This window comes from Homalodisca vitripennis, chromosome 2 (assembly GCF_021130785.1).
Source record: "Homalodisca vitripennis isolate AUS2020 chromosome 2, UT_GWSS_2.1, whole genome shotgun sequence".
NCBI classification, from domain to species: domain Eukaryota; kingdom Metazoa; phylum Arthropoda; class Insecta; order Hemiptera; family Cicadellidae; genus Homalodisca; species Homalodisca vitripennis.
The window spans coordinates 121,075,893-121,147,981 of NC_060208.1; positions in this window are offsets into that span (position 1 = coordinate 121,075,893).

Here is a 72,089-nt window from a genome sequence, read left to right on the forward strand (position 1 = left end):
CTGAAAGACATGTGAATCATAGCATAGATCGAATTCTCCGAATTAGTATAGACAACATTTCCAGTCCATTTAATATGATACATACAAAATTATGAAATACCCAATGTATGAAAAGCACCAATCATTGAAATTATAACGTTTCATCTAGCCCAAACTATCCCGGCTTATATAGAGACATAAACAACACTTGAGTGCTAATCTCGGGTTGAGTTTTATTAGCACCAACACAAGTGCTAAAGCAAAGATGAAACACAATCACAAGTTCACAGAGGAATGTGGCCACAATCTGGCAAAGTCTAAGTAAAACAAAGTGGCTGTCCTAGGAGGAACGTTATCAAGTAAATAAATAAAGAATACAAGTTTCCTCGTTTAACCTCTTGCTCATTTGTCTGCAACTAATCGTCATGGTGGTTCTCCCCATACCTCAAAGTCACTTTTTACACAAAAGGTCATAACATGTCAGGATGTGAGTATTATTCCAATATCAATATAAATCCAGAAGGATCTAAATATTATTACAAAAAGAGGTTAAACAATTCTTTAAAATAACTATTGATAGAAACATTTTAATTTATGGCATAGAATGCTAGAATAATTCGATGACCTAAAATGTTATGTACTACGCTGACGAAGTCCTAAGCAAGTAAAGAATTTACCATTTCCATATAATCTGATTATAATGCGGAATTTAATCGTATAGACCGATTCTTAGATGTTACTCCCATTAGGCAAGTTTCTAAGTTTCACTACAACGTATAATTAAATATATTATTATTAAATTTATCGTGCTTTTTATTAATAATTATGTTAACAAGTACGAAGTAATCAAAGGTAAAGTTGCTGGATATATTCAGTATGTGTCACGAGGTACGAAACACATGTATCATGGTAGACCCAATTATATATAAATTATAAAAGATAATCAAGACTGATTTTACTACTAATTACAAGTCTCACCTCACATTTCCCTTGCACTAAAGTGGCCAAATAAGAATAAGAAATTATGAGTTATGAATCAATGTTGGATATAATACTATCCGTAGATGCCTTCTTTACTTTTTAGTTTTTTGTCTTTGAACAAAATATTCCATTATATTCTTTTTCATGGTGATGTGTGCAAAGTTTAAGTAGTAAATAAACTACTTACGTTATCAACTGAAAACATGTACTTATTATTCAAAACAATGTTTTGTTTGAGTTTTAACAGTTCGTTTAAAAGGCTTTCATTATTACATTTTAACAGTATATTTAATACTACTCTGAGAAAGTGGTCTATTAGAATGAAATACCTATCCACTTATTGAGATAACATTGTCTTTCGATGCTTATTTCATGTAACATACACCTTTAAGAACGCAGTAAATGTTATTGCCTGATACAGCTTAAGAGAGGTCCATTAGTTTAGTAAACAAGAAACCACATGTGCAATTAATTATAATCCTGCGTTCTGTATTATATTCAAATTTTCTCTGAATAACAGTTTTTTAGGAGTTCAACATTTCCCGCACGGAGGGACCTAAATTTAATTTGCGTAATTAAAAGGCTAGTTGTCTTACAATTTAAAATGATTTTGTATTGACGCCAATTTGTGGTGAGAACAAAATGTCAACAACGTAACAAACATTAAGAAACTGTTTCGTTATTTCTGCGAAGAAATATCTAACAGATTAAAATTGGAAATGTGTACTAATTTATTTCATTAATAACTAAAAAGAAGTCTCTTAAGTAATTTACTTAATTATCTATGTTTTTTACTATTGGAGCAAGTTGTAAATAAGGTATAAAAAATTAAGGAGGTAAAATTAGACCGAACTAATCAACTCACAGCCCCGGGTGAGCGTGCCGTTTTGGGTAATCCAGATTAGTTTTGTTGATTAGATTTAGATTTTGTACTGTATTGCTTTTTCATTATTTGATATTTCATTATTTGTACAGCTTCCATTCCAAAATGTAATATTAAAATCAATATTTCAATAATATAATGTAAGCCTTGAAACAATACGCTTCTTCACATTTTTTATTGGTCTAAATAAAAAATCAGAAAACCATTATGACAACAAATTAGGGTTTAATAAAATCTAAATATATAGTGTTTATATGGTAGCTTACATACTAAAGAAACGAATTTGAGAATGTGTTTTATAAATAATTGAATACAATTCTTTATTTACAAAATTAATACACACGCCAATGAAATTTGTTGTCTCTCTTAAAAACAGTTAAATTAATTAAGTAGCAGCATTTACATTAATAAATATGTACGGGACTGATGTTAAAAATTACTAGTTGGAGATTATTTGTGCTTGTATATGCATGAAATTAAAGGAAATTATAGTTCACCAATACTCAGAAGTGAATTATTGCTCCAAAGCAATTCTCTAATATTAAAACTGGAAAAGTTATCCGTGCAGTTCATCATGCCTTTATTAGTATAATTTATTTTCTGTCTGAGCACTTTAATAATCTCAGTAAATTCTTCATGGATTGTAAAGTACTGTCGTTCCTTTGAAATGTTGGTATAATAGATTTACTTTGATGTGTATTGAATAATAAATTATTATTCACCTATTAACTTATAGAAAAAGAAACTAACTGCTAATATTTTTCTTTTTCACTAAAATAGTATACAATGCAAAAATTAACTTAAATTATTCATTTCTGAATATTGTATATTTGAAAGTAGTAACCCCTCTTTGTTTGTCTCTTTGTTTTATAAAATATATATATATATATATATATATATATATATATATATATATATATATATATATATATATATATATTATATATATATATATATATATATATATATATATATATGATATAAGTAATCGTGTTGCATATGAAGCGAATTAAATAATCATTTAAGGTGTGTTTTTAATATTATGAAAATGTTATAATAACATCAATTATACGCCAAGATAGCTTAAGTTAACAGTTGTATCATACCTAGAACTTTTATTCAAATCATAATGTAATTCAAGTATTTTGTAAAATTTTATAAAATTGAAATTGTATAATTGTAAATGTTCATGTATACTTTTAAAAAGCGATTTCATACACGGCCTTTTTTAGAATATCAATATTTTTCAAGCAAAAATAAAGAGTACAAGTTTTTTTTTAGAAACAGTTTTTAAGCATAAAAATAAATTCTTTTTCAAATAGTCCCTAGTTGAATTAAAAATAAAAAATATGTCATTTATTTCAATGCGAAATTATTTCGAATTTCTCCCAGATATAAACATCTGCTTTAAAACAGATGCATATAAGTGATTATGGAATCACAATAATTCTGAAGGCAAACCAGTATACTTTTAGACTACCAGTGCTCTCTTGATGTGTTCCAACGAAGATTGGTTAGTGCCGAGTGTGATGATGTTCCTGTTTAAGAACACTGAAAACTAATTACCAAGGGCAGTATCGTTGTACCATCAGAGCTGTCTGCATGAGGATTCTTAAACGAGCATTTTTGAAACAAATTATTTCTGTTACGTAAACGCAAAAAAATAAGAGATATGTGAGTTTCATAAATAATATCCACTTAATCTGGCCTGAAATTGGTTGTTTATGTATATTTTAAAACTGAAGATATGCACATATATTATGTTTTTAGTGAAGTAGCGTTCCATTGCATAGTTAATTTCGCAAAAATATTTCTAAAATCTAGTTTGAGATTATTTTATATATTCTTGTCACATTCGGTAGCATTAGGCAAACATGTATGTTTAGAAATCATGTAAACACAAGAGCCTTTATAAGTATTAATAATCTACAATTAAATAGAGAAGAGGCAACAAAAATATAGCCTTAGCATAAAGTATTACTCATTTCAGCTTGACGAAGCTTCAAGACTTATGATGTCAAAAGACTTTTCCCCATCGTCCATAAAATTAAATTTCATATGTTATGCAACTCTTTATGTTTTATATGACGTTATGTATAATCATTCTTAGCGTTTTTATTACCTAAGTAATTCAATGTGATTATTTTTTAAGTAAAGGAAATTTGTGCTATATTTCATGTAATACTAAGTAATCAACTAGTGTTTTATCCTATTATGTTTGAAAAAAACCAAAACATATATGACATGTCTACTTTTTTCTATAAAGGATTTGTTCGATATTTGCATTGGATTATTCAGTTTCCTAATACAGTGCCCTTTAATCAAACCGATGTTACGTTCTTCAACCGTTTGTCATATTCCATTATCTAATTCGTGTTCTTGAATGAACAGTTAATTTTCATTTTAGAAATAACTGTGGTTGAAAGAAAGTGTAAACACGTATTTTCATGAACTGGATTATGTAGGATTCTTGTGTAGTTAATCTGTTGATTCTTTTATATAGTTAAAAGAACATACTGATTTGGTACAAACAATAATTTGCGCACAACTTATATTCTTTATAATCAAGGAACTTATCGATAACAATAATTAGAAACATTACCGTAGCAGTCACTAGAAGCCCTAATTCCATAAAATCCAAAAACGTTTAAATTGCAGTAACTTAGAATAAATCTGAGCTCAAGTCTCAGTGTGAGCGATCCAAGCCATTTTAAAGTCTCTGAATGAGCTTTCTGTCCTAGGAGGTCCTGACCTCCACCTTGTCCCGACTTCTAATAAGCCTAGACCTTACGAATCAAGCATGTATCGGCCTCTAACAGGCCCCAGACTCTACCATAATATATTTGTGTATACGTTGAGGTAAAGATTTGCCCTAAACTTAAAAAAAAATACTAGACGACACATTGGTTGGGAGTGTTTAATAATGCCTTTGTTGGCATTTCTGAGAATGGTCCAGCAAAGATGACATGCGAGAGGAGATGAGAACTGTTTTCAATGGGCATAACTAATTCTCAGAAAGACTTATACCATCTTCATAACGGTATTGATGTTAATATAACCACGCTAATACGTTTCATTCCTGAAGACCAACAAGGTTAAACACGCTTCCAACAGGATGTATTGAGGATACAGATCAAGTGTTAACAAATATAATTCAATACGTAGATAGGAATATAGCCCAATTAGTAATACTAACTACAAGAACCTAAGAATATACAACCATTCAGGTAAGTGTGCTAACAGTACTCCTACTACAGCCTCAAACCTTTGACGTAAATTTAAGCAGAGTTGAATACGTAATGAAAAAAGACTTTTTGCCAAATAAAATAAACTTATTATCCCGTATACATATGCAATCCACAGCATAGACAAAACTATTATATTGTGCTTCCACCACTCATATGCATTAGTTTCACACGTGAATCTCCCTTTCACTACACTTTTGTTTGAAAACAACGGGAAGTTTGCAATGTGGAGTCTTTCACTGTGTAATGATCACGTCCGTTGACAATATCACACAATAGAGGATTACAAAGGCCTGCGCCAACAGTTTCAGGCCTGTCATGAAAACTTTCAGCACGATTTCATTCATTCCATACCCCACCCCTTAGCTAAAAAAGGCGTCGATGAATAAAATATTGTTGTCAGTATGCTTTATAATGTTTACGTAGTTACCTACAGTTATTAACATTCTTTCCTTGAGATCTTTAATTGGTATCACATTAACAGATTTCTGTAGAATCTCAGCAATGTTAAATAAATAACTATATTACATGAAAAATATAGTGAAAATGAGGGCAAGATGTTATGTAATATAACTTTAAGGGATGTCTCGTGAACGTTAAATAACTACTTAAAGTTTATGTAATTTACATCCAGAAATTATTTACCTTTATTAAGTTTCTAGCCTCAAGGTATACCCTATAGAATAGTGCAATACAAAACAAATACTTTCATTCTATATTCACACAACCTGGTTTTTCCTGAATTCTATATATAAATGTAGTATAATAAAGATATTGTTTGTCAGCCACCTTACTTTTGATGGAAGAAAAAAATAGGATGTCCTGCCGACGAATAAACACGTATAACTATATGGAAAAGCAATGTTTACATTCTCCCGGTACAAAAATTGACATTGTTTTAGACTATTGAATGACAGACAGCAATGACACTCTGTATAATTGCATGGTTGAACATTTACCATTAGAGAACTCATTGATGTCCACGTGGAATGGACTTTCATACAACAATCAAAGAGTATAGTTGAAATAATTCTCGAGATGTCATTTCTGTTCAGTAAGTTAGGTTTTTATCGCAGTGTTAAAATCAAAGTTCCAGTAAGCTAACAAGAGTGCTGCTAAAACGTAGGACAGCAATGAGGTCAAATATAATCATGGGCATTCAATATTGACTCAAGTCTAATATTTTATTTTTACTCTACAAATAAGGTTAATACTAGTTTAAACTTGAAGTAGTTACAAACATTTTATTTTAAATTTACATTTTACATTCAGGTACTACTCGTTTTCAATCAGGTTACCTATGAGACCTTACTTGCTATCCCTCATCGGAATCCGATTGAGTGACATGAACCATCATCAATCTTTGTCATCCTTATTTATAAATATAATGTTATGCCAACGTTGAAGTCAATAAATAGGTTAATTTTTGAGAAAACGTCCGGACATACAGATGGTCAGAAAGAATTTAATTTTTCCAGCCCAAAGCTCAGCTAATAAAATATCCTATTTCACCGGATTTTTTAAACATTTTCTGATACAATAGAAATCATTTTAAAATGTAAATATTGCAAATGTTATTTTAGTTTTCCTTTCACATATATATAAATCAACTTGAAAAAAGAATGTACTTTCTTAGTTTTGAACAAACGGTCTACTTACTTTACTTGGTAACATGGCACTGAATATCTAAATGCCGTTTAACATTTTGGTAGGCATTTTTATACGGATAGGGTAATTTAAGCCAATAGACAAACAACTTAATTGCTACCTACCATGGGTTCATTTTTATTAATAAAATTCCACTCGATAGTGTCACGAAGCTGTATAGGAACCGGTTACAGCTGTATGATCATATTACCGTACTTTTGTACTAGAACAATTTTGAGATTCTAATAATGGACGCGTTAGACACGATATGGTCTGAAAAAGTAATAATTAAACTAATTATCGGTATCATCTGATCTGATTGGTATGCGATCGATCCTCAGGTTTGCCTATTTATGAGATACTGTATATATTTAGGTAAGTATTAGACCTCACTCTAGTAAGTCAAATATTTATTTTTTGTAGTAGTATCATCTCTTGTAGAGGGTAACCACTGCAGACGTCAAACTGTGTGATACGTTGGTAGTGCAATAGATTTTATGTTTAGAGACAAATTTTTAATGTTAAAATCTTTTCATGACCTTCCCAAATAACGCAACTTGTACTTAAAAATAGGCGTTTAAATCCATATATTAAGACAATTTTGTAATCAATACTAAATAACTCGGTTGATAGAAAATGTATTATTCTTTGCACTATTTAATAAGTAACATCCTCAGAAAGTATCCCGTTTGATATACTAAAGAATTAAAGGAATTGTATTATTTTATTTAACTATAACCCTTTCAAATACTTAATTATTTTAAAAAAAACTTTCAGGAAATCTATCTTATAGGAAAATAACCATGTTATTTTCAGAAGCTATACATCGTGAATATCCTACAAAAGTTTACATTAATATTCATTTATTTTTATTCGTTCCGGATTACAACATTTTTAGTATAAACTATTGTGTAATTTCACTAAATGAATCACGCATGAGTAATGAAGTTTGTATAAAAAAATGTTTTCAGATGTACAAAAGTGATTTCACCACCAAAGCACATTCTCGTGGATGAGGTTCTTTAGAGAACTAGTGGACGGTAACAGCAGCAGAAGTTCTGTAATTTTAGGAATTCTGTTCACATATCTCTCACGCTATGATATAATAATTCTGGAGTTCTTTTACTAATAAAAATAGTTTTAGGTTTAACTATTTCACTAGACATACTAAACACATAAAAAATTTAGAATTTAAAGATTATATAGTCGACTTAAAACAGATTACCATTCTTGAAAAGCAAAATAGTCTCAACTAATTTTCATACGAGCACCTCAGAAATAAGACGAACGTATCAGTTTGGAGGTGTAATTCTAGGACATGGATCTAATGTGGATGGGGTATATGAATTGTAAACTATGGAGAAATATCAAGGGAGAAAAATATTCAAGTATGCGTGTTAACAAAATTAGGATAATGGTCGTCTATGCGCACAATACAGTTAATATTTAAGGGCTTAATATGAAATAAATGAAAATGAATAACGCAAATTCTGAAGCATAGTAACTTGAGATACTAGTAACAGTGTTTTATTAAATAATGAAAAATACCTTTCAAAGTGATTTTTTGGCATAAAGTGCAGTAAATGACGTATCGATTTTATTGTAACGTATTGATTTAATACGCAACTCTAACTAATAATAAAATAAGTGTAGGTGATGCAATAATTGTATGCAAAATGATGGTAATATTTTTGTATTTACATTGGTACATTATAACACTGATTATATAATATAGAAACGCCTCTTAGGATAGCTCTCACTCAGGAGAACTATAACTAATAATAAAATAAGTGTAGGTGATGCAATAATTGTATGCAAAATGATGGTAATATTTTTGTATTTACATTGGTACATTATAACACTGATTATATAATATAGAAACGCCTCTCAGGATAGCTCTCACTCAGGAGAACTATAACTAATAATAAAATAAGTGTAGGTGATGCAATAATTGTATGCAAAATGATGGTAATATTTTTGTATTTACATTGGTATATTATAACACTGATTATATAATATAGAAACGCCTCTTAGGACAGCTCTCACTTAGGAGAACTATAACTAATAATAATATAAGTGTAGGTGATGCAATAATTGTATGCAAAATGATGGTAATATTTTTGACAGGTACAATTAGTTATCAAGACATAAATGATAAAGCGAGGTGTAGATTAGTCATTCTGTCTACAGCGTCATATGTATAAATAATGAGCAAAACCGCCATTAGCAGAACACAAAGTAGTTACTCTCTCTCTCCAAACCTGTCATAATGAGTTTGTGAAACCCTCGTTGCTTTGTTTAGGTGATCGTTACAGTCGGGCACATCTGTATGTGTAATTTCTCTAATAACCTAATGGGGTATCTCTTCGTTAACATTTGTTATTTTTAATTTTTTCTTAAGTTTTCGTTGAATCATTTATGTATCCAGTTTATTTTGAATATAAGCCCTCAATGAACTCTGAGATTGAGAAAATGTTTTGCCGAATTTTTTCCAAATTTCATGTTCAAACGAAGAACAAGGTAACAGTATGACTTACCACTTGTAGCGTACATACGGTTATATGCGAGTTCTTGAGTCTGTAACTCATTTCATTCTTTAGAGAACCTGCAAAGCAGTAGAAGAACAATAAATAAGATATTTTGATATCGGTAGGCATAAAAAAATAGTCAACAGGAGTGATTAAATTTAATTTTTTGTATAAATTAAATTCCTTGCTAAATTTCGAGTATTGTTGTTGTCTTTAACGAGGTATACAATATGATACCTTATTGTTTTAATTAATTTGAGTTTCATAGAAGTGTTTATATAATAAAACCTTATACACCTAGTAACTAAAACATTATCTGGTGTCTGTGTATTTAGGCTACATGTACGAGTATCAATATAATATACTTGCACTCAGTTTATTTAAGGATATAATTTTTATTTTATTTTCTATTTACCATCATTATTACCCTAAAAGGCCTATGTAAAACAAGCTCTAAGGCTCAGTAAAATCTGAAAGATTAAATGCGCTATCATTAACCACAGTCTTGCTTTTACACAAATAAACCTTCGTGTAAAATTTAAAGTCTATAGCCCACATATAGTGTAAACCTATGTATTGCATTTTAGTAATACCTACGTGGTAACGAATATCCAGATAAATTATTAGAATACAGGCAAATATCGTTTTGAACAAAAATATTCAATGAATTATATAAATTGATCGATATTTAACGATATTTTTTGGCCCGGTTGTTTGACATATTACTGACGGTGAGAGTAGAACAATATTAAAAGTATAGGTTCATTAGTTTCAGTCAGGAAAACAAGCACATAAAAACTATTTAACATGTTTGGTGATTTCAAACGTTTTTAACCCTAGAGGCACAACTAACGCTGATATACTCGGCCTAGTCGATCGCTAAAACACAATTGTAGTTAAAGACACAGAGCGCTTTCACGGTTAAAAAGTATTTACTGCTGAAAATATCAATCAGAGAGCGGTAAGACCTTTACTTTTACAGTTTAAGAATAAAAATGTGATCTTTTATTGATATTAATAATAGGGATTCAACAATAAGCGCCGGTATGGTTACATATTGGTTCTTTCATTTTTACGTTTATTAACCAAGTTTTGGTGTGTAGTTTATAACTATTGTTTTGAATAGTGTTTTACGTAGTGTATTGCAAATAATGGTAAAATTGGCCAATAAAAAGGTTCTGGATAAAACCCACTTTCAACCCAGGTAGATGTTATGGGGTTAATCACACGAAGGTTTTTTTAGTTAAATAATATCTTTTTAGGTATTTATGACCATATGGCATGAGTTTTAAACAAATAATAATTCAAAATAATCAAAAACTGTTTTAAACTTTTTTTATTCATATTCCTTAACACTATGAAATAAAAATATAGATTAAGAAATATTAAAACAGTCATTGTTCAAAGTATATACCAGCGCTTTAAGCAATAAAATAGCATTACATATTAATACCTTAGTTTTAATACTTATGGATGCCATCTGTTTTGATATATAGTAAATATTACTTTAAAATAATCCTATTTTAATAAGTTATTCTACTAATCTAAGGAATATAGACTAGATTATGTAAGCTATGTTATCTTCTGTTGGTCATATTAATTGATAAAGATACAATTAATCATGAATCCACAACGAGTTTCTAGGTTTCCTGTACATATCAATAACTGATTATTGTATTAGGAGTTGATTGTATGAAATGTTAAATAAAAACATGCTGTTTACGGTAAATATCAAAGTATATTTAAAACAATTTTTATGTATGAAGCGGAAGACATAAATGTTAACTATATAAATGTTTAAGCTTTACAACCATTGTAATTTTGAGAATATTTCCAGAAATGTAATCATGCTATTTGTTTCTAGAATGTTTGAAATATTTAATTTTTTTGAGTATAAATTAATTTTGTTATTTTGCATGTTTCAATCGACAAAAGAAAGCTAGAGCCATTTAAGGCAGAAATACTATATTTGGAAATAACTTTTATTTTTTTATTTATATACTTTATCTATAAATAATAAACCTCTTGAACACATTTTATAATTGTAACTATCTGTTTGGATTTGGAACAGTGTAGATTCTGATCAAAATCAATAAAAATCTAAAAGACTATGTCTTAAAAAAACAAATTTATTTATTTATATCCTCGGGAATTTCATTTAAACATTTGAATATTTAAAGTATACATAAAATGGTATAACTTAAATATGCGTTGTTATAAAGTAATTCCACAAGTATTGTAAAATGGTAATGATAAACATATAAAAATAAACAGTAATATAAAATATAAAATAACTTTAAAATAAAGTAGAAAATAATACAATGGGCCATAGTTAGCTTTTAAACAGACGTGTTATATAATGGACATATTTAGCATGTCTTAAACTAAAATCTAAGAACTAGATGAACAATTTTCTCTCTCTCTCTCTCTTTCTCTCTGATCGAGGTTCGAGTCCCGACGGAACAATAACTTTTCCTCATCTTTAAACAATCGGGGCTAGATGTGTGGTGTTTTACGGAGCATACGTCTCATAACCCAGTTGTGAAATATCCTAAACTACATCTTACATTACTAACATTGCTATACTCTCAACCTTGGTAATTTCCGTTAGACTGATTATGTTTGTTTTTTACTTCCGATAGAATTCCTAGTGCGTAAACGTTAACTTATCTTTACTGATTAAAACAAAGATCTAGTTGCCGGTATAGTACCACTGATTATTGTTGGTTCTGTCAATGGGAAATTTGCCTATTTACATATGACCACAAAAATAAAAAGATCAATGAGTCTATTTATAACTACTTTGAGAGTTATAATTAATACATATTCCATAATAAAACCATAAAAATGCAAAACTAATATTTTTCATTTTCTGCAATCTTTCTCTTATTAATTTTAGATATTCTAATTTATCGAATAAAAATACAAATACATGTGTGAATACACGTACACAAAAGACATGAAAATTGTACATAAACTAATATACTGATACGTAAATTTGAACATTCTAATATAAAATAGGACAGATCCATCGTTTCCAAGTAAGTAAATTCTAACTTTACCGTATTTAAAATAAATGCTTAAATATTTTGTATTACCTTTTTAGAAATACTATGAAATTAATAAGGGTAAGATTTCCTGCATACAAACTTTTAATTCCGTACCAACCACTTACAATTTAGACAGGTTGGATGTACGCACGCTATCACCAGCGGTAGCAACTCTGACCCGGCGACGCTTATTTTACAGTACCTTGTACTGTGTTGACATGAATAGACAATAGGTATTATTCGTGTATATTATGACCTCTTTCAAGAAAGTTCAAAATTATCATACAAGTTGACTAAGTGATACGATTTAAATGCTATCATGTCGTCAGCATCGATGTTATTATTATTTTCTATATTTTCTTACTGCATTAAGGATTGCTACTATCAAACTAAAATCATCTCCAAAATTTGTATAATATTGTACGCAATAGATACAAAACTATCTAGCTCTCAATATCACTCTCAAATACCAACCCTGAAACATACAGAAAATTAAGCGAAATAGAAGACCGTATCAGTTTAATGTACAGAGTGTCCTAAGAAGAGGTTTAAAGTTTGATTTTATATTACTTCCCCATTTATGCACCGAACATTTTCAAACTATAAATTAAAAATATTAATTAAAAATATTCCGTGAAAATTAAAGATAACTAACAGTTTTGGAAACAAAATGGTACATATTAAAAATATCAAATGGGGAAAGAGAAGTACTAATATGCGCATCAATGCTCCGCGGTGTAGGTAATCAAAAACACTAAGGAAGGTTGAACTTGAAACTGGCGTTCCAAAGTCATTAATACAGAGAATAATTAAGAAAAGCAAAATTAATTATAATTAAAATTTTACAAAAGTCACCTAGTCCATAATATTCTTGAAGATGACCCGGATAGGAGAGTGAAAATTTATTCTCGTATCATTGAGTTTCATTAGCTAGATATTGATTGGCTTGTCAAATTGTTTTTTTTTCAGACGAGTCCACTTTCTACCGCAATGGTGCTGTAAATAGTTATAATTGTAATTGTTACAACACCAATAATCCACAAATTCTTGAACGGACTACTCAAATCAAAAGAAATTATTGTTCGGGCAACTGTCAGTTGTAATGGGGTACTATCTTAGACATTTCAGACAGTAAAATAACTAGGAATTGGTATGAACAAGTTTAAAATGAACAAGTCTTGCCTCAGAAATGGATCAAGCAATCTTCCAGCAAGATAATGCTCCTTCTCATTTCGCAAATCCTGTCAAGTGATTACTAAATGACAACCTTCATGGCCATTGGATTGGTCGTGGTAGTGATGTTTTAGATTAGCCACCCCGACCTCCAGATTTAACTGTGTGTGATTTCTTTCTATGGGGTTACTTAAAGGAAAAGGTTTTTACACATAGCTTCAATAATGATGAGAAATTAAAACACTCTAATGAAGAGAAAGTTTTCCAGATGCCGCAGAATTTCTTTGCTAGAGCTTGCGATTCATTCGTTAAGCGCTGTTACCAGTGTGTCACTGTAGATGGACAGTTCGATTAGTTTTGGACTGTAATTTTAGGTTTTTTAATAATCTATGTTGTAATTTTCTGATTGAAATGCTTTATTTATATTGAACGTGACAATAAATAATTTTAACAAACTAAAAATATTGTTATTTTACTGTTTTTAAAGTATAGTTTTTCAAAATTCCACGATTTTGTTTCAACAATTGCTCTAAAGCTGAAATATTAACTGACCCATTAATATAATATTTTTAAAACACATATAGTGAATTGTGTAGAGTTTGAAAAGATTTAGTGCAGAAATGGGCAAGCATTATAAAATAAAACTTTTAAAACTTTTCGTGGGACAACCGGTACAGAATCTTGCCTAGCTCCTGTTCTCCAATTAAAATGTTCACTAAAATTCCATTGGTTAATGTTTGATTCACAGGCTACTCTCAAAACCACATGTAAGTTAAACCAAAACATTAGAAATGGAAAAGTGAATCATATAAAATCCTTTTATGACTTAAAAAAAATATTATATGACATTTTAATCTTTTGTTACACGACATTTCTGACTATGTCATTCGTAGTACGACCGCTTCCAACGCAAATAATACGTCACTCAGTCCATACCGCTTCTTCAATAGGCTAATAATTAACGATTTAATAGAAATGCTAAATTTTCAAAACGTTTGGCTAAATGTATTTTACGATTCGGACTAGGGCTATGAACCAGGTAGTATAAAAGAGCTCTAAGGTTCAAGGAATCATGCATAAAACTAATTAAAGAGATGGTTCAGAACAACCTTGTTTGGTCACGAAATCAAGTGATAACATAACTTCTTTTTCCTGCCATAATTAAAAATCCCAATTAATGAAATACATACCTATATTACTTAAAAATGTCTTTACATGTTTTTCACATACCTTCCACTGCTAATGACGAGAGGTAAACGTCATATTTCTATATCATTGAAATTACTGGCATTTTAGTGTAAAAACAAGAACAAAACTTTTAGAACTTTTTAGATGATGTAAACGAAGAAATTATTCAACAGATATATCCATTTAGTGTGGTCGAAATTACATTTTCCGGTTCCTCTAGAGTTATTCTACAAATTAGTAGAATAAATAACCATATGTTGTAAAGATATTATAAATTAATATTAATTGAAAACGTACTGAACATGTAAAGCTCTACATCTTTTGTAGCCTCATTTTGCTCGTGTTCACGGGATAGATTTGTCTGTGTTGATCTTTGTTTATAAGGGACAAAGGCAGGATACTTCGGCAGAGGCTTCGGGTCAGAGACAGGATTTGTATCCACTGTGTCTTTATCTAGTCCCGTCTCAGCATTTGAAACTTTCATTAAGGTAAGGGCTTATATTAAAGTTTTAATTAAGGTTTGCTAACAGAAAAAGCATTCTTCGGTTTTTACCCGGTGAGCGAGTATAAAATTATATGCGTGGATTTTATTACTTAAAAAATTAAATTTGGATTTTATTGCCAATAAGATAAATCTTCACTTGATTTAGAAAATAAAGGTCTTCATTAAAATAAATTGAAACTAAAAGTTTTAACAGGTCTTAATATCAAATTTTAATAAATAAAACAAATCGAAATCAAATGTGACTTGTCATATATTTATTCAAAACAAATAATTTTAATAAAAAACAATTTGTTTTATTTGGCTTTTAATTAAACTTCTGCTCTATTAATAGTTTGTTATTTCAATATATTTGTTTGCTATAAGTTATTGATTTATTGGTATTTTATTGACTAGAATATATACATATAATATATATATTTTTGAAATTCTATGAGACTAGGTAAGGTTTAGTAGCGATCAAGTCACCAATCGATAAAGTAGCAGCACAAGTCACGTATCACTGTTTCGTAAGTTCCAATCAGACTAGTCGTAGAGGCACAGTTCTTCACTAAGCAAGTTTTAACTCGTGAAACAGATGAGTTACTCAACATATAGCTAGTTCACCCCGTTCTCTTCGCCAGCCGCAATCCGCAGTTCCCGTGACCATTAGGAGCCCGAATGTGAACAATTAGAAACTATTGAATTTGCACATTGCTTCTGGGAGCCAATTTTGAAAGGCCATTACCCCACTTACAACACTACAATTTGCCTTGGAAATACCTATTAAAAAACCACACACACAAACCATTAAAGCTATGTTTTAAAAGAGTCTCAACTGCAGATGGCGTTGTCCAATGTCCATGTGGTCCGTGGCTGCTAGTACAAAAAGTTCTTGTCCTCTCGTTCTTGGATGCTGGTCCATGAAATTCGTACTCCAAATTGGTAGTGGACAGTGAATGTCCTCCTTCTAGCTCCCTTTTTGTGTCGCCCTAGCGAGCTTCTCTTATCGCTACTGTTGTCCGTCCGGTCGCAGATATGCTGTCGTCAATATTTTAATATTTGTGCTTCCCCCGCCAAGGCAGAGGTCTCCACTAGACTTTCGCATCAGACCTATTCGAACAAATATATGGTTTTAAATGCAATGCACTACAGTTCTTATACTTTTAAAATTGCATTCGTGTTTATTTGTTAATCTTGTGACAAATAATGTAATCTGTATTATGCGTGTGTTCGCAAATATACCAAGTCCACTAATCATTGTTGATTACGCCCACATTGATTAATTTTATTTACTATTACACCACAATTAATATACATCTACTTATTTTGATAATAGAATATTGGATAATAGAATATACACAAATAACATAACTTCTTTAACTTTAATACTGTATAGAATACATCGACATAGATCCATTTCGTTATTTCTTTCGAAGATTTTCATTTAAAGACTCATCCTTTATTACATCATCTCTTTCCTTTTATCTTATAAAATGTCAAAAACGTTAAGAAAACAAAAAAATTATTAGCACACGTTTTATAGTTTATTTTATCAGTTTTTAAACTTATTGATCTAAAGTTTCATGTTTATACACATATTCATATTTCTTATTAATAATGAATTTTAAATCGTTTAATAAATCTTTGACTCTTAAATTGCACTTAACATAACATAAATCTAAACTTTTCAACACATATATACTTTCATAATCTACTTTACAAGTCCCTTGTGCATATTTTTATATTTGTATAAACAAAAACTAATTCCAAACATAAACCTTTCCTTGATTCTTATAGGTTACTATCCTTTCCTCTCCTTATTTACGGCTTTGACATTTTAATTTAAAATAGCTGACATGAATCTCCTTCACTGTATTTGGACTGTCTATATTATTTGCAATAAGGAAACTTCTGATCATTTATGGGTTGACTTATATGGACCTAGTATGATATTGCATTTTTGAGAGGTTATACAAGGAATATATCTCTCGGGCGACAGGCTACATTAATGTCACTGAGAGAGAGAGGACATGTGTCTCTTGTTTTAACCGGGGTATAATTACTACTTTGAGACTATCTGGAGCGTCGACTTGATAAATGCTGAGGGCTGACTTGGTTTTGGACTGAAGTTAGCACTACATGTGGTCGTATTTTATTTCTTTAAAATGTAACTATTTACAAAAATGTTGTTTTATATATGGGTACATAAAATTCCGAAACCCTCAGTAAACAACGCTTACATCATAAAAAAATATCTCCTGTCATTTTATTATATTGTCTCTTTAACTAGTAAATTTTCGATGACTAAAACAGCATGAGTTGTTCTATCTGTGTCAATATTGTTTACTTCTACAAGAACTCTGTTCGTTTTATAATTTACTATTATTTATAAATATAACAGACATTTTCTATGTAATACATTCTATTCTAGTCCATAATATTGCGCAAAATAGACAATACGTAGCTTTAAGTTAAAATATAAATATTACCTCACCAGTTTAAACAGATTGGTAAAATTAAGTTGCAAAATTTTTCGTTTAAACTACTCCTTCTTTTATAAAATTATGTTAGTATTGGTAAATTAACTAAGCCAGTTTCTATTTCTAAGCCAACCAAATTTAAAATGTTCCAATGAGAGACATAAATTTATATGATGATATATTATCTGTTATAAAGTCATCAACTGGATCTCTTTCCAATAAAAAATGTTTTAAAATTAAAACTTTCTTCTTAACTTTCCTTTTTGGTATTTAGCGCCAAAGGCAAAGGAGTTTCAATCAATTGGTTTTGAATTTTCAATCTAAAAGTACTTAATAATAGTCCTTTAGTTTCATTAGCAAATAAAGCTTTCAAAATGTAAAATCTTTGGATTTATTTTATACGTATATTATGATTGTGGTATATGTATGCTCAGAAAACAAACCTAACTTTAAAAGGAGTATTAGCACTTTTATTAAATATAGTGAAGTCCAGATATGTCTTATTTTGTTATTCGGTTAATCACGAATTTTAACTTTGATGTTTTGTGGCAGTCACTATTTGTACAACCAATACAGAGTATCAGTAATCTATACCGTTGCGTAACAGGCTTCAATGAGATTGAATGCAAAATTTGAAATGCATAGCGCTTTTCATAGTAATGCGTTAAATACATTTTTTCATCCCCCGGCGGACAAAATATAACTTTTAACCTACCGAGTAAGAGTCTACGTAGACATCTAGCTACATTTCTTGATTGGACATGCACCATCAATAGAACTAGTTCTTCTATAATAAATGAAGTTTCATTTATCATTTAAATCTGAAAATAACAAAAATAATTCCACATGATATATTGACTTTTTTACTAAGTAAAATTCCATAACATTGGCAAATATAAAATTTTTCACTCAGCTAGAGTAGTTACTACAACACAAGATTACCAAAATCCCGTTACCGTCTTCTACATTGACTTTTTACTCCATTATGTTTTTTCCTCGTATATAAATAAAAGTTTCACACGTTAGTACATTTGTTAGTATGTCGATAAGTTTTAAACCATATGTGTTAAATGTGTCTCCGTTTTTTAAATCTAATTTAATAGAGTAATTTTTTGATATAAACTATTTATCACATCGGTATTGGTCTTGTATGTTTTGACACAAAAGGAATTAATACAGTTATTGTAACGTATTTTAATGGACCAAAGCACTTGTGAGAAATACGTTTACAAGAGAGTAAATTCTCTCCTAAGTGAGAAAGTAGTCACACAATATAATATTGAAGTAAAGTTTCGTTTTAATAGGTTTAATAGAAGGTAATTTTCTCAGACTATTCCCGTAGGCGGAACCCGTAACTAGTATTTAATGAGAAATATTGTTTAATCTTTCATTATTTTTCATTACTCCTTCATTATAGTCGACAACAAAGATTGTACTTGAAAACTCGCAACATTGGTGCTTCACGTAATATTCTATTCACCGCACACAACTGTCAAATAATATGGTTTATTATTGATCATAAGTAATAAACCTATTGTCGAACTTCAATAGATTGTAAGCTATATATGTGAACATGTCTGATTATATTTTGTTTTCTAAACGGCTCTATTTATCTAAATATTATATAAAAGAATCTCGAATATTTAAATTCCAGTGAATCAATCAACGAAATACAATTTCCATCTATTGGTGGATTAGTAAGCTGGTATATACTATGAAATAAAAATTATATAATCTTTTGTCGTTGATATTTATAACAAAATATAATTTTAACTTTAGATAAAAATTTAAACTTAACAGTAAGTTTCTTATCACATCAAGCCCTATACCATTGGCCAATTCAACTTAAAACCTTATATCCGAAAACAATGAAAACTCTTTTTGCGATTAAGATATACTTGTGTAAAATTAGTGGATTTCAATATTATTTTTACTTTTTTAACCCGTTTCTTTAAAGTTAAGTGAAGACGTATTTTACTGTCAGGGTAAATTTCATAGATTAGTTTAATTTCATAAAATGTGTATAATAGTCATACATGAAGCTTTGCATTATTTCAATATTGGTTGTAAACTATTTTCACATTTTCTTTAAACACTTTAACAAACTCCTTAGTTTTTTCAGGCAATACAAATTATATACAGGATGAGTCAGAAATATGGTAAAATATTTTAAGACGTGATTGTAGAGCTAAAAATAAGAAAAAAATTGTTATATAAAGGTAGGTCCGGAAACGCTCCATTATTGAGTAATGGCTGGAGAAAGATTTTGCTTTGTTTTCAGTTCACCTGGTGAAATTAAGTGATTCTGAAATGTTTTGTTCTTACTCTTTAGCTGAAATAAGGTTGATTTATATGGAAAATACCTGAAAAATCAGATAAAGCCACTCTAGAGGTTGTAGTGTGAACAGTTTTTTGAGAAAAAGTATGAAATATGCCAAAAATATAATTAAAAAAATACCGTCTTAAATGTTTGATGACCAATAACATTGTTAAATGACCAATAAACAAATTGCTTTTAATAATACAAATTAAAGAGAATTAAATTCTGAAAACAACCATACTTGGTAAAGTTAACTAAATGTGTAAAAAGTTATGGAATTGACTCCTCACGTATTACACTACACAGCAAACTTTTGCTGTTTTATAATAAGGAATGAGTATCTGATTGATAACAGCTGTTAAAAAACAAACACATTTTTAGTTCAAAATTTTATTTTTAAATACAATAAACATATCTACAATCGCTTCTATTCAATTAGAAATGTTTAATCGGAGTTCTTCAATGGTATCTATTGGGTAAGAGTAAACTAATGTTTTTAAATGTCCCCAAAGGTAAAAGTCCAAAGGATTTAAGTCCAGTGATCTTGCTGGCCATGAAACTGGTCCACCTCGGCCTATCCATTGATTTGTGAAACTCTCATTTAGGTGTCCACGAACAGCCAGAGAGTAGTGCGCAGGTGCCCCGTCATGCATAAACCACATGTTTTGGCACAAATGCAGAGGTACATCATCAAGGAGGTTAGGTAGCTCGTCTTTTAAAAAGTTCAAGTACACCACGCCATTAAGCCTGGGAGGAAGTACGAATACGACTAAATGATCTGCTAAGATTCCAGCTCAAACATTTACTGAAAACTGATGTTGTGGGCGATTAGGTTTGATAGCCTGAGGATTTCTGTCTGCCCAAGTGTGGTTGTTACGGAAGTTAATGATAGCTGTTCTTGTAAAGTGAGCCTCATTGGTAAACGAAATTGAATTTAAAAAGTTTGGATCAGCACATTTTCCCAGAAGCCATCGACAAAAAGCAACACGGGGAGCGTAGTCTTGTGACAAAAGAGTTTGGACATGCTGGAAGTGGTATGGGTGTAACTGGTACTCGTGTAGTATTCTTAAAACACTAGATTGGCTGACATTGAACTTTAGTGACAATTCTCTAGTGCTCTTTTCATGATAATCAGAAATTTCATTAAGAACCAATTCTTCTAATTCAACAGTCCTACATGATCGGGCGATACCTGCATTACTATGCTCCGAAGACTTCAAAGAACCTGTCTCAGATAGGCGTCGATGAATAGTGGCAAAAATCTTGCGTTTGGACACCTGCGATTAGGAAATTTCTCTTGATACAGACGTCTTGCTGCAGTACTATTGCAGCGTCCCAAACCATACATGAAATGCATGTCTGCTAATTCAGAGTTTGAATACACATGAATATTACCTTCCATTTTTAATAAATGAAACACACAACACAAAATCACTAATAAAATGGCTGAAATAACTGGTTAAAATATTTAACACAAACACACAGTATCTTTACAGTTTGTTATTTTGTTCAACAATGAGGTGACATATGTTATCAAATAATGAATGCCCAGCTGATTATTTACTATTTACAAATTTTTAAACAGCTATTGTTTAAATGATTAATTATTACCAGCTGTTACCAATCAGATACTCATTCCTTATTATAAAACAGAAAAGGTGTGCTGTGTAGTGTAATACGTGAGGAGTCAATTTCATAACTTTTTACACATTTAGTTAACTTTGCCAAGTATGGTTGTTTTCAATATTAAATTATCTTTAATCTGTATTAGGAAAAAAATGTTTATTGGTCATTTAACAATGTTATTGGACATCAAACATTTAAGATGGTATTTTTGTTATTATATTTTTGGCAAACTTCATACTTTTTCTCAAAGACTGTTCGCACTACAACCTTTAGAGTGGTTTTATTTGATTTTTCAGGTGATTTTCCTTATAAATCAACCTTATTTGAGTTATTATCACGTCTTGAAATATTTTACCATATTTCTGACTCACCCTGTATAGACCTTATTTTTCAATAAAGAACAGATATGCATACGATTATTATTCATAAACCTAATTCTGAGGCTGTAACCATGGGTGTTGTTATATTATTTGGTCTTTTTATCAGATTAAAAGATAAAAAATATTTATGCAAAATTCTTAAACCTGACAAACGACCATATTTGACAGATACTTTAAGGAGTAGACAATGAGTATGAGTTACACGTAAAAGCTAATATTAATATGGACATTACAAGGTATATAAAAAGGATGAATAATGCAATATTGCTAAAGATAAGATTTGTACTGAATACTTATCCCCCCAATGACTACAACATTTATAGTATAAATATTTACTTCAATTTAGAAAGACCAATTAAATTAATTGTTTAGTAAATATACGGGGTTTCCCGTAACTCTCTATATAAATGTATACTACGTAATTGTTCAGATCAAGACAAACACTTTTCACCATATGAACATTAGTCTCGGATGGTTGGTTTCCCACATGTGTTTTTGTTTGTGATTTTTCTAAAAAATATTAAGTTAAAAAGATATAAATAATGTTATATCACATTCAGCTGAAATTTTAAATTACTCTCAAGAGTTGTACTTATTATTCTGTATCACAAGTCTAATGACAACACAATTCTTTAATCAACCAATAACTAACTTTTAACAATAAGAGAAACTCAATCCGGCCATGTCTTGTCACAGTAAATCTAATCTAAACCCCTTTTCTTTTTTTAGTATGTAGAGTCTAAGAGAAACGGTAAATATTTTCTAAATGCTTTTGATATGCCGCCGAGAAAGTCCAAGTCATCTAAAAAAAATGCCGAATATAATTTCCGACGCTTTTATAACATTTTACGTTTTGGAATTGAAAAATATTACTCAATGATTATGGTACTCTCTATTTCCGAAGAACATATATACAAAGGAAACGCAATGAAAAACTTTTCATGAGTTTAGTGTATAGCATAATTATTTGAGATTGCCAATGACTTAGCGGTTTGTCATTGGGATATGAGTCCGAGTTAGAGATGAGGTAGGTTTAAACTATGTCTGTGACCATCGAATTTTTATCCTTGTAAGTATGAAATCTCCTTATTATATTGTTTCATACTTGCACATGCAGGCAGGACAGGCACAATAAGCTTGATTGAGGTAGTACACTGGGGGGTGGCACTTTGACTATTACCATAACTATTGAGAGGGTGAATAAAGAATAATTCTCTATAGGGGCCCACTGTCATTTAGACCGTGTTTCAAAAGAAAACGTACAGACTGTAAGACAACGCTAACACCTGTATAACAGTAAAGTAATCATCATAAAAAATAACACACCACGATGCTCTTCTTCTTAAAACACCTCATAAACGATTGCGTGCTATGGCGCTCTAGAAGACTTAGGCGGGGTCCGCGTCATTCTACCGCTACTGGAATAGAATGAAAGGCACACTAGTTAATGGTTACTAATGGTGTAATAACCTATCGAAGTTTACAAAAAAATCGTAATTCATTACTCAAGAAAATATTTATATTTATTGAGGAACCCACTAGATTTTTAAGAGCCTATTGCCTTCTTATGTATTGCAATTACGGGAAATAATATTTCAAAAATAAATATTTATCAAATTGTATTAAGTACAAAACATATCTTTTTCATAGACTGGTGGTGGTTCTACATGAGGTGTTATGACTGCTAGACTTTTATTAGACATATTGATTAATTTCTAATATTTAGCATATTGAATTGTAAAATAATTACAAAAGTAAATCATGGTAAACAAAGAAATGCATAAGAAAACTAGTTAATAACAATATTATTATATTTGAAAGATAAATATTTTATTTAATCCAATATTTAACTCTAAACCTAAAGTCGGGCTTAAATAATCCTTTGAATTTTGTATATCATATTATTATATAAGCCTTTAATTACGACAAAATAAGTTGTCAGTAAATATTAGAGTAGATTTCAGTTTTATTTTTTACGCTATTTATAGCAAATTATAAGTTTTCTTTATTTAACTAGAGTGTACACGAATAAATATCAACGAAAGGAAAAATGTGCGTGCTACGTTAGCAAGAGCTAAACTGTTGACCCGAGAAAGACAGAAACGTCCATTATGTGTCAGATAAACCGTCCGATTGCATGCAATGAGTTTAGGTTAGTGTCAGAATGACTGAGAGCGAATGTAATTCGGAGAACGTGTTCAACAGCGGTGAACCACGCAACATGCAGATATACTTCAGTGTAAAAACTTAATTATTTTCAGATGGTTTTATGGAATTTAGGTACTTTTTAAATAAAACTGAAGTGTTGTTATATACGCCAATATCAACTCCCTTTCGAGTAAGAAACATTTTGCTTGTAATGTATTAGATTATGCAACAAAATCACATTTTCCCTTGGACAGCGCCCGATCTATGAAATCATACACTCATATGAATAATGTTTTAAACATTATTGGAAATACATTAAATTAGGTAATATTATGGCTCTAGGTGTATTATATGACCGTAGCACTTACCTGCGGTTTTTCTCAAAACCCACTGAAAGAATGTCGTGTATTTGTTTCAATAACTTACACGATTTCAGTAACACTTGAAATATTTTAGATCCATGTAGAGTCGAAGTTCATAGTTTGGTTTTTTTAAAGCACTCGTGATGTTATATAATAGTGACCGTTGATATTTTAACGTAAAATAGGTCACAGAACGTGCAAAAAGCATCCATTTTACAGTGCTCATGATTAAAATAGCCGTAAGTAAAAACAATTGTGAGTAATTCTTATTTTAGGTTTTTTACTTATGTTTCAAATTAATTATATTTTTCCTGATAATCAATATTGATACACCTATATATAATTTTGTAACAATTTTGGATTCAATGCAGAACAGTTTTCTAAATTTTGTGGACATAGATATTGTTTTTGAAGAATAAAAACTAAATTAGACATCAATAATACTAAAACATTAATTTGTTATTTTATGGCAGTTGCCATCCATTTGTAAAGATTATTGATACCATAAAGAATCCACGATATAATAAAGTTCTTGGTTCCCAACCCATGTTCGCTATATCATCATATGTCCTCTGTACAGTTTAGGGACTATATCAGTATTTATATACCTTATCAGTATCGTATACCTCATTATTAAGAAATGGATGCGAGGTCACCACGACGATTTTATAAAAATTGCATTTAGTGTATTGATAAAATAAAAAGTTTTGTTACTGTTGTTATGCCTTCATACTGTAAATGTAAACTAATTGAAAATGTTGGTTAAAATCATTATTTTTGTGGTCATAATATAAAATTTACACATACTTTAATTGGTGATTTGTACTCACATTACACAACTTTAGCGACCAATATGGAATTATTTGTTTCTTTAAAGACCAGTAGGGATTTAAGAATTAAGAATAGGCCTATGTTCATCTACGGACCATAGTGGTGTCCATGTACAATTTCTGTACGATACATTGAGTAGTTTATAGGTAAAGGCAAAAGAAACAGATAAAGACACGTTCGCATTAAAAATATTATTAGGATTGGTTATTGTTCCATATATTTCTATTGAAGAGAAGTTGACTCAAAGCTGTATTGTAATTATTTATTTCGTTAGTAAATTTCAAACATATTTAATAGTAATCTAACAAAACTTAGGTATTTAATTCAATTTTTTATATGGTGAAATTCACTTAAAATTCTGGAGCTGATAGTATTTCTCATTTCAAACAAAAACCTATTTAAAAATAGGTCTAGAAATATATCGTTTATCCGCTGGCTATCATTTTGTATTCTTATAAATAAATTATTATGTTTAAAAATAATTAGTCTAAATGGAGCAAACTTAATACATTGCACTAAACAAGTACGAGAAAATTTTAAATTTAAATAAAAAAACTTTTAATAGACGGAATGTTGTAAAAAATAAATACACAATTATTTTGTTTTGTTTCCCTCTTATATATTCAAATGTATATGCCAAATGTTGTTACATAATATTCAATTAACGATATCATTGAACAATTATATTTTTAAGTTTTTATTTAAGTGGTTTGTGGTATAATGGTTTATAGTAGGAGACCACATATATTACAGCATTTGGAATTCAGTAAACACCTCAGTTATCGATGGAGTATAAATTATTAAATTTAGAGCAAGCACAAATCCTAGACAATTTTAAAATATATTTGTCAAAGCTCAATTATGTAATCGTTTTAGGATATAAAACATAAACATTTAAATTCCTACAACGGTCATTTATTTTGCGATGGATGACACTTCGTTGATAAATTCTGATTAAATGCGTATGCTTTTTTTTTGGTCCTTAACATCTTATCCTTAACAAATATTTGACTAGTCAAAAGAAAACTTTATTTACTAGAGATTTACGAAACTTCAAGCGCTAAATTATAATGAGCAGTGTTCAAAACTTTTAATGGTGTTTTAGTAAGAATAACGAAGTTTCTGATTGCCCTTTAATGTCTTTATTGGCCATCGTATAAAAGAGCAGACCTACAAGTTATAAAAGGCAGTAATAGCTATTATCAGTAACATTGCTGCGTTAATAATGGGCCTTTTTTATTTAACCAGAGCCATCTTTTACCAAAGTAAAAATGTATGTCTTTGGATCCCAATCTGTTACCTACACGTTAAGGTCAATTATTATACCTCATTTTCCCCTCCAATTGAAAGAATATTGAAGCATATTGAATGTATATTCAATATTGAAACGCCACAGACGTTTGTAAATAACTCGATTATACTACTTATTCAACATCACTAAATTTCCTTAAATGCATAAACTTTTTCTGATAATAAAAAGAAAGACTTCAAACCGCGAAACTGGAGCCCGCTATAAATTAAGTAATGTTATTCAACTTCGATTCAGGAAAAACAATCAGGAGGAAATGTAATGAAAACAATTATAATTACGTAAATAGGTTTTATAATAAAAATACTACGGAATTTTCGTTAATTACGCCCTTTATGTATGTAATAAGAGATACTTTATACCATTTATTTTTTAGGTTAGGCTGTTCTATATTGGTAAGAAAATTTAAATCTGTACTTGAATGCTCGTTGACAGATTAGTGAATTTCATTACCTAATATTTGTTTACTTACAACTAAACTGATGTCTGTAAAAGGTGTGGTGATAGTTGGATGATGGTTCAAATATAATATTGTTTGTGAATGGGATAATTGTTTTAATTTAAAAACTCATGTAAAATAATGTAATACACTTCGTGTTGGTAAAATTATATTCTTTATTGTATATATAATTATATTTATTTTAAATAATTATTGAAATACAATCATCACTTGCAACTCACTATATTGATTACATAAATATTGCAGTTGAAATCTATTAAAAATGGTGCTAAGGTTAACATCTTGTGGCAGATAATCGGTACAGGTACAATTTATCAACGAACAATAGACTCATCAATACGAAGACTGATGTAATTACTCTGATGATAAAGCTATCTAACACCTCCCAGCAGCGATTAAAACGAGTATTGTACACTACATATTGATAGCCTAAAGATTTTATCGATACTAAAATCTTTACGTTGTATAGTTATAGAACCAATATATTTTAAAACTACGAAATAATTGTATTTTACGTTATATATTCAACCATACATTGCGACGTATTTTGCGGATAAAGATTAAAGTAGGATAATACATCATGATACTTAAGACGAGACTACGAAATATACATGCAATTTCTACAAGTATAGTAAAATATAATTTGTAATTAACATTTTTTAACATCAATTATATAATATTAAACATTGTTATTATTTATTTTATGATATTAACAAGTAAAATAAATCATATACTTCATTCATGAAGAAAATAAGACCAAATGTCATTCAATTAAAAAAAAACATTCAATATATTTTGTATTAAGTTCAATGAGAATTACATTAACCTCACTAGTGCTTTTGTAGTGATGTACGTATTATACCCTTTTAGTTTGTTGTTAATATCACAGTAATATTGAACAATGTAGCACGTACAATTAAAATTAAAAAGAAATGTCCTGTATGCAAATATAATACGATGTACGAAACAAATCATATTTCGAAATTAGTGCTAAAATTTTACAGATAATAATTAAAGTGGTACAGTCTTAAATGATCAAATTAATTCTATGTCGAAATTATTTATTACTTACAAGTAGTATACTTTGGCCGTTCCTGGGACAAAGCACCCGAGACCGGTTCTGGGACAAACCGTGTGAGACCGAATCTGGGACAGAATTTTTTAGAGAGCGACTAAGAGTGTGTGTACGGGTAGTCAGAACCGCGCCGCGCGAATCACCACGCATGTCATCACTGTCCCGCCACCGCGCAGACACCACGCGTTGTTACTGTAAGTATGCAAGCAATCGGCACGCGCCTCGTCAGCACCGCGCCGCGCGACTGCTGAACCGTCACCCCCAAGCAATTGGCACGCGCCTCGTCATCACCGCGCCGCGCGACTGCTGAACCGTCACCACCACCGCGCCGTGTGAGACACCGCGTGTTGTTTCTATAAGTATACAAACAATCGGTACGCGCCTCGTCACTGTCCAGTCACCGCCGCGCCGCGCGAGACACCGCAACTTATAAATTACTAGTTTGGTATAATGTAAGTGTATTGTGGATAGTATCAGGAATTAATGAAGCAGAAAAGTCGGAAAGAAATCCTGCTTCGAGCATTAGAGGTTCATAAACCTGTGGTTAAGCGATTCCCTAAGAGAAAAATTGTAACTTTGGGTATTGATGATTTGTGGGCTGCAGACCTTGTTGTAATGATTAGGTTTTCAAAGGAAAATGATGGATTCAGATACATACTTAATGTAATTGATACGTTTTCAAAATATGCGTGGTCAGAACCATTAAAAACTAAAAGCTCACATGAGGTTACTAAATCGTTTGGTAAAATATTAAGAAGAGCGAAATTGGTTGGTGACAAACCCCCGAACCTTCTTTACACGGATAAAGGACGAGAATTTGTTAATAAGGAATTTAGAGAGTTTTTACACAAAAATCAAATAAAGTTATACCATACTGAAAATGAGGAAAAAAGTGCCATTATAGAGCGTTTCCATAGAACTCTCAATGAAAAAATGAAAGTGCACTTTGAAATTCAAAACTCTTTTAGATGGGTGTCACATTTACAGAAGCTTCTACGTCAATATAACAGTAAATTTCATAGCACTATAAAGATGAGCCCATCAGAAGTAAATTCAAGCAATGAACAAACTTTAAGAAACATGTACGCAAACACTGGACGATGTCTAGTATTCAGACCCAGACTTTCGGTTGGAGACCGTGTAAGAATTACTATAAAGAAAGATTTATTTGGAAATAAATACCGCAGAAATTGGACAAGAGAAATTTTTCGGATTGTGGCTGTCAACAAAACTTGCCCTGTTACCTACAAAATCGCAGACCAGTCTGGTGAGGAAATAATAGGATCGTTTTATGAAAAAGAGTTACAAAAAACTATGTTCTAGTTTAGAGTCAAATGTATTAATAATGCTCTCATCCTTCCTTCCACTCATCCCACACACACCCACCCTCTTCCTACTCCTCTTCCTATTCTCATCCATCCATACCTCATCCTTTTCCATCGTCAATCGCCCATACAGTAAGAGAGTAGCCAGCTCTATAATAATGGCGTTTTCTCCTGCTAGCAAGCCTAGCAAGCAAACAGCATTTCTCAATACTGCTACGGACGGTCTTCGAAGATCATCAGTCTAGAAATGTCCGAATTGTGGAGCAGAGGTTACTGCATCTAACCTATCCCGCCACCAAAAAACAAAGAAGTGTATGTCAGCGTCAAATCCACCAGCTTACGCTTCTTCCAACGGATTCAATGAAAAACCTCCTTCGATGAAACAAGTATGTTCAAGGTGTGGTGCTGAAGTCAGGAACTCCTCCATGTCCCGCCATAAAAAAACAAAGAAATGCATGTCCACGTTAGACAGACAAACTCCGGATTTTGATATGTCTATGTTGGAAAACTACGCTGATGCTGTGAGTGACAATCAATTCCAGAACGTGTTTGCTGATTTTGATATGTCTATGTTGCCAGAGTCCTATTCAAATCTCAGACCTGAAGAACAAGACGCGATTGCTGATTTTGATATGTCTATGTTGCCAGAGTCCTATTCAAATCTCAGACCTGAAGAACAAGACGCGATTGCTGATTTTGATTTGTCTATGTTAGATACTCCAGATTTATATTCCAAAATTAGAGCTATAATTGGTCCATCTACAGCTGACGCTCCAAAGTTTGAACCACCAGTAAAAAAAGGATACACCCCGATTCATCGAAAATTATATCAATACTTGGTCCACCACCATTTGAAGTTCCGGATAAGTCAGACTATTCACTGCATATACCATATAGTCCTGTATACCATTCACCACTACATATCCCAGAGAGTCCAACATACAACGTGCTTAGTCCGACCGATGTACGTGCTCAAATAAAACCCCAGAAGAAACCATGTCCAAAATGCAGTAAGGAAATAACGATTTCCAACATGGCTCGGCACCAAAAATCTTAGAAATGTGCCAACTACCAGCATGGTATGAAATATAACGAACGTCTGAAAAAGATGGAAATCAAACCAGCTCCTAAAAGTAAAATGTGTTGGATTTGTGAAACACCAATAGAATCATCCAACTGGAACCGTCACAAACAATCGAAACACCATATCCGTTTGTCAGCACTTCATGAAGGTCCTCGATACAGGAGTGAAATATTACCCATTACGAGACTGACACCAAGACTGCCGGCACCCACTCCAGACATCAACATGCTGGTAAAGAAATACCCAAAACGACCAAGGGAAGTCAAACAAGTACCGAAGGTCAATACAAACGATATAGCTCTTGAAGCGATGATCCGAAAACCGACTAGACCACAAAAGATTCCTACAGGTGTGAAAAAGATTATTGGTGAGACACCGACTAGTACAATTAATAGTGAGAATTCGATTAGCCCTACCATGGAAGAGAGACAACTTCTGTCTGAAACAGAATCACCTTCAACACCTCATCTGGTTCCGGTACGTACTCCAGAGGAGTCACAGACAATACTTGATGAAATATCAGAAGTCCAGTCGGCATTCACGGGAAGATTGAAAACGTATGTGATTATGAACAAACGTGGGATCAAAGATCCAAAAATGTTTCTTGAGATATGCAAACCACTCGTTGTTGAAAAACTTCAGGAAGCTGTAAAAGAAAAAAATCTTAAGGTAAACATGGTTTATCATGCTGAATTCAAGAAAATAATAAACGATGTGGAGGTGACTCAAGTCATGAACTTTAAAACAAAAAAATGAAATTCTTTACTCGACAACGTCTCTGTCTGACTATTATAACTCAGCAAAACTTAAGATGTTGGTTGAGATGGAGGAGTTTGAGGCAAACGGTTCTCAATGGTCACTAAAAAGTGTGAAAGACTTGGAGATCAGAGTCAACCGATACGTTCCTTTTCACGGATCCAGCTATGTGGTTCTACCAAAACGGATTCAATCCAAAAAGGCTGTTATTAATGTAAAAAACGAAGATCAGAAATGTTTTATGTGGTCTATTCTGGCAGCTTTACATCCAGTTAAGGTTCATCCAGAAAGAATCAGCAATTACGAACCTTTCAAACGAGAGTTGCTTCATGCACTAGCAAATTGCGAATGCCCCATGAAACTTGATGATATAGCAAAGTTTGAAAGACGTAGTGGAATTTCTGTTAATTTCTATGCTTATGATGACAAGTTCGATATATTCCCGCTGAGAATAACTGATAACGAGATGGAAAAACATGTTAATCTACTGTTTATCAGAGAAAAAACAAACACTCACTATTGCTGGATCAAAGATATGTCCCGTTTGGTTAGTTTCACAGACTCACGAAATGGACATTAGATGTGGATATGCAATAGGTGTTTGCAACACTTTACGAGAGAGGATTTACTCATCAAGCATAGAGAAGACTGTAACACACACGATGCTGTGAAATTGGAACTACCAGAGCCAGGAACTGTCATTAGATTTAAAGAGTTCAATTGCTCAATGAAAGTGCCCTTTGTGTATTACGCAGACTTTGAATGCTGTCTAGCACCTATTTCAACATGTCAACCGTGTAAAGTGGATTGTAATGGTAATCATCAGTCGTTCACTATCAAATATCAGAAACATAATGACATTTCTTTCTGTATGTATGGGGTGTCAGAGGACGGCTTTTCCAAACCACCGATTAAATACTTTGGAGACGATGCTGCACATGTATTTGTAAAATCATTGATTGAGGAGTCGATAAGGATTAATGAACTTTACAAGAGTGAAGCAATAGTCCCCATGCAGTTGATGACAAAAGAGCAACAGGAAATGTTTGAATCTACAACTACGTGTCATATCTGTGGAAATTACCTTGGTGATGATCGTGTTAGAGCCCATAACCATTTGACGGGTTTGTTTAGAGGAGCAGCTCACAACAAGTGTAACATCAATTTCAAAAAAACCTAGGTTCATTCCTGTTTTCATTCATAATTTAGCAGGTTACGACACTCACCTATTCATTAAAGAGTTTGGTAAGTTCGAAAATCGCATATCATTGATACCCAACAACGAGGAGCGGTACATTTCCTTTACGGTCAGTGTGGAAGGTGGAATTAAACTACGATTCATCGATTCATTCAAGTTCATGTCACAAAGTCTCGATAGGTTGGCAAAGAATCTGACCAGATCTCAATTCAAACACATCTCAACATATTACAATGGTAAGGACCTCAATTTATTGCTACGAAAAGGAGTGTACCCTTACGACTACATGGACAGTATAGAAAAATATAGTGAAACATCACTACCTAGTCAAGAAGAATTTTACAATAGACTGAATAAACAACACATAACAAATGAAGATTACAAACATGCGTGCGATGTATGGACCGCCTTTAACATTCAGAACATGAAAGAATATACAATGCTATATAACGAAACCGATGTCTTGCTGCTTGCAGATGTTATGGAAAACTTCAGGGATGTATGTCTCAATACATACAAATTAGATCCTGCATGGTATTTCACAGCACCTGGGTTGGCTTGGAACGCAATGCTAAAAATTACAAAAGTCGAACTGTCCCTATTGACTGACATCGATATGGTACTCATGGTTGAAAAGGGTATTCGTGGTGGTATTTCACAGTGTTCTCATCGATATGCGAAGGCAAACAATCCCTACATGAAAGACTACGACAAATCGAAACCAAACAACTACCTCATGTACTTGGATGCAAACAACCTGTATGGGTGGGCAATGTCTGTAAAACTACCATATGCAAACTTTCAGTGGAGCAGTACAGACATCGATGTAATGAAAGTTAGTGACGATTCACCCACAGGCTACATATTAGAAGTTGATTTGGAATATCCTGAAGAACTACACGACGTACACTCTGATCTACCTCTCGCTCCAGAACGTAGAGTCCCACCAGGATCGAAAATGGCAAAGCTTCTGACAACTCTCTACAGCAAAGAAAAGTATGTCGTACACTACAAAAATTTAAAGCTTTATTTGAGTCTGGGTATGAAACTAAAACATGTTCATAGAGTTCTTAGTTTCAGTCAAAGCAATTGGTTGCAGCCGTACATTAATCTGAATACCATGGAGCGTACAAAGGCGAAAAATGATTTCGAGAAAGACTTTTTCAAACTTATGAACAACTCAGTTTTTGGAAAAACTATGGAAAATATGAGAAATCGTGTGGACATTCGTTTGGGTACTAAGTCCAAATTAGTGGAAAGATGGGTTAGCAAACCGAACTTTAAGAGTCGAACCATCTTTACAGAAAACCTAGTTGCTGTACATTTTAGTAAGAAAAAACTTTTGTTAAATAAACCTATTTACGTAGGTATGAGTATTCTAGACATATCAAAGACACTGATGTATGATTTCCACTACAATGTAATGAAAGAGAAGTATGGATCTAATATAAAAATGGTGTACACCGATACCGATTCCCTGATATATGACATCAAAACTAAAAACTTCTACGAAGACATGAAACATATAATTGGATTATTTGATACAAGTGACTACCCCAACCCCAACCAATATGGGCTCCCCCACGTAAACAAAAAAGTTCTGGGTAAAATGAAAGATGAACTTAATGGTCGAATCATGCGAGAATTTGTAGGACTACGATCCAAGATGTATGCGAGCAATATAGAAGACAACCATTACATAAAGAGGTCTAAGGGCGTGAAAAAGCTGTAGTTGAAAATGAAATTACCTTTAGCAACTATAAAGACTGTTTGTTTAGTAACATCGAGCACTACAAAACGATGAATACAATTCGGAGTCAAGCACACAATCTCTACAGCGTAGAACACCATAAAGTGGTACTTTCATCAAAGGACGACAAGCGTTTCGTACTCGAAGACAACATCCGAACCCTACCATGGGGTCATCATAGAATATGCGAAAACTGTTAAATTTTAAATGTATGTAAGAGAACATACTATGGAAATTCAAGTGTATTGCAGAGAGAAATTCGAAGACCAATTTTTACCTAGACCGTTACGGTGTCTTATTGTAGGACCGTCTGGGTGTGGTAAAACGAACTTGTTATTGAATTTCATTTACAACAAAGATGGAGTTCCGTTCAAGAATCTATACGTGTTTAGTCGTTCAATAGAACAACCTGCATATGTAGATCTGCGTGAACAATACAGTAGATTAGAAAAAACCTTAGAAGACACATTGCGTTTTTCTATTCTTCTTGTCAAGATCTCACATTTCTATCGATGACTGCAAACCAAACTCACTTGTGGTATTCGATGACTGCTCAAAGACTATTTCATTAGAGGACGTCATAAAGGGATTTCTTGTGTCTACCTGAGTCAGAGCTATGGTCGGGTTGATATGCAGGTCATACGAAACAATGTTAATCTGTTGTGTCTGTTTACAATGAACAAGTACTATACAAAGAGAGTGTTCCAGGACTTTGTAGGTTCTGACATGACTTTCAACCAATTTGAGGCTCTCTGTTTTGAGTGTTGGAAAACATCTCATGGATTCATATCTAATAATACTACAGCTAAACCACAAGAAAGGAAATATATGTGCAATTTAAAAAGGAAACTAAGTGTTGAATAATACTTCGTTGTAAAACGTACCAGTATAAACGTAATTTGACGTTTAAGTATAAACGTAATTTGACGTTTAAGTATATAAACGTAATTTGACGTTTAAGTATAAACGTAATTTGACGTTTAAGTATAAACGTAATTTAACGTTCATAAACGTAATTTGACGTTTAAGTATAAACGTAATTTAACGTTCATAAACGTAATTTGACGTTTAAGTATAAACGTAATTTGACGTTTAAGTATAAACGTAATTTGACGTTTAAGTATAAACGTAATTTGACGTTTAAGTATAAACGTAATTTGACGTTCATAAACGTGACTTGAAAGATTTGAAGAATAACTCTGTGTCTATTACTATAAGTATACAACATGGCGAATAAACTAGACGCAAAAGAAGCAAGGCGACTTGAAAAAATTCAGAGTGTCTTGGCTGCAAAGTTCAAACGTGCTGAACAGGATGAATTAAAAAACTTCTCAAACAAAAATACTATATCATCAAATGCTAATGAGACGTCTGCCAATCGTAACATATCAATAACACATGATCGACCGCTCACTGTTTCTAAAGCTAGAAAGTTGGATGAGTTAAACCGGAAATTACAAAGTGAGTTTGCTCAGACCCATTTCAAAGAGTTAGAAGATGTTCGTGAAAATGAGAAAAAGTACGAACCAATCACCAGAGCCATTAGGGAACAACAACATAGAGAATTGGAAACACAAAAGATACGTAGTCAAAACCATATGAAACAGTTGGTAATATTTCAACCTCAAGCATCAGATCGTCGAACGTTTGAGGATGTAGATTACGATGATGAGCCAGAAGTACAACCTCAAGAGCAATCGATGAAACAGTTGATGGATTCTAAAGTAGTAACACTTGGTTCTCTAGGAGCCCGATACCTTCCAAAATCCAACGACAAACAGTTTGGTATTTGGTACGATGAAAATCTAGAGCAGCCGTTGATCGGTTCCGAACCGATTACATTTGATTATGATGACATTATATTAGTCAGCTCTCAAAAGAAATACAAAGGGACTGAGGGTCTTTGGAGATTGTTGACGAAAAACAATATAGTAGAGAAGGATCTGTACACCGATGAAGACTGGAACTCTTACAAGGACATATTGGTGAGGACAAACTCGCTTTTCCAAAGAAACAATCCCAAAAGTGGTCGTCCCAAATCAAGTCAAGGACTAAAGTGGAAACATATGATAAAACCTATTTGGGATGAGTTGGTGAATAGAAAAGTGGCAACAATTGGTTCAGGGTTAAAGGTTTACAATGAAAGTCCGGTCGAATATAGGTACATAAAGAACTTCAAAGACCTCATTGACAGGTTACACTACATTCAAGCTCAGGAAGAAGCTGGGAACAACAACTTTCATAATGAAAAACTGTCTGTGGTTGATTTCCTTCACGATGAAATGGAAGACCTAATTGCTACACCTAAAGGGTTGAAGTACCTAGTCAGATGTTTGTCTGTTTTGCCTGAACATGTTATAGAAGGTAAAGGGCTTTTGAACGACATCATTAACAAGTTACCATTCGAGTTACATGCGCCCAAGAACTGGAATCTTGATACGTACAACTACTGTGGACCCGGCACCCAGCTTGACAAGAGACTTGCTAGGGGAGATAAGGGAATTAACCCCCTCGATGAAGCTTGTAAGAAGCATGATATATGGTATAGGGATCATAAAAACACAGAAGACAGGTGGGAGGCGGACAAAATATTACAAAAGAAAGCTTGGGAGAGGGTTACCTCAGATGATGCTGACTTGAATGAGCGTATGGTCGGCCTAGCAACAACAGGAGGAATGTGGTTGAAACGTAAACTCGGTATGGGGTTAGGAACTTCAGGATGTATCTACCCATCAGATATATAAAGCAATGAGAGCAAATATTTTTTACCCTATATATAAGAGAGGATATATTAGAACATTGATCAGTGGTAAAACCAGTGATGGAGAAACTGTATATTGAATTTTCGAGCGGTATAGCAAGAAGTGAGTATAGAACTGCAATGCCAGTTTAAGAGCTCAACTTCCATGCACCCAACAACAATACAACATTCAAACTGGATCATGGAGACGCATTTTATGATTCACGCATAATGTAACACATTCAAGGAAAGTATGTGCAAAAATCTGATGGATCTGATTATCAAACTAACTCTACTGTCAAACTGGTAGACAACTTCGCGGCCTTCTTGTTTTCAAGAATAGAGCTGAGGAAACACAATACATTGATCGACACAGTAGAACTCCCCGGCATCACCAGCACTATAAAGGGGATTGTTAGTTACAGTAACACTGAAAAACAAACACTCTCAAGTAGTGGTTTCTCATCATCGTTTACAGGAGGTGGGAAGTTTGAGGCACTCGGCACACTTGGGCATTTAGGATTAGGGTTCTTTGACCACCTACGTTACCCGATGTACAAGGGAGGTTTTGAAATCACATTTACTAGGAATGAAGATAATGATGTGTTGTTTCACTGGAAAGGGGCAGGGTCCACAGCAACGGATCCTGGCGATGGGAAAATTGTGATAGAGTCGTTTGTGTTACGAGTCCCCATAGTCGATTATACCAGCACTTCCAAAATCCAGTTAATTGATGGTTTGAAACATCTGAGTGACAAGGATGCTTTAGTCTACAACTTCTTTCAATGGCAATGCATCGACAAAAGAGGGGTGTTCGGTTCATCGTTCAGCTTCGATGTTACAAGTGTTTACAGAAATGTGTACAATCCTAGATTTGTTATAATCGCACTTCAGACAAACAGAACAAACACCCAGGCAAAAGATCCTAGTAGATTTGACAGCTGCAACATCAAAAATGTGTCCGTGAAAATTAATGGAGAAAGGTACCCCCAGGAATTGCAGAATTTTGATATTACTAATGGTATATACAGGATCATGTACGATCAGTACCTAGGGTTCCGAAAAATAAACTTCGGAGACAATAACGTGTTAGTAAACCTGAAAGAGTTTTTGATAACTCACCTTTGGTTGTAATTGACACACATCTACATCAACCAACAACAGACAGATCTCGAAGTGACATTCAGATTGAATTAGATTTTGTAAAAGCTATTGCATCTCCACAGGGGAGCAGCGGCACCACAGCATATGTTGTCGTTGTATCTGAGGCACATTTCTCATATGACATTACTCGAAACATAATCAAATTCCTGTAAAAACAAATAAAAAAACAACAAAAAACAAACAAAAAAGTAAAATAAATTGTTTTTTTTCATTAGTAGGCGGCAATTATTGTTTTCACGTCAGTGTTTTGTATATAAGAAAGCGTATAGAATGGAAAGTCAGCATAATTATACAGTTCAGCTATCCGAAGCTCAAAAACGTAAGCTTCGTACAGCGTACAAAAGACGGAAACCTACAGTAATCAGATTATCTAATGAACAGCTGTCTCACGGAAGTGATCGTATACTTCTTTCTGGAGAGCAACACAAAGCCGTTTCTAGAGCTGTTAAGAACAAAAAAGGTTTACAATTGCTTCTAAGTTACAACCAACTCGTATCTAATAAACAAGGAGGGTTTTTGAAGGAAATTATGGAAATGGTGGATTCGTCAGTTCCTGGAGGTAAACGCTTTATCTCTCCATTAATAAGAAGAAAGTTGGCTCCTTTACTGAGAGAAAGATTTATACCTTGGTTAAAGAGTTTAGTCGATGAGGAGTTAGACACCATTATTGAAAAAGATCCTACGGGTAGAGGGTTGAAACGACGTATTGGTCGGAAGCTTGATGCATTGTTGTCTGTGAATAAAAAAAAGAGATCTTCCTGCTGTCTCTTGGTGAAATAGAAAAATTAGCAGGTATATTAAACATTAATGAGTTTAGAGGTGTTTTCATGCGACAGTTACTTCCAGACAAACCTACAAATATCGAACGTGGTATTGTAAATCTTGGTGACCTTTCATCTGGTGGTACTCACTGGACGTGTTATGTGAAACGTGGTGAAAAGAAATTCTATTTTAATTCATATGGTGATGTCAATCCTCCAATAGAAGTAGTCAGGTACTTGGGGCCAAAAGGGTTGGTTTATAACTCAGAGCGTATTCAGGGGTTTGACGATCCTCCTATCTGTGGACATCTGTGCCTGGAGGTTCTACGAAGAGATTCAGCTGGTGAGGACTGGGAACATATTCTTCATAGTATAAGAAACAATAAAAATGCATGGAAACCGTGGTTTTATTTTCAACAGATTTGGAGACGAAATTGAAATTGGATCAATACCAACTCAACCCAATTCAGACCTTTCTCCTGACGAGATAATTGAGCTTGCAAGTGATGTATCAAAAGTCTCACAAGATTTATCTGAAGTCAAGAAATTATTGGAATCGCATTTGGTAAAATCGGAAAAAATAATAAATGCGATCGAGATTGTCCCCACTAGTACCGTAAATGGTGAAAAGATATGGGGCAGCTTCCTATTGAAAAACCACCAGAGAATTGGTCAAGTGAGCAAAGCAGTAGAGCCATATGATGTGGTTGTCAAAGTTCAATTGAGTGAATTAGAAGGCAAGATATACATCATGCAGAAAAACATCAACAACGAAATAAAAAATATATGGAAAGAGGTTTTGAAGACTTCCGTGATGGTAGTAACTTCATCTAAAACTTGTATAGAATTATAAGTATATAAAAAACTGCAACAATGCCATTACTCAAACTAACTGGAACTGAGTCTGTACTGACTCTCCATCTAGAACACCCCATTCACTTGGATCCAAACGTAGAGTATTATATGGCTCTTGTTGGATTTTACTCTGAGAACAACATATACAACTTGTTGCAACATGCAAAAGTCTATTTTTTTGATTTGGAAATACATTTCATTCCGAAACCACTGATACTTCAATGCGGTTACTGGACCATTGAAAAACTTGAAAAGAGTTTCAGAGATTGTATAAAATCGTTGAATCTTAGTATAAATTCTGATGATTTCAAGATCTTTAAAGACGGTGGCAAAATATCAATTAATTCTCCAATTAAATTCTACTTGGATAAAACCGTTAGTGATCTCTTAGGTTTTGAAAAATCTGATGCAACAAACTTACAAAAAGAATCGTCTTACTTCAACTCAAATGAAAATGTAATTGCATCGAATCCACCGAATCTCAGAGCCGTTGATGTCATCGAGATACACTGCAATATTGTCAACAACAGTCTTGTCAATAATGATGTTCACTCTCACAAACATTTGGAGACAGCAATCCTCTACTCCTTTTCCCCTAATGTACCACACGGCTACAAAATATCTCAATCACCTCAAGAAAAACACTACATACCTCTTCGGAGCGGTTTACGAAAGATTCAACAGATCACAATCACACTTGTAGACCAAAACAACCAACTGCTCCAGAACAACCATGTAAACAACATCGTCTATTTAGATCTGATCAGTAAATCACAAACACATACATACTCACAATTGTGGTAAATAAAAACGCGTGGTGATTCGCGCGGCGCGGTTCTGACTACCCGTACTCACACTCTTAGTCGCTCTCTAAAACATTCTGTCCCAGATTCGGTCTCACACGGTTTGTCCCAGAACCGGTCTCGGGTGCTTTGTCCCAGGAACGGCCAAAGTATACTACTCTTACATAGAAACTTTCGTTAAAACCTATACATTTTTATAATTGTATTGTCATATATGACTATTGTTAACCTCAAACGTAAGTAGATCTTCTCCGAGATAAGCAATTTGTAAAACCAATACAATAGTTGAGAGTAAGATGGCAATGACAACAAGCCATTGTGATTCAGTCAAGTATTAGACATCTTGAGTGATGGAAGGAGATTGATTTCACTCAGTTCACAGTAGATTGATTTCAGCAATGCATTCAGGTGCTGCTGGCGTATTGTACGCCTTGATTTAGTTTGATTGAAATAAACAGAATGATGTATCGAGGATTTTTTTTTATTTCTTAGTTTTGCAAATACAATAAGCAGATGATCAACAATGATGTGATTTCAGTTGTATAACTCTCATAATCTTGAGAGCTAACAACTGAGTTTCAGTCCATGTGCGTACTGATCTCTTTGTAGTAATTGAGTTTCAGTCCGCTTAAATATTATTTTCCTCGCAGTAGTTATGGAATTATTTGAGTAGTAATGCCACACTTATTTACAAGTGAATAATAATCCGATATGGTGTTTTTATGGTGTATGTGAAATTAGAGTAATACTTCCGCAGTTTAAGAATACAAGCACCGTTACCATTACCCTAGAATTTCAAATGCTAGAACAACTAGTGGTACATTTCATACATTGCGATAAACAGGATCACTTAATAGCGTACGGTTACCGTATGATCACTCTTGCCAACATGATGTTATCGTAAAGGAAAATATTGTTTCTGCTGTTGAATATATTCCAGGTATTAATAAAAGACGTGTTTGTAAACGGTTCAGCGTTACACAAAGTAAATTAAGGAGAAGCCTCAGTAATACCAAGCTTTATCCCGACCGTAAACAGAAAACAAATTTGCCTACAGGAGACAATTCCAATCGTTTGCGTTTGGTTTAACCTTATCGTCGAATATTTAAGTATATTTTATTTATAAACGAGTCATAACGCATTAACGTATCCTGTAGAATTTTCCGTGATTGGCTGAATGGGCCGTTTAAATTTTAAAAGCGCTTAATAGGTTTTACATTCCTACAGTTTCTTCAAGAAGAATTAAACCGACATTGCTGGAAGATGTTAAAAAACTGTGCTTCCAACACGATGGCTCATCGCCACATTCTGCAAATATTGTTTCCATATACTTACATCAACAGTTTCAAAATATAATAATTGACATGGAGGTCCTATACACTGGCGATTTAAATCACCAGATCATTCACCATTCAAATTTTGCAAATAGGGGTGGGTGAAGGAGAACGTTTACGAGATTAAAGTTAGATCCCGTGAATCGCTACTTACATTTCCTAATAAAGCTTTTACTCAGTTTAAGGGAATCCCTGTTGACCTACGAAAAGACACAAGAGCCATCCTGAAATGAGCAGAAAAATGTATTGAAGACGGCGGCGAAATTTTTTTTACATTTATTTTTATTTTGTGGAATAGGTTTAGATTAATATTTTCTGGCTAAATTTGCTTTGTATTTATATGAATGAAATGTATTTAATCAAATATGTATACTCTTTATATGTAATTTATTGTGTACTTTGGCTTATAAAAAAATTTTATACAAGTTTTGTATGAAATTTTGATAAGTTCTTTTGGAGAAATAACAGATTTATTGTTGCCTAAATATGAAAAAACGTTTCTTTTTGTTGACTTTTTTGCAACTGGCACTGTTTTTTGTTTTGCTCAAAAACTACTTAAATTTCAATTCTGAGACCAGATTTATACAATTTTTTAGATGAGTATAAAATTTTTCGCTAGCCGTAACTCGCTAACCAAGCATTTCCAGACTTATGTTTATTTGTTATTCATTATTTTTATATGAAGAAAGCGCTCATACAGTCTCTGCATATTTTCGTGAATCACCCTCTATAGTGTCTTTATTAACTTTGTTAGTTCAGATTAGATATTTATATAAGGGCTTCTTTAAGTTTCGGTAAATATGTCCACTTTGAAAGCATGTGGAAAACATAAACTTGCCTGACTCAAAACCATTTTTCCCTGTGCAAGATATACATCCATTGCCCGCAAAAAGAAGTAGTCAATTCAACAAGCCAAAACGTAAACAATTTATTGTGACTAATAAAGAAAAAAGTAGGGTATATCAAATGAAAAAAGTTAAACGCAAATTAACTTAGCACCACATCTGTTAAATTAAAACTGAAATTACTAGGAAATATCGATGTAACACAGAAAATATATATTTATGAACTAAGTCATGCAGGGGATGAATGACTGTAAAGTCTCTATATAACTATAAGTTCTCTTAGCAGTGCTCCTTGAGACATTGTTGTAAGGAAACAAAAGAAAGTTGCTGTTGTTTATAGCGAACCAAAAAAAGTGTTACCACAAGCCTAATGTAAACCGATCATGTTTTAAGATCATAACATTGTTTTGATTGTTCGTCCTTGTTAGACGACAGCTTTTAGATTCATATTACTGGTTTTGTTACTGCATTTAATTACTATCCATTTATCGTAATTTTAAAAAGGGTTTCAAATTAGTTTATGATATAAATTAATTTTATGTATAAGTCCTCAATTCATTTAATTTTAAAGATAAATTTAAAACGACTCATTATAGTACTTTCATGCCATTTCAGTTAATATTTCAAACTGCAACACTGTTGATCTGCAATTTTCTTTGACTCTTATATTTAGTTATTTCATGTCTTCCTTATTTATTTCCTATCAGAAATAGAGCTGTTAAACCTAAGTGCTAATACTTAGTTGTCAGTTATTTATAGTTTTTCTAAGTATAACATGATTCAAGCGCAGTTATAATGTTATATTTGACACATATACTCAAACAGAACCCTTACTAAATAAAGCAATGCAAAACCACAAAAAACATATGGACGAAAATAATAATACAGACCTAAGTGTATGTTAGTAAAAAAGGAAATTGAACTTGCTTGATAAAGGTAAATGTTACATTCATTCAAGTAAGTTTAATTGTATGAGACTCTTTCATAGAATTCCTGTTTAATCTATTACCAACGGTTTAAATTAACTAGTTCTTATTTAGTATAAACAGTTTCAAAGCAATCGGATAGTGGCAAAATACTGCAATTGAGTTTCCTGGAAACTGTGATGAACGGTGAGCTTTTAAAGGACATCGGTTAGGTGATGCAGTTAATAGTTCAAACTTGTGACCTTTGACATTAGAAGATCACATACGTCATAAAACATTACATTACTGTTGTATTTGACTTGAATGAAATGACTTTAATTATAACTACTTCTTATAAATATTATAGCGCGTCATAATTCTCTTATTATCCACTGTGGGACATTTTCTACTTTATTGTTGATTTCAACAGAAGAGGAAATCGTTCGCAGTGCATGGTATCATAAGTGCAGTATATATTATATATATATATATATATATATATATATATATTTAATTGAATTTAATTGAATTGCATTTATTCAAGAAATTATACATTTCTGAGGCCCCATTAAGTACAATATTTGTCAGCGGGAACCTATATAACTACATTTTACTACAGTTGAGATACATAATTACATTCAATTATCCTTCAGGTCCTTAACGTTGTATTTTTAATTTAATTGTGGTGAACATTGGTATATAATATACATACAACAGTGAAATTATTAATTTGGAGTGATTAAAAAATATTGTCTGATTATTACTATAAGCTAATACAATACATCATTCCCATAACACTATTCAATATTTACAACATTCTGTTGATTAAGTTTTTAGATAAGTTGAAGAAAGTAAATAAATTGGGTGAATAGGTCAATGGTATTGACCGTGGCGAACATTCAAAAGACTCAGTCAACTAAGTAACTCATTAGTCTTATCAGTTATTACCCATTCCTATCCATTTGTGTAATAACCATTAAAGATGTTGCGTTATCGGAAGAGGTAGACAAACATTACGTGCAGTTCAAACAAGTTTTCAAAAACGATTAATTTCCGTGCACTAGGCAACAACCAACAGTCATGTCGTGTACATACACACGGATCGAGGTGAATTGATACGATATAAATGTGGTTATTACAATTGTTACAGCTATTCTAATTTATTTATTTTCTAGAAATTAAGTATATCAAATTTAGTCATTCTTACTTAATAACTTTTCTTCGCATACACGTATTTGAACATATGCTGGCGTACTGTGTGTCGGTTATGTCTTTGTTAAATGTTGTGTAAAGTGTAATTGAAAGTATTCAACTGTGTAAGTGGAAATTTGGATATTCCATTTTCCAGGTAAATAACATTATCTTGATAACTATGGTATTGCCCCTAATAACTTACATTTAATACTAAATATAATATAGATTATGTTGATATATTTTAAAACTACGTTCTTAGTTATATTTACATTCAGTGTATAGAATAAATAAAAATTCAAGCAACTCTCAATCTGGCAGTTCTTAGCAAACTTTCTATATTAGTCGTTTATAACAACGGATAGTAACCGAGTACATAAATTAATTTCTAATATAAGCTCAAATAATTAAACAAAACCAGTAATAAATTGTTATATCCTTTAGTAGACATGGTGTACCAGAAACACTACATACAGCAAAATGGAAATTTATTCTAGAAACAGTAAAGTTGAGTACTTATGCTTTACTTGATGTATTATCAATGAGTTATACTGTACAGTATTAATGGAACACCAGTAACAAATTGCAATCATCGGTTTTACGTAAAGTTCAGATTACCTTATACCTGGTCAATTACTCAATATGTGCATTAAAGTGGGAAATAAGCAAAAATATATTATTTAAGTTTGAAACGGAAAAAAAGCAATAATAAAAATCCATCCCTGAGGATAACAGAATTCTAGAGAGATATACTTGATTTAATTAGTAAATAAATAAAATATATCTTAGTAAACTGTACACATAACAATAAAAGAACGCAAATTATTTCTCTGACAGGTATATAGATATAAATAAATAAATAAAATATATATATAATATAATAAATATAAATAAATAAATATATATATTTTGCAGGTTGTATGATGGATTTAGATTATAGATTATAAATCTAATTTTAAAATAGCAATAAAAATGTATAATAGTTGGTTTCTAGTAGATAGTTTATTACTATTACTATATAAGTTTTTTTTTACTCAAAATATTTCTAGTAAGTGTCGTTTCATTAATATTAAAGTAAATAACACAACATCCTTTTCGTCTTATTTGTTATAATGTAAACATTATAACAAATTATAATGTGGTGTTTGAAACCTTACTAGTTCTACTGTATTAAAAATATTATTCCAATAAGACCGAATTCGCCATGTACGAAAGCTGTTTTCGACCAGTAACCCCGAAACGAAGTCGTCCGGTTACACCGAAAACAATCCACCAGGGTCGAAAATAGGACCTTCCGTCAGCTTCGAGTTCTAAAGCAAACATTCCTATAACTCTTAGTAATTATTCATAAATTCTGCCAGTTTCAAAATAAGGTATTGTTCCTATGGTCAGAATATATGATATTCCGTTAGCACAAAATCCTACAGGGTTAAACGCAGTTGTAGTGCAGTAAGTTATTTGGGACTAATCACGTCCCTATTTAAGACGTTAATTAATGTTGATTTTATATTGTTACCATCGATTTTCATAGACTAGGCTCATACTAGAATCTTTACAATGCCGTTCATAAAATATTAACTACAGGCCAGATGCTAAAGATTTACTACTGAGATCCAAAATCAAAATCTAGCATTACATTAAAGACTGTGTAATGTCTTTTAACATGCATCTAAAATTTTTTGCAGCCCTCACTCGCACACCGAGTTCACTTTCGTCTAGCGACAAATAAAAGGTGCCCAGCAAGGAGATACCTCCCCCCCACCAAACCACTTCATCGTCTTTGTTCGCTCGCCCCTCCTACCTATGTACGGGCATCGTATTTAAAAACTCAGAGCTCGCTTGACTAAGTTATGGCGGAGACGCACGAACAACGGCTGGTGCTCGCTCGGTTCGGAACTACTGTCAAGTCGAAAATTCATTAAGACGTTTTTACATAAAAGTCATTCAAAGTTGATAAAAAAAAGTTACGCAGATATAAAACCTACTTTTCAGAAAATATTTCGTTTGTAAAATAATCCCAGTAAACATTAGGCGTCAGTTAAGAAACTTAGGCAAGGCTTACCAACAAGTAGTGAAAGGCATGCAATTTGTTTGGTTTAAGAGTTAACAAAATAGTAACATAAAAAATGTAAACCTCAAGGAAATTCTAAAATGTGTGATCAATGTAAAGTTTATTATACCCATTCTGTCAATTATGCTGAACCTTGCAGCTATTAGAGGTGTTTAGAAGAAACCGTAAGAATTTGTAACTCTTATGTTACGTTTGGAATATCTCAAGCTGCTGATAAATCTTATCAAGAGGTTTCAATCCTTCAATCGTCCAGTTTTGCGTATTTATCTCCTAGTCGTCTATGCCCCATCAGCGTTACGTGAGGCTAGTCTACTGTTAGCCCACATTCATGCACCGCAATGTCCGCGCTGTTAGCCTATCCGAGTGATATAAGTTATATACATCGTATAATAAAAATAACTATCCATATTTAACACAAGATTCATCTTTACAATTGCATGTATTGCTTCTTGTATAGTAATATCAGATAGAATTAGTGTGAACGCTAAATAAATCTATTTGTGACTTTATTTATTAGCGTTTAAAATAACTGGAATATGCATGTTAAATAGATGAAAATTTGTATATAAATAAACATATATAATAATAATCCTTTTTATGTAATGATATTATCGAATTCAAACAAAGAAAACAGTGAATCACAAGTTAAATAGCTGGTTTTATATGTCTTGTAAGCTTGGTTAAGTTTTAAATTTTTTATAAACCCGTTTTAAAAATATTAGATATATAACCTAACATTATTTTTAATTAACTATTTATAAGCAACATAATTACAGCATGTGTAATATATACTAGTCAACATGCGTATTCTTGTTATCGTATTAAAGATTTTTTAACTTTTATCACTAAGATACTATAATCAACAATTTGTCAGCAAAATATCAAATATTAAAGTAAATACATATAAAATTGTATATGTTATAATAAAAAAGAATATCAAACTTCAGTATTTTAGAACACTAGTAGATATGAATATGGGGTTTCTAGCTCACTTTTGGGACAGACGGTAAATCAATGTAAAATACTGTTCAATGTACCATAAAGGAAGCTGAGAAATAACACAGCAAATCTCAATGAAAAATTAACCGAATCTACAGTCGTTCGTCTCCAAAAGCGATCCAGGATCGGTTCATTACTATCTACTCCTGAGGAATGAAAACTTAACCGAATCTGAGCTTCTACTTTCTTGAGCTGTGCTTTGTAAAATGTTGTCAAATCTGCTACGAATAAAGGAAAAATCTTCGAAATCTTAATAAAATTTAATCAATTTAAAACATTTTTACTAAAAACATACTTTAATAAAAAAACTTTTCTACTAAATAGCAAACATGAACTCACCAAGCTCTCTTCAGTTTCTAGCATTTCAAGAAGTTGCCAGGGGGGAAAATTGTAAAGAGTTCAAAGAGTTACCAGAATATTGCAAACTACAATTGATATCAGCATTGAATTTAAAGGACTTGGATTCCAAATATATTTCAACACGGATAGCTCTAGCGGACATGTATGAATTAATTTCAAAAGATCTTGGACAAAGGTTAAAAGAAAAACAGCAAACAGAATATTTTAAGCAATTTTGTATGGAGTTTTTTGGGCACTATTATAACTTTATCCACCATAATTTGATCAAAACTATGAAGGATTGGAGCTACAGAAGTGTTTATGAAAGAGGATGTAGGAATTATACAGCATTACTAGAGACTCTTTGTCAATATCAAGATTTATCAATAAAATTCATTAAACAAAACAAAGAATTCTTGCTTTTCGTTTTTGATGACATTTTGGATGAAATGAAACACATTAATGTTCGTAATATTCCTTGTGATTCTAAAGAAGAAAGAGAAAATCTAATTCTTGAAAAATTCAAGCGTTTACATGGCGGTTGGAGCCCCGAGGAGTTGGAAGTATATTGATCAAGCCACGAAATAAAATCCTTATTCTACAAAATTGATAGTAACACAGTCTTTATCTTTAATAGTCTTCTTTCCAGTAACAACCAAGTGTAATTTTTCATGTTTATTCAATTCTTTAATCTTTTTCTCATCCAAAACAGTCAAAAATCTGTTCGGTAAGTGTACTTTACAATCTTCCAACTCGGCAATTATTGTAAACCCGAATTTATCCTTCATTTTCTCCAAATTCAAAATTTTGTATTTCTTATTTTCTTCCAATTCATTTAACTTCTTATACTCTTTAAACTTACATTCTCCAATATCATTTAACTCCTTCAAGAACTCCATTTAAATAGAAAAAATTCAAAGACGGAAAAAATGAAATTTGCTAACAATCACTCGAGAAGTCGAGGGAATTGCCAACATCTTCATTGTTTGACGAGGTTCTTCATTTACTTTCTCCAAATGTACTATAAAATCATCGAGGATTTCTGGTTCAAAATCATAAACAAATTCTACATCTAGATAATAAAAAAATACAGGTAATATCTTTTCATAATAAACGTGTGTATCGATACCTACAAACCTAATGTATTCTTTGAAAAGGAAAATAATTTTGTCAATGGTTCCAAGAGATAAGTAAAAATTTTTATTCTGTTTTCTAAATTCTGTAACAAATTTTGTTTGCTTCTTGTCTCCATATTGCAATTTTGTAAGCAGATTATTCAAATGTGTTAGTTTATTTAGAAATTTCTTAGGTTTAGGTCTTTCGTACAAAATTAAATTACAATCTCTACAAACTAAATATTTTTTATCAATAATTTCTCCTCTATTATAACACTTGTAACAGTTGGCATTATACTCTTCCATTTAAACAAAAAGATTTTTTTATAAATGGAGATTATGGAACTAAGTCTGCCGAGATATAAATTTTTCAGCGCAAATGTTTGTGTTTACATTTCTACAACAGAGATAAATAGAAATAATTTCATTCTATTGTACAACTATTTAGGATATTTCGGTACGATTATAAAGATTATTACGGGAGAAATCGAGATTTTTCATCAGCGAAAGAGTATATTTTTGAAGTTTTAGAGGGAATGAAAGAGAATAATATGAACATCATTAACTACTGAATTTCTCTAATATCGTTCTTAATCACATCATAGGCTAAAAATTTCTCAGAAACCACAACAACATAACAAATCGCGTTTGTAACAGCTTTTTGAAAATCCATATTGATAATTATATCGTTCTTTGAACCAGAAATATTTGTCATACTCTTTGTTGTATCAATGACATAAATAGGTCTATTCGCTAAAAATTCTTTAGGATTGTAATACATTTCCTTATTATTACAGTAAACTTTCTTAAAATCTTGATACATCTGATACATGATTCTGAAAAGACCTCCGGAAATGTTTAAATTTTGTAATTCATCTGGATAATAAGAACCGTTCAATTTTACTCTGATATTTTTTACATCCAAACTATCAAACTTTGAAGGATTTTTTTCTTGATTATTCTGTCTATCTGTTTGAAAACCTATGATAACGAACTTGGGATTGAAGATATTTCTATAAATATTTGTAATATCGAACGAATAAGTTGTTCCGGAAATACCTTTTTGTTCAATACATTGCCAATCTAGAAAATTAAACATAATGTTTTGACTTTTTGTAATTTCATCAATCAACCTTATTTTACTCGTGATTTTATAATCAATCATTGGAACTCTAATAAAAAAATCTGTAATTGTTATTTTTCCATCAACAGGCATAACATTTCCAGTTGCAGTCTTCAGAATCACATCATCGTCTTCTGCTCTTATAAAACTTAGATAAAATCCTCCTTTATAGATCGGAATAGTAACATTTTCAAAAAATCCTAATCCAAAATGAGATAAATTTCCAGCTGCTTCAAAAACACCAAATTTAAAATCTGATTCAAAGCCATTAGAAGTTTGAGAAATAACATCACTTTTTGAATACGAAATAGTTCCTTTAATTGTGCCTAATTGGCCACAGTTTTCGACTTCTTCTATCAATTTATTGTGTTTTCTTACTTCAATCTTAGAAAATAAAAACGGTATAAAATTATCGATTAATCTAACATTATCAGTTCCAAGATATGCTTGACCATCTTGTTTTGTTAAAGTTCCAGAAATATAAAACTGGAAGTTAGACGAGCAAAAGTTATCTCCAAAATCAATATTAAACTCAGTTCTTTTATTCGGTTCATTCAAATGTTGTTTACTAATTGGATAGAAATTTTTAAACTCCGCCCTTTCAATATCACTAGCATATTTTCTGTAGTCCGCCATTTAATAAGAGAAAATTTAGAAATTTTAAACATCATGTATAAGAAAGATATAATTTTTTCATCGATCTAATGTACGTTTTTATAAGAAAAGATATAAATTTTAGTAAAATAATTAAAAAGATTAGAGTCATTTTTAATGATCTACTTCGTCATATTCAGGATTCTCTTCCTTAAATTTTGCGATCTCGGTCACGTATTTCAATAAAATTTGCACAGGATAGTAACCGCTATCTATAATATTGTTCCAATCAACTGTATCTTTATTTTCATCCAAAAACTTTATACTCAAGTGTTGATAGAGACAAAGAACAGACATATGATCTTTTAATTGATAATGTATATTTTCTTGAATGAACTCTGGGGACAGAGTTTGATATTTTGCAATGTTATACCAATTCAATTTGTTTACGTATAATCTCATCATATCTTCGGATAATTCATATTTTTGAGAAATGTCATCCCAATGTTCTTTTTTCAAATCTCTTTCGTGTTGCATGATAAAAAGATCGAAAGCACTGTAATGTCCCGCCATCTCTATTTATTAGGAAAAAATTTCAAAATCAAGTTTTTATAAATTGACTCTTTTTTGAGTTACATTCAGCACATTTTCCCGAAATTCTTTTAACTCCGTTAATGTTTGCATAGTATTTTATATCATTTGTTGCAGTTTTTTCTTTACATCTCACACAATATATGAGCGCCATTTATATAAGGAAAATTAGTCATCATTGCCGCCTAATCCATTACATCTGTTATCAATGTTTTCAAAAGATTTATTAACATCTTCTTTAAATTTATTAAAGTTTTCTTCTAGTTTATTTACTTTATCGAGATATAAAGAGTATTGATCATCTATTCTTTTAAGTAATTCATTATTATGTGTTACTTTCTCATTGAAACGTGTACCAAAATTTTCAAAAAAGTTTACTTTCTCATTGAAATGTGTATCAAAATTTTCCAGAATTTTGTTAATTACTTCACCAACTAATTCATTAACATTATTTTTATATGTATTAAAGTTTTCTTCTAGTTTATTTACTTTATCAAGTAATTCACCAACATCGTCTACTGATCTTTTACTTCTTTCATCAAGTTTTTCATAGACTTCTGTTGTAAAATCTTTAACATGCTGTTTATGATTCTCATAATTTTGTTTTAGTTCATTAAACATTTTAATAGGATCTTCTAATTGAATCATTACAACAACATCAAATGGATTAATTCCTTTACTAACACTGCTAATTCTTTTTCCTGCTAAGGCATTTTTAACATTCGGATCATGTAAATCAACAATATCGATGTTTTCTGATAATTTTAGAGGTTTTAAAATTTGTTCTTTAACAACAACATCATGTTTGTCAATACCAGGTCGAACACCGACAATTCTTTTTTTATTAGCCAAACTAACATAATTCTTTTCAACTTTGATCGCTTCAGTAATTTTATCAGCTTTTTCGATATGAGACATTAAATTGGTAAATAATTTTTTTACACCATCATCAACTTCTTTTTCCAATGTTTTTATTTTATCAGCAACTTCATTTGAACTCATGAAATTTGCAAGTTTGTTATCATATTCTGCTTTAAAATCTTCAATCTCGACAGCAAACATATCTGAATCTGGAAGGTTTTGTAATAAATTTTCTAACTTGTTATCAAACTCATTTCTCAAACTATCAAAATTGAAACTATTATCTACATTTTGAATAATTTGTGTTCCAAATACGTCAAAAATATTTTGTGAATCCATATTTTTTAAGTAATAATTTGTTAACAACTTCTTTAAAATCTTTACCAGTACTCAGTTCATTCAAAACAAAAACACATAAATGACCACAAATTGGGGGATCTTTATAGTCTTGAATCTGAGAATCATTGTAGTAGACGCTTGATTTTTTCAAATATTTAATCAATTCTATAGGTGGTTTGTCCTCAATTCTTCCATACGAATCAAAATAACATGCATTCTTATCATTTTTATAATAACAAATCCAATGCGTTCCACTTCCCATAATCGAGTCTAAATTCACAATTCCACATTCAAATTTCTTAACTTTTTCAGGTAATGTATCTCTCATGAAGATTCCTCTAAAATGTTTAATATTTTTGCAGATTTCTTCCAATTCCCCCAATGTTAAAGGTTTAAATTTTTTTTTCAATGTTTGATTTCACGTAATTCAAAGTTTTCTCATCTAATCCAGATCCTGTAACATCTTCCAACTCTTTATCTAACCAATTTAAAATGTTTCGAACAATAGGAATCACATCTTTTTTAACGATTGGAGCAGCTTTACGAACATAAGGAACAACATTTTTAACAACTGAAATATTTTCTCCAAAATCTAATAAATCTTTCAAAAGTCCACCATTTTTGAGTTCTTTCAACTGATTATAAGAAAATTCTATTCTGGTTCCTTTATTGTTTTTCTTATGTTTTTCGAGTTTATTGTATTGTCTATTTGTTAAAAATATCTTATCTTCGCCATTTTTTAGTTGATCTATTTTAAATTGAATACTAACGGGTATTTTCTTCTTAAAAGCGGATTTTATTTTTTCTTTCTGATTTTTGCTGAAATTTACGTTCACCTCCATTTATATAGTTAAAATTTCAAGTTCTCTTCGATTCCCATTCCTAGTTTTCTCTTCAAAAACATTGCTCCAGCTGTTGGAAGCGCAACAAATCTTTCACCTAAACTAGCATCTTTTGATAAAAAATCTATCCATTGCCTTATCTTGCAAAACTTTATCTGCGATATGTCTGGAATTTGTGTCTCTATGTTTTGCATAAAAAATATCGTGTTCCATAGCAGCTTGATCTAATTTATTTATACCAGTATCTCCTCTTTTTAGTCTTTTTTTCGAGTTTTGTGCCGGGCCCCAGATACTGATAAGTTGGTACGTGTAATTCAAAAGGTAAATTGTTGATAAAATCATTCAAAAGTCCACTACCCTCAATCATAGATGAACTTATTGCCGGCAAAACTCGTTTTAAATATTTAATTCCATCAGGTTTTTCAATCATTTCGTCAAGTTTGTTCGAAATAAAATCTTTAATTGCTTTCTTTTCATTCAAAAAATTGTTATTTCCAGCCTTCTCTTGAGCATAAATATAATTAATAATTCCATCGAGTTTTGTCAAATCGTCGATATATCTGTACTCAATCTTATTATCACTGTATTTTCTTATACCAGATCCTTCGATTCGTTTTTTCCCAAATTGGTTTAATCAAATTGAGATATTTTTTACCTTTACTTGACTTTGGTTTCTTAGTTGATGGATCATTATTTTTGTAAATTGAATCAGATTTCCATAAAATTTCTGTATACTTTTTCAAGTCTTCTTCAGAATATAAACCGTCTTTTGGAACATCAGTGCCTGTTAATAATCTCCATAAACCCTGAGTACCTTCGTACATTTTTTCATTAATAACTATGTCATTATGCTCAAAATTCACGGGCAAATTTCCAATCATAAAACTTTTCTTTTTTCTATCCCAATACAAACCAAATTTATCATCCTTCGCTCTAGGAAGGAATTTTCTACCAATTTCACCAATTATTATATCCGTCGTTCCAGGACTTATTGGTTCAACTATTGTAGATTCTTCAATGATTCTAGGTCTAAATGGTGTTGACGATGGTAATTTTGGCAATTCAAACTCAGATTCTGGTATCGAAATATCAGCAAATTGTCGTACAACTGGAACCAAATTCATCAAATTTTGATTATCACTTAAAACATTTTCAATTTTGCCCTCAACGTTTTTTTATTGCAGAAGTTACAGGTTGATTGATTTTTTGAATAAATTCTTGTTATTTTTCATCAATTCGAATCTGTTCTTTAAATTCTTTGATTAATTTCTTTTCGATTTGATCAAGTTTTTTCGCTTCTTCAGAAGTTACGTTCGCCATTTATTTAGGAAAATTTTGAAACGTGGAACGTAAAAAACGTGAACGTGGAACGTAAAAACGTGAACGTGGAACGTAAAAACGTGAACGTGGAACGTAAAAACGTGAACGTGGAACGTAAAAACGTGAACGTGGAACGTGGAAACGTGAACACGAAACGAGAACACGAAACGTGGAACGTAAAATGTGAACGTGAAACGTAAACACGAACGTGAAACATGAACGTGAAACATGAACGTGAAACATGAACGTGAACGTGGAACGTGAACGTGGAACGTAAAACGTGGAACGTGAACAGATTTACCGTTTTTCTGTTATTTTCATAATGTAAATAAAAAGTAAAGATAATGTAAAAATAATTGTAACAAATATTTTATCAAGTAGATTTGTCAGACCACTGAGCAGCATTTATGTTAGAAAATTTATTCAAATATTTTCCATTTTTAGGCTTCAAAGTCAGATTAATAGTTAAAAATCCATAGTCTTCTTTCCAAATTTTATCACATAATTCATTAAAGTGGTTAAAACTCATATCAGATCCCACATAATTGTTGTAAATTTTTCTCGAATAGTGATCATCTTGCTTAAAAACACACAACATATTCAGGTTATTTCTTATAACTTGTTTATCAACCTTTGAAAAGCATTGAGAAAGATAGATACAGGATATGTTTTTGTGACGAGACATTACGAAATATTCCTTGATAACGTCCTGATTTTCCAAAATACAATCATCAAAAACGATTAAAGAATTCGGTTTACATTCGCTTAATGGAACTATGTCCTCAGAGGCATTATAAAAATATGATATTTTCTTACTTAAGTTCTTCTCAATGTTTTCAAATCTTTCTTGTAATTTTTTATATGCGTCTTGTTCCAAAGACTTGCTAAAAACATACAAATTGGAATAAGGAATCAACCTATTGTAGATAAAATTCAATAATAAAGTTGTTTTTTCCACATCCACTTGAACCAACAATTAACAATCTGATTGGTTGATCTTTCTTATTTTCTTCAAACGTTTGAAGTTTTATCTGATCTTTTTGCTTTAAAAATTTCTCCATTTAAATAGAAGATTTTCATCTTGAAGCAACGCTTGCGAAAATGAAGCTGTTCAAGTTGACTTCAGAAAGCTCTCAATTATTTTTAAACTTGGAACATCCTATTCATTTAGAGGAAGAATCAAATTATTTCATCGGTTTAAGCGGTTTTTATTCTGACAATTTTGTAATAAATATTAGTGAAAGTTCTCCTTATTGTATAGGATTTAGTGAGAAGAACATAAAAAAATATTATGGTTTAAACAAAGGATATTATACTTTCGATCAAACAAAAAATTCCCTTAAAAATTATCTAAAAACATTCAAACAATCAGATAAATCTTTAAACTTTGACGAAAACAAGTTTGAAATGCAAAAAAATTATCTCTCTAATAAAATTCAAATAAAATCACCAGTAAGAATAATGTTTTCAGCAATTATTGTAGATTTGTTAGGGTTTGTTCAAGAAACTATTGAGCCAAATCAGGTATATTTAGGAAATAAAACGCCAAAATTTAGACCGTTTGATGTAATTGAAGTACATTGTAATCTCGTTGAACCTAGTTTTGAAAATCATACCGAACATTTACACAAAGAATCTGAAATTTTGTACACATTTTTTCCCAAATGTTGCTTATGGATCAAAAATCAGTGAAAAAACCGAATGAAATCGATTATATTCCAATTAGAAAAAATATTAAAAGAATTCAAAAAATCGTTCTAACTATACAAGACTCTGAGAGAAATTTATTAAATAATGAGAGTAAAACAACAATATATTTAAGATTGTCGAAAGAATGATGAATCAAGGGGGGAACGAATCGTTCTTACCTTCAAAACTTTCAAAAAAACACTGTTTTCAACCTTTACACTCAAAATAAAAATTACTAGTTAAATGGAGTCAGTTGTAGACCTACATTCAATAACAAAGACATTGTAACGATTGTAGACGAAAACAATGTAATCTGGTTTAAAGCTAAAGATGTTGCAGAAATTTTAGAATATGAAAACACGAGGCAAGCTATCATAAATAATGTCGATAATGATGATAAAACAACTTTTGAATGTATAAATTACAGGAGTCTATCCCATAGACCCCTTAACAATCTTCATCCTGACACTGTTTTTATCAATGAATCTGGGCTTTATTCTCAAAATAAAAATTACTAGTTAAATTTCTTTTCTATCTAAATGGAGTCAGTTGTAGACCTACTCAATAATCAACTTATATTCAATAATAAAGACATTGTAACGATTGTAGACGAAAACAATGTAATCTGGTTTAAGGCTAAAGATGTTTGTGAAATATTAGGTTATGAAAAAACAAAAAACGCAATTAAATTAAATGTTGAAGATGATGACAAAATTCAATATTTTTACTTAAAAAACAAGGGGCTATTCGAATGGCCCCTTAACAATCTTCATCCTGACACTGTTTTTATCAATGAATCTGGACTTTATTCTTTAATTTTGAGATCACATAAAAAAGAGGCAAAAATCTTCAAAAATTGGGTTACAAAAGAAGTTTTAACCGAGTATTAGAAAATATGGCGAGTACAAACTTGAAAACGAAAATAAGCAGTTAAAAGATGAAATAAAACAGTTACAAATTAAAGATGAAATGAAATCATTGAAAATAGAGAATCAAGAATTGCGAATGGAATTAATGAAGAGAGATATGGTATGTAAAGATTTTGATAAGAAAAAACACCATGTTTTTGTGTTAATTAAGAAGAATCACATGTGGGAATGGCTTTATTACGTTATCAGAGCTCAGAAACGAGAAATACCAAACCGATTAAAACATCTAAAAATAAATTATCCTGAATTAGAGATTTTGTTCATTGATGACGAACCAAATTCTATCAATCTGTATAACCAAATGAAAGAATCTTTAAATATTTTATACAACGGAAATCATTTTACTACAAATATGGCAGAATCTCGACTGATTTATAGAATATCTAAATTACACGATGAAAATGTTTCTAAATTTTACTAAAAACTCTCGATTTATTATATTTTGTTTGTAAATGTTTAGCATAACTAGGTAACCATCGTAGAATTTTTTTTTCATATTCACAAGGCATTTCGATTTTATAACTTTCGCTGAAAATTTTTTTAGCACAATCTTTGCAAAAAGCATCTTTTCTATCTTTACTATACTGCCAGTTATTAAATTCAGAAATATTTTTATTTTCTTTACAAAAGTAACACTTTTTCTCTTCTAAAGTTAATTTGTCCATTTTATCATATAATTCCTTACAATAACAGTCTTTTCTATTCTCTTCTTGACACTTTGTACATTTCTTTTGAGACTCCATTTATATAGAAAAAAATTATTACACAATGAAAATGTTAAACTCTTGAATTATGATATTTTTGTTTGTAAATGTTTTTGATAATTATTTAACCATTTTATAGTTCTTCCACATTCACATTGAGTATCTTCATAATATAATCTATGGTGATTCTTCTTTACACAATCTTTACAATATGAGTCTTTCTTATCTCTACTATAGTGATGACTATTAAACTCTGAAATTTTTTTAGTTTCTTTACATTTAAGACATTCTTTCTCTTCCAAAGTTAATTTTTCTATTTTATCATACAGCTCTTTATGATACTTCCTATAACAATCTTTACAATTATATTAATTCCATCTTTTCTATTCTTATCTTTATAAAATTCTTCAAAACCTTTTAATTGTTTGCACATTGAACATTTCTTTTGGGCCTCCATTTATATAGAAAAAATCTTTGACTTTCTCAATTCATATTCATAAAACTTTCCGGTTATTTCTTCATTATTTAAATCTTTTATACTATAAGTTACAGGATCTGTGTTATTAATTTGATAAATCACAAAGATTTCTCTTGACCAGTTGTTGTTCTTATATTTGTTCGAAAATGTTTGTTTTTTACTAACAATTCTTACATGATCATTGACTTTAAATTTAGTTTTTGTGTGAATTTCTGGTGGAATATACTTGAAAACGGTCTCTAATAACTCCTTTTCTGCATCTTTATCTACGTCTTTGGGCTTCATTTTGATTGTGCTGTGAACTGTATCGTTATAATTGTTTACGATTTTTTGAAGAATATCGATCCATTTAAAGTTTTTATTAATCTCAAAAATTACTTTCATTCTCTCATTTTGAGTTCTGTTATATCTCTCTACAATACTTGATTTCTCTTCATTTTCAGTATGATAAATCTTAATGTTGTATTTTCTCAAAACATCGTTAAATTCTTTATTTTTAAACTCTAAACCCTTATCTGTATGAAGTAGGTTAGGAGGTTTGTGATTGATCCTTATGGCATCTTTTACTATATCTTCGACAGCTTTTGAAACATCCTTGCCGTTTTTTCTTTTGATAGCTCTTGACCAAGCATATTTTGAGAAAGTATCAATAACATTTAATATATACTTAAATCCATCATTTTGATCTGAATAGTTAGACATTATAACTAAATCTGCTGCCCATAAATCGTCAATTCCTAAAGTTATAATTTTTCTCTTTTTAAACTTTTTTCGTACTGGTGCATGAATTTCTCTAGCTTCAATCTCGATTTCTTCCTTATTCTTAGATTCTTTCTTTACTTGTTTTTCATAAGGATTCTTTATAAATTTACTCTTATTTGTCTTACATTTTGAACATTTTGCTGCAATTCTATACAATCCGTTTTGAGTTTGAACAATCTTAGAATCTATATTTTTCGTTTTCTTTTTACACTTGTGACAGTGAATTAAATCATCTTCCATTTATATATCAAAGTTTCCAACTTTGTTTAACTCTTCTAAAATATCTGTTTTAATTTCGCCTTTATATCCATACGGTACTGTATCGATCTTATTTTCTAGGACAATTCTCTTATCATCTTTAGCGTTCAGTGCCAGCTTGTTTATGGTAACTGTGTACAACTCATGTTTGTAGCTTTTGATTACTGTCATCTCTCTAAATTCTTCTTTATCTTCGAACAAACATTTCTTCAAGTTTTCGATATTTATTGTTTTATTTACAACGCTTCTCTTAATCCCTTTGCATCTTACTGGATTTTTGTCTAGATATTTGTACGAGTACATTTTCGATCTCAATCCACAAAATTCTTCTAAAACTTCGCTATTTAACTCATCTTTGAATTTCCCTATTACCTTCTTATTTTTAGTAGTGAAACATTCGTGATCTTTTGGATAATCACTTGTATCAAAGTCATCTATATTTTCTTTAATAATTTTAAAAGGATCTCGTTTCAATTCTAGGAAATAACTGTCTGTATCCATGTAACACAGATTCAAATCTGGGTCAAACTTCTTTAATTTATCGTAATAAAACTCGTACAATAACAATTTTGATAGGTCAAGAACTGAAAATCCTATGTAGATCGGTTTGTTAAATTTAACCTTTTGTTTGTACATGTGACTCGCTATACAGTTGTCGTCAAAGATATTAAAGCATTTGAAATTTGTTTTCTTAGCTTGTTTCATTGAAAATTCTTCATTTCCTAGTTTGATATCACATCTATTTCGCACATTTTCCATAGATTTTCCAAAAACTGAGTTGTTCATCAGCTTGTAAAAATCTTTCTCAAAGTCACTTGTAGCTTTGATTCTCATGTTTGTGTTAAAATCAATGTACTTTTTCATAAAAGGCTTCTGATCAAATGCAATAACTCTATTCACATGTTTCAAAATCATACCTTGTTCTAGATAGAATTTCAAATGTCTTGAATGAACAACGTATTCAGTTTTATCCAGTAAAGTTGTGCAAAGTTTGTTTTTATAATGTTCGGGAGCAAGAGGTAAATCCTTGTGATGTTCATGTAAATTTGTTGGATATCCTAGATCAACTTCGAGAATATAGCCATAATCTTCGTCGCCAGTGAGTTCCAAAATTGTTTCTTGCTACTCTTCTTTTGTATACGTTTTAGGATTCATCCACTAAACGGCAGTTTTTGCATAAGACCATAACCATAAAGGTTGTTTGCATCGACATAAAGTAAATAGTTTTCGGGCTTTGTCTTATCGAAATCTTTCAAATATTTGTTTTTTGCTTTAAACATATCGTTTAATACATTGAGAAATACCTCCACAAATACCTTTTTCAATCATTAAATACATATTATAATCACTAATCAATTGTAACTCTATTTTCGTTAATTTTTAACATAGCGTCCCATGCGAGACTTGGAGCTGTTAGATAATGTGCTGGATCAAGTTTGTAACAATTTAGACAAATGTTTCTGAAGTTTTCGAATATATCAGCGAGCAATAAAACATCTTGGATATTGTACAAATCAGAGTAATTTCCAAGATTTTTCTCTTTTAATTTGTTCCAAACGCTCAAGTAGTGTTGATAATCTTTCTCAGATATGCTCTCGTCTGTCAAAAGTGAATAGTAATCTTGAATTTTCAGCTCTTCTGTGTAATCAAGTTTTTCAATACTATCGATAAATTCGTAAGGAAATATACCTTTTCCAGATAGAATTTTAAAGATTTCTTCTTCGTCATTTGGTTGTCTTTCTAGAATTTCATTCAATATTCTTCCATCCTGTATAAAATTATTTGTATGTTTGAAGTCTTCTTTCTTGAGGTTTTTAGCTAACTTTTCAATAGAAGAGGCCATGAATCTAAATGTGTCCACGAAAGAGAATTTTATGAACTTTCTAGGTTTGTCACCATCAAACTCATACCCGTATCCAGAATTTACAGAATAATTTATATATCGTTCATCGGTGTTTGCAATCAAATCAACATTACCGTACTGTTTTTGCCAATTCTTTTATGTACAAATGAGTATCGTAATATGACATATTATGACAGAAAACTGGAATGTTTTGTGGAAATTTCAAATTCAGATTGCAACATGCATGAGCTGCGCCTCGAAACTTGCCGGTTTAAATGACAATGATCTCTTACTTTATTATAACTCTTATCTTTCCAACTATCAGGAGTAAAACCATACTGAAATTGACTCAACATCATAAGCAGACCATTCGCAAATATGACAAACGTTTGCATTTTGGTATGAAATTTCTTCTTCTTCAGTCAATTTCATAGGTTTTTTGTTCTTAGAATTATATTTTGTAGCTATGTATTTCGATAATTTATTGAGTTCTTCAAACAATTTTGCAGGAACATTTGGCAAATCTTCTTCATTTTTTGCTCGATAACATATCGGCTTGTACATACGATTGGTCACATTCGACACTAAATATAGAGTAAAACCATAAGGAATGTGCTTCTGAATCTTGGTTGTAGTCGATCTTTGTGGATTGTTCTTGCATGTCGGAATTTTTTCTAATATGCTCTCAAAATCCATATAAATAACGTAAGGATGGCTAAACTTCTTTTGATAATTAGTAAATGATGTTGTTTGACCTGGAAATGGCATAATTGGTTTACAAACTTCATGTTGCTTGCAAATTTCTAAATGATCTGTTAAATCTCCAGATTTGTAGAAATGGCTTAAACATCTTCTACAAAGAAATTTTCTTTCCTTATGCTTGGATAACTGAGAACTCACGAGTTTATTTAAATCGGTTATCAAAACATAATGAGATTTGTCTTCTTGTTTAACATACAATAAATCGATTTCTAACTCGGCATCATATTTTTCAGAAATTTGTAACGGAACAATATTGAGTTTCTCATCATAACTGTAGATATTTATAGACATTTTTGGATATTTGTACTTGGAATTGTGACTTCGTTTTTCAAATAATTGTATATCTTTTAAAGACATTGGATACTCAAAGCCCGAAAATATCTCGTCATTTACAAATTTCTCGTATTGCTTTGCTCTATCAGCATTCTTTTCAGGTTTTCCAATAGCACATCGGATAGAATAAACAAAACAGAAATCATCTTTATTTTTGATATTTACACAAGCTTTCTTTACCTTGATCTCTTGTGGTAAATCGATATATGATCCTGCGTTCATAAATTCGTGTTTATTAAGGCTCAAAACTAATTGTTTACAACTTTTGAATGTCCATCCAGAACCTCTATTTGGATGATTTGTCTGTTCTCGATGTGTTAATTTATTAAATTGCTTAGTAATAAAGTCGTTTACGTCAAAGATTTCATCTGCTTTTATAGTAAAGTACATTGGACACGTTTGTGTTTCACCGTTCACTAAAGTTCTTTCGTATTCACATTCCAAAGAGAGATATCCTTTCATATTTTTAACATTCTCTTGAAATTTTTCTATTAAACTCTTAATTTCTGGCCTCATAATTGATAGATATTTGTAAATTGACATGGAATTATCGTTTAAATTTGTTAAAATGTATTGCTTGAAAAGACCGTGTATTGAGGATAAAACTTCAACATCTATGATATTTTCAGGTTTTTCGTTAAGAGTTTTGTCAATTTCTTCGATCATTTCAGACTTAGTTTTATCGTTTGTTTCAATGGACAATTTTTCAGCGATTGATTGAATTTTTTCATCATTAAATAGATTGAGATCTTTTTTATCTTCCTTAAAGTTTTTCTTTAATTCACGCAATTTTTCTATATTGTACATCTTTTCATGATCGACAATTTGATTTTCTTTAGCCCAAGTCCTCAAATAATTCAATTCTTTCTCATAAATGCCTTTGTTTTTTAGATGAATTTTAGAATTATAATGTCTATCATAATGGTGTTCAAAAATGTCTTTTTTGCAGTATGGACATGACACCTTTTTCCTCTCCATTTAAATAGAAAAATGTATTTTTCTAAATGGTGATTGTAAACCAACGATTGTGCCTCTCACGGCGTGATATCACTAACGGATATGACGCGGGCGAAGCGATTATCGTGATGGTCGGTCTGTAGTGGCACACCTCGTGCATAGCGCATTCAACTAAAATGTCGGTAATGCAGATTGCTTTAAAGAATAAAAATTGTGTTTCCGTTAACTATTATAACATTTTCTTTTTTTAAATGTAAGATAATTTTACCTATTTTAAATATGCGTACATTTTGTTACTTGTAATTTTAAAATTATATTTTAAATTAATTTGTTAAATTTTTACTTCTCGATTGGATGTTGTAGTTTCTTACTCAGTATATATGTCCGCGAATTCGGTTTGGTCGGTTAGGAAGTTTACTTCTGAACTGTTTCAATGCGAGTGGCCATAGCGGAGAAACACCAAGTTCAGAAGTATTCAGATCGTATTCCGGAACCATTTCTCTATCCTTATCTCGCTCTTCTCTCTCTCTCTAGCCTGAATATAGATCCTAGCCTATAAACGGCAGAAGTGATCGTGTCATAGGCATAAAAAGAGAGGGAGAGAGAAAGAGACAGAGGGAGGAGAAAAGGTCGACCGAGAAATGGTTTTGCACTTTTTGAGTTTGAATTTTTTCTATTTAAATGGAGTTCTTGAAGGAGTTAAATGATATTGGAGAATGTAAGTTTAAAGAGTATAAGAAGTTAAATGAATTGGAAGAAAATAAGAAATACAAAATTTTGAATTTGGAGAAAATGAAAGATAAATTCGGGTTTACAATAATTGCCGAGTTGAAAGATTGTAAAGTACACTTACCGAACAGATTTTTGACTGTTTTGGATGAGAAAAAGATTAAAGAATTGAATAAACATGAAAAATTACACTTGGTTGTTACTGGAAAGAAGACTATTAAAGATAAAGACTGTGTTACTATCAATTTTGTAGAATAAGGATTTTATTTCGTGGCTTGATCAATATACTTCCAACTCCTCGGGGCTCCAACCGCCATGTAAACGCTTGAATTTTTCAAGAATTAGATTTTCTCTTTCTTCTTTAGAATCACAAGGAATATTACGAACATTAATGTGTTTCATTTCATCCAAAATGTCATCAAAAACGAAAAGCAAGAATTCTTTGTTTTGTTTAATGAATTTTATTGATAAATCTTGATATTGACAAAGAGTCTCTAGTAATGCTGTATAATTCCTACATCCTCTTTCATAAACACTTCTGTAGCTCCAATCCTTCATAGTTTTGATCAAATTATGGTGGATAAAGTTATAATAGTGCCCAAAAAACTCCATACAAAATTGCTTAAAGTATTCTGTTTGCTGTTTTTCTTTTAACCTTTGTCCAAGATCTTTTGAAATTAATTCATACATGTCCGCTAGAGCTATCCGTGTTGAAATATATTTGGAATCCAAGTCCTTTAAATTCAATGCTGATATCAATTGTAGTTTGCAATATTCTGGTAACTCTTTGAACTCTTTACAATTTTCCCCCCTGGCAACTTCTTGAAATGCTAGAAACTGAAGAGAGCTTGGTGAGTTCATGTTTGCTATTTAGTAGAAAAGTTTTTTTATTAAAGTATGTTTTTAGTAAAAATGTTTTAAATTGATTAAATTTTATTAAGATTTCGAAGATTTTTCCTTTATTCGTAGCAGATTTGACAACATTTTACAAAGCACAGCTCAAGAAAGTAGAAGCTCAGATTCGGTTAATTTTTCATTCCTCAGGAGTAGATAGTAATGAACCGATCCTGGATCGCTTTTGGAGACGAACGACTGTAGATTCGGTTAATTTTTCATTGAGATTTGCTGTGTTATTTCTCAGCTTCCTTTATGGTACATTGAACAGTATTTTACATTGATTTACCGTCTGTCCCAAAAGTGAGCTAGAAACCCCATATTCATATCTACTAACACTATTCAACTTATTTGTTCTGATGTTTAATTGTTTGTACGCGGTTGTTTCGTTGTTTTAGTTTATAGTGAAGAGGTTTAGATTTATTTTGATATAATCTATGGCAAAGGCAGTTCTTCCTCAAATTGATGGTTTTAATTTTGACAGAAAATAATGTTTTCTTTAGAATACTATAATAGACCTAGAATTTGTTTCGTGAAGTGGTGTATGAAATGCATGATTCCATTGTGTTTTATATTACGTTGGCGTTTCCTTGTCGTATTGAACTTATTACTGAATGGTAAGTTATTAAAGTTAATAAATATAAATAACATAAGTTCACCACTAATGAAATCAAACTGTTCACAAAAAATTAAATATATAAAAGCAAAGATATAATGTAACACTTAGAAATATAAGCAAATAATAATATTTATTATTTAATGTGAATTTTGCAAAATTTTATTTAGAAGTAAACGATTTGGCTTTGTAAATGTTTGCTCCAAAAAGCGATTAATTATACTGTGTACTTTTTGAGAACTAGCGTAAAATCCATTAGCAGCTGGATTGAGAAAGGTAGAGCCAGACGAATGCAATGTCGGCAGTAATGATGGTGAGGACTAATCTTGTTCTTTCTTCTTGGTTCATTTCTGGTTTGTTTCCGGTCAATCAAGGTATTTTTGTGTTATATTTGTTATATATTTAATATTATCTACCTTATTTTGTTACGATTGTTGTCATTTGGCAATTATTATTATGACCTTTAAAGTTTATTTAGTTGTAAAATTTTATAGCATATTTATTCTATAATGTTTCTATATATATATATATATATATATATATATATATATATATATATATATATATATATATATATATAATGTTTTTGTATATATAATGTGAAAAGTGCAAAGAAGATATCCCTGTAGGTGGAGAATATGCACTCTGCAGCTTATGTCAGTCAAGATATTATTTTGATTATTTTGTAGCATGAAGGCGCAGTCGTGGAAAAGTATAAGGAAGGCTGGAAAAAGCAAATGGAGATGTGTATCTTGTAAGAAAGGAAAGAACCTATAGTCAGTCGCAAGAGTATAAAATACTATCTTATGAAGTTACAACCAAGATAGACAGCCTACTGGCACTCATTGTGGCAGTTAACCAAATTGAGGATACTTTCGATTTCTTATCCGGAAAATATAATAGTATTTTAAGTGAAATTAATTTGCTTCGTCAGGAGATTAAATACTAAAAATTGAGCTGAAGGAAATCAAGGCGAAGCAGTAGGTTAGTGATGCTACTGTAAGGGACCTGCTGTGTAGGGTCAACGAAATGGAACAATACGGTAGAAGAGTGAACCTGCAGATTCATGGAGTATCTGTAGGGGGTGCCAAGGTCGAAGGGAAACACACACACATGAAGTTGTGAAGTAATTAGATAAGACTATTGATGTTCCCTTAGTACCGGAGGACATTCATAAGCTTTACAGGCTTAATAAAAGGAAATATGGAAATCCTCCTGCTTTATTAGTACAGATCTTCTCCAGCCTACTTCGGAATAAATGGCTTCAAGCAGGGAAGAAATAACGGTGAAGAAAAAGGTGTTCTTCCTTAATAGGTATGTCTCCACTGCAAGAATCTGCTGAGAGACACAAAGGCAAGAGCTAAAACCTATGACAATAAATATGTATAGTAAAAATGTATATCCAAGATCCACCCAGTTTCTAGGATCTATATGTCTTTAGCAGGTCCTATGTTTACATCTATAGTTACTCTCTCTCCAATCATGTCATAATAAGTTTGTGAATACCTCTATGATTTGTTTAGTTGATCATTACAGTTGGGCACACCTATTATAATGCTATTTAATTAATAACTTAATGGATTATCTACTTAATATCTTCGTAATATTTCTGATAAATTTATTCCTTTTCCGTCATGACTTCGTTTAAATATATATATTGACGGCTTGAGTTCAAAATAAACAGGATATATATATATATAATTTAGGAATAATGCTTGAATATTTGTTGTGCAAATTTCATGTTCAATTCTACAAGGCAAGAGTACTCCGTCATGTGTGTAGCGTACACACTTAGTGGTCGCATGAAAATTCTCACGTCTATAATTCCTTTCATTATTGAGGTGTCTTGTGAATCGCGAGAAAAAAATAAACATAAAATATATTATGATCCCTTTGCCAAAAAATAGTCCGATAGGAGGGATAGTATTTAATAATGCTCACCAAAATCCCAAAAGCTGAACACCCATTAAATAAGAAACTAGTTTTTGTCTGTGGATAAATCAGGTTTCATACAAAATATAAAAACTACTGATGCAGTCTTTCGCAAGATATCAGCCATAAGGTAAGTTTACTTTATTGTTATTTAAATTCTATTAGCAGTGTTTATATAATAAAAGTCCATACACCAAGTTACCAAAAAATAAATGGTATATGTGTATTTAGGCTACATTTGTCAATATAATATTCTTGCAGATTTTTGAAAGATGTATTATTTCTTAATTTTCTCTTAACCATCATTACTAAACATTAGACCTGTATAAAATATTCTAACGTCCAATCTTAATCACAGAAATTGAAATGCACTGCAATTTAAGTGGATGTTTCCTATACGTAGGTGAAGCATCGTGCAAAAGTTCAGGTCGTTAGTTTATTTTTTTCAAGATTTTGAAGAATTGCGTGTGGACACTCAGAAGCAATAGATAGACATATTGACGGCTTAAACGCTTTTTATGGCGGAGTAATACGCTTCTTCCTCATATAGTATAAGTTTGTGAGTTGGATATTGGTAATAACTTTGTATGAAGTAAAATTATTGAAAAACAGGCTACCATTACCTCTTTGAAAAGAAGTAAACATTTAAATACGTAAATTTATAGAAGTGTCAAATTATCTTTATTTGGTTTTTGTTTAAACACTACTCTTTCCAAACTGTTCACAGTTTGGCTCAACATACATTTTTTTAACTTTACCATATATCCCCGTGCAAATATTCATAGGCGTAATAGATTGTTGTGTTAGAACGCAGTATATAGTGTTGACAGCAAAACAGGTGGTCCTCAATTTGCTATCCTGTACGAAAGAAGATTTCTTATTATCAGATTTTTATAGTCTACTTCCCTTAAAAATTTCGCCAATTTTCCCTCTCAACATACATTCCGATTTCACTTGGATATCAGAGCATTGCATATTTAAAAAGTATACGAGTTAGTCTAGGTTTTTATTTAATATTAGTTTTAGAGTAGTGTTGATCTCCTTAATGTTTTTCATTCGAGATAACTTGTGCAGTGTAATCATTAAGAATGATGATGTTTCTGCCAAACAAGACTAATAAATTAATGACCAATGTGCCATAAAGCTGTCAACATGAGGATACTTCAACTGGATTTTGTTTATCGTCATAGCGTTTACGTAAGCACACAAAAGAAAATAAGAGCAATGCGAGTTTCAGACTTTATAAAGACGTTTCCTAACATTTGACGTAAATTCGGATGTATATTTACATTTTTATATAGCACATAGTTTGAATTTCCCAATAGTAAAACCAATTATATCAAACGTAATCAAAATCTGACATTTTTGTGGCAATAGATAATTCTCTTTGTCTGATGTGTGTTAGTTTAGAGGTAAAGTTTTAAAACAGTCTCACAATAAAACCTTCTTACTGCAAATCGTTGGAGAAAAACGATGCCAAATGTTACAGTTGCAATATAAGTTCTATCCTTTGAAAATTTCAAAACAAGCTACATCCCACAGTCAATACTGGCTGCCTTCTAAATACAGTATCAAAATAAATTAAATTCCTAATTAATCCGTTAAAATCTTGTATGCCTTTTTCTTATAGAGTTCTTCTCTTAGAGTGAAAGAGTACTTCATGCAATTTAATATTTGTTATATCTCAATATATGTACTACGGAAATATAATAATGTCCGGTTGGCTATCCTGATCTAATAATATGTTTCAAAAAGATATATCTGTTTCTCTCTACAAGATTAATTTACCATGTTCCAGAAGACTTTGATTATTGTATGTTTACTCTCATGATTCTTTTTAGATTCTAAAAGTTGTAACTTATAATGGATCAAGATTTAAGTAATCTAATATCAGGAAACACTAACATAGGGATAGTAAACAAGAACCTAAATGACAAGAAAGTTAATATTGAAACTGTAATTAATAAATCTAGGAAATGTAAAACTAACCCATTAACTTGGAAGAGGAATGTAGCAGAACAGACGAGGTTGTTGTATACCTTAATTTAAAAAATTAAGTTTAAGTGTGGTTCTGATTGTTCAAATAACAAATCAGTTTGAACTGTAGCTAAGGCCAATGGGTGTTTAATTCTTAAAGTAGCCAAGCCATTTTTGGAATTTTTCATTTATTGTTTAGGTTAATCAGTTTGTGTTGTCCCTAATGATAGTCTAAGACTCATTTATTAAATGAAATAAATTTAATTATGTTTTATATAATATATATAACAGTATATAATATATATATATACATATAAAAGTATATATATAATATATATATATATACATATAAAAGTATATATATATATATATAAAATATTTATACAAATTTCAAGCAAATTTATATTTATGTTTAGTGATACATTTTTAGTTTTATAAAGACTGGAATTTAGAATACATATGCATATAGGTAAAACTTTAAAGCAATGCATTATTGTTTCAATCATATTTATTATGATCTGGCATTGGTTACTCAAGCTTGTTTGCTTCAGACACCGAACAAAAGGTTCCCTCAAATCCCTATCTACCAAAATAAAGAAAACAGTAAATTTAGATCCTCTGATGTCTTTCTACAGGACATAAGTAGAGTACAAAACAAGTATTACAAGATTGTGACGCTACAAAGAACTATATTCTATAACAAGTAATAGTGTCGTCAACAAAAAGAAGCCGTCTTCCAGAAGGAGGTATATCCAGGTATAAATTTAATGCAACCAATCTTATAAAACAAAGGGAAAGGGAAATAAGAAGCATAAAAAATTTTAGAGAAGCATTCCTCAGAATATTGATATAGAGCTAGAATTAGGTGCAAAATATGTGCCAAAAGTACCTAGAGCAAGATAATACACCTTGTGAAATTCGAGCTGGAGTGAGATACATTTCAAAAAGGAACCAATAATGCATTTAATTTCAAGCCATTTACAAAAACACTAAATAATGAAGCACTCAAAATAAACTTTGAGTTTCTAGAAAAATGATCAATGAATGATTAAAAATTTAATATATGATTAATTGCACAGTACTTAAACAGGTTTTCTACAATTAACATACTTTATCAAATGTTGAAATTTGTCAAATCAAAATGGGGCAGTTTTAACTAGAACCAAATGTTTACTAAGCTCGTGCTGACAAGTTTTATAAACTCTTAAAGCGAGAGAATACTAATTTATTCATACCTAGCTATAACTGAAAATAAAAACATGCCTATACCCAAAATACCTGAACAAGCAATATTTTACAAAAGAAAATCGTACTTTTATAATTTTACAATATGAAAGGGACCTTCAGGTTCAGTACGAAATAAAACAAACATATTATTTTGTTACGTATGGACTTAGGATTGATAGCGTAAGGTATCAAACCAAATGGTGTCAACACTGCTGCAAAACATCAAACTTACAGGTACCACCAAAGTTAAACTGTTTACGGATGGGTGTGGTGGCCAAAATAAGATTTCTCGTAAGATTGAGATGATTTCTCAATAGCTGATAACGGAAGTACCTGGCAATGTGAAAAAGGTGATCCTTTATTTTCCGATGGTAGGACATTCCTTTATTCTACCAGACAGGGTGTTTTGTATCTTAAAATATATTTTTAATCAACTTGTGTAATTTTATACACCGATTATTGAGAGATATTTATGCTAAAACAGTTTAAAGTAGTCCAACTTAGTCAATAATGTTAATTACATGATTGGAAACAAATTATTGAGGGAACTCATGATAAATTCAAAAAGGTATTTTCAATTTCAGAAACCCGAAAATATCGTAATTGCAAGATACAAGGATAATAAGGGTACTAAAGTAAAAAGTGAACATTATTATATTATTGAGCTGGTACAAGCATAAGTCAATAAGTGAGAAAGTGTTAAAAGGCACAGCATCAGAATTTTTTAGTGAAAAAAATAATTATCATCACTTTCAGACAATTTCTTACTTCAAATAAACAACAATGGGGAATGTTAATGTAAAGTACAGCAAGACAAAGAACTTTCACCAGAAAATGAAGTAGTTTAACAAAGTTTTACTCACTAATTTCGCGTGTCTTTTACAACATTTTGTAAAGTGTGTCTTTTGTTTAGTAATAAAACTGATTCTTTTGTTAAATTCTTAG